General features: G+C 47.0%; 3 protein-coding genes across 5 annotated transcripts in view; all 3 read right to left on the bottom strand.

Annotated features, from left to right (window-relative positions):
• Positions 1-8,681: 8,681 nt before the first annotated feature.
• KRT6A (keratin 6A) lies at positions 8,682-13,755 on the bottom strand. The gene is made up of 9 exons (XM_061122683.1): positions 13,187-13,755; positions 12,045-12,259; positions 11,642-11,702; positions 11,407-11,502; positions 11,115-11,279; positions 10,531-10,656; positions 9,516-9,736; positions 9,264-9,298; positions 8,682-9,152 (listed from the first exon to the last, which is right to left on the bottom strand). The coding sequence occupies exons 1-9, from the start codon at positions 13,724-13,726 to the stop codon at positions 8,896-8,898; spliced, it is 1,716 nt and encodes a 571-aa protein (XP_060978666.1). The 5' UTR covers positions 13,727-13,755; the 3' UTR covers positions 8,682-8,895.
• An 11,297-nt stretch (positions 13,756-25,052) lies between these two features.
• On the bottom strand, positions 25,053-30,961 carry KRT5 (keratin 5). 3 transcript variants are annotated; one of them, XM_061122670.1, is made up of 10 exons: positions 30,625-30,961; positions 30,404-30,585; positions 29,620-29,834; positions 28,799-28,859; positions 28,593-28,688; positions 27,827-27,991; positions 27,348-27,473; positions 26,898-27,118; positions 26,091-26,125; positions 25,053-25,617 (listed from the first exon to the last, which is right to left on the bottom strand). In XM_061122670.1, the coding sequence occupies exons 1-10, from the start codon at positions 30,959-30,961 to the stop codon at positions 25,322-25,324; spliced, it is 1,734 nt and encodes a 577-aa protein (XP_060978653.1). In that variant the 3' UTR covers positions 25,053-25,321. The 3 variants fall into 3 exon arrangements, with proteins under 3 accessions (XP_060978653.1, XP_060978644.1, XP_060978635.1); XM_061122661.1 differs by having other exon boundaries at positions 27,348-27,467; positions 27,821-27,991; positions 30,404-30,961; XM_061122652.1 differs by having other exon boundaries at positions 30,404-30,961.
• A 27,265-nt stretch (positions 30,962-58,226) lies between these two features.
• The window catches only part of LOC133041680 (keratin, type II cytoskeletal 71), a 7,693-nt gene continuing 5,677 nt past the window's right edge, over positions 58,227-60,242 (bottom strand). The window contains exons 7-9 of the mRNA XM_061122642.1: positions 59,964-60,184; positions 59,282-59,316; positions 58,227-58,438 (exon numbers count right to left, since the gene is read on the bottom strand). Of these exons, the coding sequence (XP_060978625.1) occupies positions 58,227-58,438; positions 59,282-59,316; positions 59,964-60,184 (468 nt within the window). The remainder of the gene's footprint in view (positions 58,439-59,281; positions 59,317-59,963; positions 60,185-60,242) is intronic.

Here is a 60,242-nt window from a genome sequence, read left to right as displayed (position 1 = left end):
AATTACGTGCTGAAGGCCATTGCCCAGTCCTGTTTAGGAAGACCATGAAGTGTTGGCTACTTCCCTGTGCATCCTTGTAGTGACCTCATTGAATGTTTCTGTGCTTCTCCTGGGGCATGTGTGTTGCATATGGCTTCCCAGTGGCTCAGGGGTAAAGAATCTGCTTACAATGCAGGAGCTGCAGGAGATGCTAGTACGAACTCTGGGTCTGGAAGATTCCCTGGAGAAGGGCTTGGCAACCCACTCCAGTATTCTTGCCTGGAGAGCTCCATGGACAGAGGAGCCTGGAGGGCTACAGTCACTGGGGTCGCAAACTGTTGGACACGACTGAAGAGACTTAGCATAGAATGTGTGATGCATGTGAGAATATATTTTGAATATATCTGGACACATATACGTATATATGAAACATATATATATTCTCTTTTGCAATTATGCTTATAGTGTATGTACTTTTTCTCCCATATCTCTGTTTTTTCTCAATTTTCATGTAGCAGTCTCAAGTGCTATTTCCTACGGGTTGTTTTCTTCACCTTAAACCTGTGGTCCATTGTTGTGCATCAGCAAGGTTTTATGTTTTTAGTTTGGCCTTCATTTCTCTTCTGACTTTATCTTTTTTCCTCTGCTGCTTATCTGAGTTCTACCTGCTAATATTTAATCATTTATTTCTCACTCTATTGCCCCTTGGCTTTCTTATTTCATCATGGTGTTCATTTTACTGCCTTTTAGGAAATACTTTATTCTGACTTTTTTCTGTTGAATGCTTTCTAAGTGCCTCTTGCTTTTCCTTTTCCTTGTGTTTTTTGTTTGCTTGTTTATCTGTTTGCTTTATGTAAAGTGTCCTTCGTGGGACTTGGAATGGTTCCTTCCTAACAAGGGCTCATCTCTGAATGATTTGAGATCCTTTTGGACCTGCCTTTACAGACAGTCTTCTGGGAGGAGAGGCCACAACCAGAATAACTGGAATTCTCAGTAGGACACAGGTTGTGTAAATAGTTCTTTTAATTTTAATTCATCCAAGCCAAGGAAGATGTCTGCAGAGTGGCTCACAGTTCAGTCTCGGTTTTCTTTGCTTCTCCAACAACAAGCTGCCAATAGGCATTGCCTCTGATTCCTTACTCAACCCTGCCTTCCCTGTGTCTTGAAACTTCAGGGCAAATAGGCCCTGCCTATAGCCCACACACGCACTTCTGACTGTTGCAAAGATCGATTCTTTGATTCTTAGATATGCACCTGAGGATGTGTTCTTCACATTCACACAGCAGGAGTTGAATGAGTCAGAGGTGCCTGGCAACAGGAAGACCTCAGGGTTAGCTTTGTGTGCTCTTCTTCTGCGTTTCCCACGTTGTTTAATTTTGATCCGTCTGTTTTTGAGAGTGTTCTTCACTGGGTTTTCTAAGATGTACATTGAGGGCATCTTCTGAGTTTTCCCAACATGTGTGATTTATTTCTCCCTTTTGGTGGGAAGAGTTTTCTGTTCTTTCTTTCTTTCTTTTTTTTTAATTGAAGGAATTTAAGATGTTTTCCTTGTGGTGGTTGAGGGTGGAGATTACTTTTATGGTTCTTGTTCCCCCTGTTTGGTTTAAGGCAATTTCTAAGAAGGAGATATTCTTGTTTCCTCCATTTGGTTATGTTAAGAAGTCTTTCATTCTTATATTTATATTTAAAACACATAGCATTTAAAACATTAAGTAATAATTGATGCTAGAAATATTGCTTTTCCTTTCTTGCACTACATGGAAACTATTGGGTTCAATGAAGACATCATTGCTCAGGGCCCCCCTCCTGAACCTGATGGGGTCACCTGAAAGTGGTCTACAATACATCAGATTTACCATCATCAGAAATTTCATTCCCAAATATATTAGTGCTCTTCTCAGTGGAACAACCTCCTTTACTACTTAATCAAAGTTTGTATCGTTGGAAGTCCAGTGGATACAATGAGAGAGAATAGTATGTAAACAGCCATGCACCAATCTCCCAGATTAAATACTGATCCATATTTCTCAGTATTGTCTCATCTAATTCCCCTACTTCTATTGAAATCTTCTACATTTTTGTTGATGTATCTTCAAGAAAATTAAGACATTAAGTCACTTCACTTAATATCTGCATACATATCTAAGAAAGGATGACTTTTTAATCTCACTGTATAACTGTTTTATATCAATAGCAGCAGTTGCTGCATAATGAAGCTGAATGTCCATTTATGTTCACACTTTTCTGATTGTTTCAAAGATGTCTTTTTATGCTGGTTTACTTGAAGCAACATCCTAACTAGCTTCTTGGGTCTCTTAAGATTCTTTCATACTGTAATAGATCCCTTTTGAATGCCATTCATCTGTGGACAAATTGTTTTTCTTCTCTAGTATATCTACACTCTGGATTTGGTTCATTGTTTCCTTTTGGTGTCACATAACTTCTAAGCCCAGTTTTTCCTGTGTACTAGTTCTATGGGCAAATCAGATTTATTCCACTGTTTCAGGAAAAATTATGTCCCAGCTGGTCCTGTGTGCCTTATATTGCATGAAATTGTGAGGCATATAATACTAGCTGTCCAGTTTAGTGATGTTAAGACTGATCTGTAGTTTAGCTGTAGTTCCATCTTGTCCCTCCGTTAAAAAGTGCCGAGTAAATCTGTCATCTAATATTTTAACACTCATTGGTCAATTCCCACATTGACTATTTCTTTAGACATTGCACATTCGGAATTTCGAATTTAACATCCCTCCTCTGCATTTATCAACTGGGAGTCATCTATAAAGATGGAATCTTTACTGTTTACTTTTTAGATAACCTAGTATGTATATTATTCATACAGGAGAGGCAGAATAAGTGCTTCTTTCTTGTACTTTTGAAATCTTTATAATACTGATTTGGGACCACAGTAATTTCCAAACACAATCAAGGAAGTTTTGCTTGTTATTTTGGTTTTATATAATTATAAACTCACAGTTGAAAAAACATATTTGATATGTTTCAGTCCATTGCAGGCATTAATCCTTTTGGTGCATTAACCATCCCATTTTAGGCCACTTGGGTTCCTCAGATTGGCTCCTGTGTCTATTTGACAGGGCCCCATTGGACTCTGAAAGCTTCTTTGTTGACAGGAACAATTGTCTCAAGGTTATCTCACAACAGACATGGAATTAGCCATTTCTGTGAGTAGTTCTGATGTCTTACTAGAAAGTGATATTTATAAGCTAGAATTTTCATGCTATGCATGCTTTTCATTACTGGGTTCTTCTAGATTTGAAGTCTTTTTCAAAAGACAGAGGTTGAAATATGTAAAAACTTATTAGAAAATACTTAAATCAGAAGTTTGTAGCTATATTTCAAGTTTTAATAGAAGAAAACAGGATGATTTTATAACTGTATTTATTTTACTAGCTTTGAAAAGTTTAGCTCTGAATGACATATTACTTATTTGCTCTATCCTACAATAAACCTATGATAGTAGCAAAATAACAGTACTAATATTAAGACAAAAGAAAGGTCTACTAAATGCAATTTCTAATTTCTTTGTTACACTCTCCATATGCTATGAATAAAATCAGACTAGGCAAGAGGAATGGAGAGACAGAAAATGGGGATGAAGGGAAACTTTCATGAGAGTCCAGATAAACTCTAGCCTTGCAGTTGCAAACAGAAGCAGAAAAGAAAGGTCTTCCTTTACTCAATTTGATGGAGAGGAGTTTCTTAAGTGAGAGAGTACAGATACAGATGGCAGTGGGGCTCAAGAAGAGCTCTATCGTTACATGTGGAGTCTGGGGACAGTAAGAGTGTTGGGAAATACATTTGAGTGGACCAGCCTCCAAGACCTAAAGAGGATGATTTTCCTCCCCTACTTACTTTCTAGTGCTAAAGGAATACCCTTGGAGTCCAGTAGGTGACAGCCTTGAAGAGATAGGATGGCCCAGAGAAAGTCATGGTCCAAGGGATCCAGCTGCTGTCAGAGATGGACTCCTTAACCCCTTTTTCCTCTCATCCTGAGGTCTACTATTAGCTTCTCTCAAGGCCAAGTATAATGAAGAGTTAGCTATCATGGGAGTCTGTAGGCATGCCTCCTGGTGCATGCAGGAGGCAGAGCAATCAGTTCTGAACTGTTCAGTTCAGTCGCTCAGTCGTGTCCAACTCTTTGCGACCCCATGAATTGCAGCACACCAGGCCTACCTGTCCATCACCAACTCCCAGAGTTGACTCAAACTCATGTCCATCAAGTCAGTGATGCCATCCAGTCATCTCATCCTCTGTCGGCCCCTTCTCCTCCTGCCCCCAATCCCTCCCAGCATCAGGGTCTTTTCCAATGAGTCAACTCTTCAGATGAGGTGGCCAAAGTATTGGAGTTTCAGCTTCAGCATCAGTCCTTCCAATGAACACCCAGGACTGATCTCCTTTAGGATGGACTGGTTGGATCTCCTTGCAGTCCAAGGGTTTCTCAAGAGTCTTCTCCAACACCATAGTTCAAAAGCATCAATTTTTCGGTGCTCAGCTTTCTTCACAGTCCAACTCTCAAATCCATACATGACCACTGGAAAAACCATAGCCTTGACCAAACGGACCTTTGTTGGCAAAGCAATGTCTTGTCTCTGCTTTTTATTTTATTTTTTTCTTCATTTATTTTTATTAGTTGGAGGCTAATTACTTTACAAAACCAGATCTGAAAGAGACACGTGCACCCCAATGTTCATCGCAGCACTGTTTATAATAGCCAGGACATGGAAGCAACCTAGATGCTCATCAGCAGACGAATTGATAAGGAAGCTGTGGTACATAAACACCATGGAATATTACTCAGCCATTAAAAAGAATTCATTTGAATCAGTTCTAATGAGATGGATGAAACTGGAGCCCATTATACAGAGTGAAGTAAGCCAGAAAGATAAAGACCGATATAGTATACTAATGCATATATATGGAATTTAGAAAGATGGTAACTATGACCCTCTATGCAAAACAGAAAAAGAGACACAGGTGTACAGAACAGAATTTTGTCTCTGTTTTTTAATATGCTATCTAGGTTGGTCATAACTTTCCTTCCAAGGAGTAAGCGTCTTTTAATTTCATGACTGCAGTCACCATCTGCAGTAATTTTGGAGCCCCCAAAAATAAAGTCTGACACTGTTTCCACTGTCTCCCCATCTATTCCCCATGGGGTGATGGGACCAGATGCCATGATCTTAGTTTTCTGAATGTTAAGCTTTAAGCCAACTTTTTCACTCTCCTCTTTCACTTTCATCAAGAGGCTTCTTAATTCCTCTTCACTTTCTGCCATAAGGGTGGTGTCATCTGCATATCTGAGGTTATTTATATTTCTCCCGGCAATCTTGATTCCAGCTTGTGCTTCCTCCAGCCCAGCGTTTCTCATGATGTACTTTGCATATAAGTTAAATAAGCAGGGTGACAATATACAGCCTTGACGCACTCCTTTTCCTATTTGGAACCAGTCTATTGTTCCATGTCCAGTTCTAACTGTTGCTTCCTGACTTGCATACACGTTTCTCAAGAGGCAGGTCAGGTGGTCTGGTATTCCCATCTCTTTCAGAATTTTCCAGTTTATTGTAATCCACACAGTCAAAGGCTTTGGCGTAGTCAATAAAGCAAAAATAGATGTTTTTCTGGAACTCTCTTGCCTTTTCAATGATCCAGCAGATATTGGCAATCTGATCTCTGGTTCCTCTGCCTTTTCTAAAACCAGTTTGAACATCTGGAAGTTCTCGGTTCACGTATTGCTGAAGTCTGGCTTGGAGAATTTTGAGCATTACTTTACTAGTGTGTGAGATGAGTGCAATTGTGTGGTAGTTTGAGCATTCTTTGGGATTGCCTTTCTTAGGGATTGGAATGAAAACTGACCTTTTCCAGTCCTGTGGCCACTGCTGAGTTTTCCAAATTTGCTGGCATATTGAGTGCAGCACTTTCACAGCATCATCTTTCAGGATTTGAAATAGCTCAACTGGAATTCCATCACATCCACTAGGCAGAGCAATCAGGACCTGTAGAAATGTTCCCTCCTCTTGCTGTGCTGAACCCTCTGCTGCAACCATGAGCTGTGATGTCATTTATTAATCTGTGCTGGGGATTCTAACCAACATAGCTAGAATCTACCTTGTATGGCTTGCAAGTGATCATCCTGGATCACAGAGGATTCAGATAAGGTGAATTTTGGATATGGCTTCTAACTGGAAAAAATTCTTCTATTTCAGGTTATTATTTAAAAGATGTATTTTCTGTATTTTCCAGGTGTACAGACCCGATATTGAAGGAGGCAATTAGCTAGCCTCCTTAGGAGTCAAATCCAGTATCTCACCACCTTTGGTACTACTGATTCTTTCCTTGCTTCAAAAACAAGTCTTTGCTGTTTCAAAAGAAATATGTTTCTTCTTATTTAGTCCTCAGTGGGCAAAGAAATCAGTCTGAAAATTTTAATTTCATGCACCTTAATCAAGAGATTGAATCTTTTCTTCCTTAATACCAGAAAGTGTAACCACATTTAATCTCAGATGTCATAGGATGAGGACATCATGGGGAATACACTTTCTCTTTTGAAATAACAAGGTTTGACATCAGAAAATTTAGAAAGTACACAACTTTAAAAAATGCAGTAATGGAGTTAAAATCAACACAATATTATCAATATTATTTTTACATAAGTCATTCAATAATTTCTCTGTATCTTTGTCTCTCCAACTGTCTTTCTGTTTCTTTGTGACTCTCTACCTTTCTTGCTTTATGACTTTGTGTGAAAATTAGTTTAGTAAAAAATACAGATGATACCTTTAGCCCCATAGCTTAAGTATTTTTCATAATAGCTACTTTTCATTTAGTCGTGTGTCTCCTTAGACCCTCTTTGGGTAACACACTTTGTTAGATTTTTCTTGTCTTCATGACCTAGAAAGCTTTGAGGAACTCTGCCCAGGTGTTTTGTAGATGTTCAAAATTAGGCTTTTTCTGATGTTGTCTCATGAATAGACTGGAGTTATGGTGTTTGGGAGGAAGACCACAGAGATGTCCTGCACTTCTCATCACATCATATCAAGATACATGCTATGAAAAAAACTTACTACTGTTGGTATTAGCCTTGATCACCTGGCCGAGGAAGTGTTTGATTGATTTCTCTGCAGTAAAGTCACTCTTTCCCCCCATTTTTAGACTGTACTCTTTGGAAGGAGTTCACCATGCCCAGCCCACACAGCAGGGAGTATTTATTCACTCCTTCTTTGAATGGGAATCACATATGTAACTAAAGAAAATTCTTTTGCCTGAGACTTGACAATCATCCCTTATTAATTAATTTAGTCAACCACATTCACATCAGTAGTTTCCATGAATAATTATTTCACAATTTGTGTTTTATTCCAATACATCATGTTCTATTTATTTATGGCTCAAGTTGTTCTGCTTTGGCTACTAAGAGTTCTTACAGTGTCTTTTTTGACTATTTCTTCCCTTTTTGGCACTAAAAGATGATCCAAGATCATCTTTGTATATATTTCACCGCATTCCTAGAATCTCCTTGATTTCTAAAATCTCCTGTATCTCCTTGATTCCTCAGAAGGGAACTTTAATTCCTTAAGGTATTAAGTGGAATGCTCCAGAGGTATAAACCTGGAATTCGGGACATGGACAAAACAGTGACTGGCTCTCAGGAGGAAGATGACTGATCTACTTTGCACTGTATCCTGACATTTCCTTTCCCATTCATAGAAGTCAAAGGAAGCCAAGACACAGCTGAGAGAGGTTTTAAGACTGTGTCTTTGGAGCAGCAAAGACTCAACTTCTTTGAGTCTCTGTGAGAGGCTTTTGGGGTGAGGAAGAAGGCTTTCCCTTTCCTCTTTTGTCTCCACACTTCAAAAAGTTAGCACTTAGCACCTGCATTTTGTTTCTGAGTCTGTGGATCCTGAAATTGACCAGTGTTTCCAATATTTCCTGGTAGAAAGTTTATTGGGATTCATATCCAGGAAGTACAAGTCCTTGTATTTGTACTGTTTCCTCGGGATACATTGCTAGAAGCATACTTTCAATTCAGGAATGTGGGCATTTGAGTTACTCCTGATACATGCTGTCAGGCACAGTTTCTTGGTCATGAGGCATTTTAGAATATATCAAACATCTTGCCCTCTAGTCAATGTTCTTCTGATCTAATTAGACTGTAATATGATTCTCTGAGGATGATGAATGACAACAGGTGCAGAAGGAGGTAAAATCATAAAGACAAGTCAGAGAAACTAAACTGCTGAGACCTGATCCAAGCAGTAAAACCAGACTTTACTATGATGATGGAACCAGATCCTTCCCACTCCACATGCCAAAGTGTTATGGGAGGACTGCTGAGCATCAGGATGCTAAACTGCTCTTTCTTGAATTTATCTAAATAAGGACAGTGAAGCACATGGGGACTGGGCATATGTTTCATTCCCAAGAAGGCATTTATCAGTTGAAAACCTCAAGAACCACTGGTGACAAAGAAAGGCTATATGAAACCACACATTATATTATAAATCTGCTTTATTTAGCAATACAAGAGAGAAACGAGCAGAGGAAGCACCACAGGGATACAAACCCTGTACATCAAAGAACCAGTCATTTGTACTTTAATGATCACTGGAAGGGAGGAACACAACACCTCTGAGATGGGACCTCCTGGGTCAGTGAAAAGCAAGTGGGATTGCCCTGTTATGGAGTAGGACCCAAGCGGTGACCTTCCAGTGCTGAACAATGGAACTTCATGAGTCACAGGTTTTGGGAGAGAGAAGATGAGGGTACTCAGTAATTTCAGTTCTAATTCAAGGAGTAAGAGAAGAAGGGAGCAGAAGAGAGGAAATAATTAGAGGAGACGGTGGTGAAGCTGGAGAGGGAGCCTGAGACATTGTGGGAGCTTGAGCCCATGACAGGACTTCAGTGCTTGTAGCTCTTCCTGCTGGAGGAGGAGGAGGTGGTGGTGTATTTGATGGTGGAACTGCTGCCCCCACAGGAGCTGAAGCCACCCCCGATGGCTCTGCCACTGCCAGCGCTGAAGCCACCTCCAAGGCTGTGGCCGCTGCTGTAGGAGTAGCCGCTTCCTCCGCCCACGCCTAAGCCACCGCCGAGACCGCCGGCACCGCCATAGCCGCCGGCACCGCCATAGCCACCAGAGACGGTGGACTGCACCACGGCTGTGGAGGCAAGGGGGCAAGGTCAGGACAAGATGGTGAGCTCACTCTGCCACACAGAGTCCAGTCAGGGGGACGCAAGGGCAAGGGCCAGGGACAGGTGAAGGTACTTACAGATGTTGACTTGTCCAACGCCTTCCCCACTCAGCCTAGGAGAGAGAAGACACAGCCATGATGAGGCCCAGAGCCACAGCTGGGCCCGCAGGGGAAACCTCCGTGTGAGGAGACTCCCCAGGAGCCTGCCTTCACAGGGCTCTTCTGGGAGTAGCACTATGCCCAGCACTAGAGTGCCTTCCACGTGGGCTCATTGGCAGGACTTCTTGGAGATGGAGCCAGATGATTGAGGAGGTTGTGTGAGTTACTCACCTGCACTCCTCGCCCTCCAGCAGCTTCCTGTAGGTGGCAATCTCCACGTCCAGGGCCAGCTTGACATTCATGAGCTCCTGGTACTCCTTCAGCAGCCGTGCCATGTCCTGCTTGGCCTTCTGCAGGGCGTCCTCCAGGCCAGTCAGCTTGCTCCTGGCGTCCTTGAGGGCCAGCTCCCCACGCTGCTCAGCGTCGGCGATGGCGGATTGCAGGCTGGTGCACTAGAGGGGAGGAGGGGCAGATGAACCTGAGTCTGGGCTCCAGGGGAGAGGAAGCATACTTCTACTTTCCCAGTGAGGAAGAGCTCTAGAGCCCAGATCTCATGGAAATGGAGGTTTGATTCTCATTTGTCCAATCTTTCTCCAAACTACAAACCTTAACTAGTCTCAGTGTCCCTAATGAAAACCTATTCCCCTCTGTGTTAACCACACAAGTGAGGATGGGGTTGGGAGATGCCACAGCAGAATAAAGCCAGGGGATGTGGAAAGAAATGGAACTGCTGCCTTGTTTTGAATGTTGACAGTTTGGGGAAGTTTGTGTGGATATATAATAACTTATACAAAACCACAAACATTCTCACTGAAAGACGATTTCATCTCGAACTCTTGAGACCTTGCCTTCCTTCTACTTTACAGTCTTGGCTAACCCTCATTTGTCCTGTGCCTTTTCTCAGCTTCTTTTTCGTATTGAATCTGAGCATATTTGCAGTAGTCTTCCTCACACTTTCTGACCTGAAATTTTCTTTGCCCACATGTGTCTTGTATTCCCAAATCAACCATTCCTCTGATAGAATCTCATTTTAATGCCTCTAGACTGTGTCTTTGTCCCACTGACCAGAGGGAATTGGTCTGTCTTGAGTCTGTTTCCTGCTTGTAAGTTGGGCTCCCGCTCTCTAACCTGAGGGAGCTCTTCTTGCTTTTCCCTCAGTGCCCAGAAATTTCCCACATGATGGTTGATGATACCTGATGGTCTAGGAAGGAAACAATGCTTTTCTGCTCTATGGACCCCTCCATACCTGCTTCTTGACGTGGTCAATCTCAGATCTCAGCCTCTGGATCACGCGGTTGATCTCAGAGATCTCCTGCTTGGTGTTGCGCAGATCATCCCCGTGTCTGCCCGCTGTCACCTGCAGCTCCTCGTACTATAAACCAGAGGGAGACAAAGTGGTGTCCATGGGCTTCACAGGACACTAATCAAGGTTTTCTCAAATCAAAACTAATGGTTTCTCCACAGGACATTATATGAAAATTGGTGTTACTAGGTCATTGACACTGTGTACCCATCACATACCATCCTTGGTAGGACCACTGACTGGTTCTCTTCAGGACAAGCAATGTTGCTGAGAACCAGCATCAGGGTAAATCTAAAGCAAAGATCACTCTGCCTTTATCTACAGTAGTTTTTGTCCTACATTTGGGTCTTTGACCTACTATACTTGGATATAATTACCCAAAAGATCTACCCTGTTAGTTCAGGGTACATGCCTTTTGAGAGGTCCCCCACTTCTTAGTTGTAGTTTCCCCACTGAAGTCTATAGCTACATTGATGTTCTCAGAGGAGGCACAGGGATTCTTCATCAGCTGCCACATCACCACTCACCTTGGACTGGTACCAAGACTCAGCCTCAGCCCGGCTCCTCTGAGCGATCTCTTCATACTGGGCTTTGACTTCAGCGATGATGCTGTCCAGGTCCAGGTTGCGGTTGTTGTCCATGGAGAGGACCACAGAAGTGTCTGAGATGTGGGTTTGCATCTGAGCCAGTTCCTACAGAACAAGAGATCATCTGGTCATCTTTGGTCATGCCATTTAGAGAGGTGTACCCAGCCAGAGATTTTCCACCCTTTGCAAATCTCAGTATAATCAATAAAGCAGAATGTGAAAAGATGCTTACTGCCTCATAGAAGGTTCTTAGGAAGTTGATCTCATCTGTGAGAGCGTCTACCTTGGCCTGTAGTTCAACCTTGTTCATGTAAGCAGCATCCACATCCTGGGGAAGAAGCCAACAGACTGGGATCAGAGAAGCCCTCTTGCCCAGTCTGCTCCTCTTTTAGTCTCCCTGATCACACTTTTCTCAGAGTCCTCCCCTTCATCAAAGAAACCTAAACCCCTGATCTGACTCATCTCACCTTCTTCAGATTCACAAACTCATTCTCTGCTGCCGTGCGCTTGTTGATTTCATCTTCATATCTGGAATTAGAAAGGATAAAATCTAACTGAGTCAGGGGTGAAGATGATACAGAAAAGGCAGCTTGGAATTTCAACTTCCCAGAATGGATGTGTGCAAATGGGACTTTCCTGCCAGTAAGCTTCAAAGGTGAATTTTGTGGTCACTATATGATTTACTCCATTACTCTCCCCATCTACCTGCATGGCCCTTATGTTTTCCAGAGTTTGTGTTTAGGTAAGAATTGTGGTCTCATTTTCATGGACATGTTTTACTGAGATCATGCCCTCATTTGAACCTGATCATATAATTAGCTTGAAATGTGGGCTTCAGGAAACTGAGCCTCTTTGTCTCCTGTAACTCACTTGTTCTTGAAGTCCTCCACGGTGTCCTGCATCCCCCTGAGCTCCGAGTCCAGGCGGCCTCTCTCCCCAAGGATACTATCCAGCTGTCTCCTGAGGTTGTTGATGTACTGCTCAAACAAAGGCTCCAGGTTCTGCCTCACGGTCTTGGTGCCCTGTTCCTGCAGCAGGGTCCACTTGGTGTCCAGGACCTTGTTCTGCTGCTCCAGGAATCGGACCTGCAGGAAGACAAGATGGTTATCTGTGAGTTGACAAGTCCCCAGGCCAGTCTGGTGGTCCGGTGGTGCTGGGATGCTCCAGAGCCTGTACAGAGGCTCCAGCTGACAGTTCTGGTCCCCTGACTTTTTAGCTTCACACCACACAGGTCTCATGGCCGAGTTTCCCCAGTGAGCTGTCAGATGTTCCCTCCCTTTCAATTCTGGAGACATCTGTCAGTGACTTTTCACCTTTCTGTTTTTCTTTTTGATAAGCACAAGCACAGATGTAATTTAAAAATCATATTTCTCTCATATATTGCACAGAGGTTTTTAAAGAGCATATCTCAGTTAAAGGGATGTTTAAATGTCCATAATCTAACGATTAAATTCAATCCTATTAATAATTGGAGTTAATTCTGTTTCCTGTTTAGAGTATGAGTCCCTCTAAAACAAATCTCTCAGTGGTTATGATCTGGTTCTACAGGTTGAGTATTTCTATGGGTATTCACATATTTTTGAGTCTTTTTTCCCCTGGAATTTCCTTTTTTTTTTTTTTCATATTTTCTTTCCTTCTGCCCCTACACCCACCAGCTCAACTAAGGCTGAAGTATATTTTCCACTGTAATTCCCTTTTTAATTTCTTACACTGCTCAACAGATCAAGATAACTCTTTCCATTCTTTCATTTCATTTCTTTGCTTCAGGGTTATCAAGAATTGTGAATGCTTCCCTCACGATTATGGAAGACATTTAAGGGGTCAGTAGTTATAAACAGTTACCATCACCTTCAGCCTGTGGTCCACACGAAGCCTGCCCTGCATCCCAGTGGAGAACTAGCCTGAGTCCCCTCTCTCTTGAATATCCCAAGGCTCCCTCTGGTAGGACGCTGGTTGGGTCTCTCTTGGACACTCTGCAATCCCCGTGGGAGGGGCAGGTGCTCCCGGCTCACCTTGTCGATGAAGGAGGCAAACTTGTTGTTGAGGGTCTTGATCTGTTCCCGCTCCTCAGTCCTCACCCGCTGGATGGTGGGGTCGATTTGCAGGTTGAGGGGAGTCAGGAGACTCTGGTTGACGGTCACCTCTTGGATGCCTCCAGGGGGACACACAGGAAAGCCAGCACCACCGAAGCCACCTCCAAAGCCAGCTCCACCACCAAGCCCAAAGCCGCTACCAGCCCCAGCACCAAAACCAAATCCACTCCCGGCTCCACCTCCGAAGCCATAGCCAGCTCCAATTCTGCCGCCATATCCACCACCAATGGCACAGCTGCCCCCTGCGATGGAGATCCTCTTGGAGCCGCCTAGGCCATAGAGGCTGCGGCTGCCAAAGCCAGCTCCTCCACACACTCCAGCGAGGCCGCCACTGCCCCTGGAGCGGGACAGGGACACGCTGCTGAAGCCAGAGCGGCAGACCCCAGGGACTCTGGCTGAGCCGGCACTGAAGCCCCTGCGGCTGCTGCTTTGGGTCTTCACGGTGGATTTGTAAGACATGGTTCCTGAAGAATAGGTTGAGAAGGGTATGAGAGGTGGAGGGCAGAGCTGAGAGGAGCAGATCTATGAGAGAAGCTTCCCAGCAGCAGCTTATATATGGAAAAAATGGGCCGGGCTTAGTCCTAGAAGGTGAGCCTGCAGATTGGGAAGGGCTGGGCTTTACAAATAGTGAGATCACCCCCTGCCTCTAGAAAGGTATGAAGTATGAATATTGCTTCTTTGGCTTCCTTTAGTCATGGAGAAATTCTTCTGGCTTCTAGCCTTGACTTGATCCCAACACAATACCACTGAATGTAAATTCACTGAAGTCATGGGTTAGTCATATTCTTAAACAAAGGAGACAAGGAGCTGATCTGTGATAATTGTCCCCTCCTTCTGCTTACTCAGACACTCTTCTCTGTGCCCCCTTCCCACACAGGTTTTCTCCTCCACTCACACCACCCTTCCCATCAGGTTGAACTATCTCTGAGGGCTAATAGGCATTTGCCCCGTGGTCTGAGCAAGAAGTGGCTTGCGGTAGTTTTTGGCCATGTTTGAACATGTCCTTCTGGTTCTCCTGGTTGCCTTCCTGGTGGCCTGGCCTGGGAATTGGGGGCTACTTTGGGGATATGACCCTCCTTTGAAAGGCAAGAGGGACAAAGGAGATGAGTTTTTACAGCATAAGAACAACCTTGTCTTGTGTGGAATCGGCAGTTTCATGATATAGGATAAGAGATCACCCAAGCCCACCCTGCCCAAAGAGCTGACTTATGGTTTCTACCCATGCCTGCACCTTCCTCCCCAGTGTTTGCTTTCCCATTGAGCTGGTGACTGTGTACATTTTTTTCCCTACCAAATGGAATTCACAGACACCCTTTTTTCCAGTTTTTTTGGAATGTTCACTTAGAGCTTAATTTTAAGAATCTAAAATCAGTAGGACAAAAATCATTAAGGGAATTCACTGAATTTATATTCTCAGATTCTGATATTTCTTAGGAGTCAAGATCAGACACCTTAATGGGGTGTGTACAGAAAGTTGAGGGGCATATGGAAACAGTGAATCATAAAAATGTGTCTTTACAGGTGTGATGATGTCACAAGTAACTTCCAAGTTTATATTCCTAATTTCAGTGCTTGAAATCTCAAATCTCCAGACACATTCTTAGAGGGAGGGAAGGCTGTCAAGTGATCATGGTGTTTGATTTAAGGGGGAAGGAGATTCATTGTTTTAGTCCATAAATTAAGTACCATGAGGAGTACTGAAAGCAATTGTAGACAGGGTGTTTTATAAGACTATCTGGTTAAATGGACAGCCAGGGGAGGAAAGACAGACTCTCACACTGAGATGAGCCTGTGAAAAGCTCTTGTGACTATTTTATAAGCAATTCAATCTCTCCAGTGTTATGGAGGCAGTTTCCAGGGGAGCAGGGCATTCCCTACCCAAAGAAGTGCTTATTCAGCGTCTGGCAGGAAAGAGATACCTTCTCAAGGCCATGGAAGCAGCTCCCCTTCCTCCACCCTGGTTGCACAATGCCTTACCGAGAAGTATTCTTCCACCCAATTCTAAGAAAGAAGCTTTCCTTCCCATGGCATAGTGTTCTGAGTTACTTTCTTGGGATAGAGTCTTTAGACTTGGCATGGATGAGGCCGGGACGGGTAGGAAGGGCTAGCAAGTCAAGTTGGAGCAACATCCTGTTTTTCTAATGCCCTGTTCTCTATGTCAATGTCCCATGTCTGTTTCTGCTTTCACATTGTAATAGGAGAGTTGAGTAGTGGTTGCAACAAAATGGTATATGACCAGCAAAGCTTAAAAGATTTATTAGATGACCCTTTAAAGAAAAATTTGCCAACCCCTGGCTAAGAGCAAGAGCTCTTGAGACAAGCAAGGTACTTTAGCTCACAGGCTCCTGTGCATCTTTATGCAAATTACTCATTTTTAGAGATGTAAACTGGGGATGAAAATAGTACCTATCTCACAGTGCTGTGAGGATTATGTGAAATAATTCATGTAAAGGTCTTTGCATTCTATATGCACATAAGTTCTCAATGAAGATGAGCTAATATCATCATTATAATGGAAGTATGAAGAAGCTTGGTGTGTTCAGGGATCCACAAAAGCTTTAAGAACTGAACACAGAAGCAGCCTGTAAGTGTCTAGGAAGGGGAAGAAAATGCAACCAGCATTGCCGGTTTGTACCATATTAGTAAGGACGAAAAAGCCACAGATAAAAGTTTGCTGAGTGTTGCCAGAGGCTGTGTAGAGGCATGAGATCAGAAGTATGACTTGCAAGCTTGCTGGCACTCACTGCCGCAGTCAGAGCAAAGTTCTACTCCAGAGCGGATGAGGCCCCCTGCCCAAGGGGCTGGAAGAAAACCGGTGGTCAGAGGGAAGGAGAATCCGAATCCTTGGAAGAAGCCTGGCAGGCTGCCCTGTCCTTCCTGTGGAGTCAGGTTCCCCTGCGCCACCCTCTGCTGGGTCCTTGTCTGGGCTGTGCACACCGGAACAGGCTTCTATTAACCAGCATAGGTGATCAGATCTGTTCCTCTTTCAGGACTACATGTGTGTCTTTTCCAGGGTGGGAGCATACTCACCCTCAAATGAAGTATATAATTCAATTGCAGAAGGAACCTCACATTCACTTCAAGAACTGAATACAGGAGCAGCCTGTACTTGTCTATGAAGGGGGAGAAAATGCAACCAGCATTGCCGGTTTGTGCCACGTTAGTAAGGGGCCTATCAGAGGATGATTTAACTTCAACATATTATCCAATGCGAAGTTTGGCCTGTGTGCTAGATAGCACCAGCAATGTAAAGCGTAGTGTTTCTTTCATTTTCTGACACAAGTATATCTCCTACCGGTAGATGTATAAGTCATTTATATATATAGATGTTCTAATTTGATGCATATATATATCAAATTAGAACATATATATCTAATATGCTATATATCAGAGAAGGAAATGGCACCCCACTCAAGTACTCTTGCCTGGAAAATCCCACGGATGGAGGAGCCTGGTGGGCTACAGTCCATGGGGTTGGGAAGAGTCAGACACGACTGAGCGACTTTACTTTCACTTTTCACTTTCATGCATTGGAGAAGGAAATGGCAACCCACTCCAGTGTTCTTGCCTGGAGAATCCCAGGGACGGGGGAGCCTGGTGGGCTGCTATCTATGGGATCGCACAGAGTCGGACACGACTGAAGCGACTTAGCGGCAGCAGCAGCAGCATGCAATATATACACATATATATATATTCTAGTATATTATATTAGACTACTATATTATGTCCTAGGAACCAATTTCAGAGACCCTGACCCTGAGTGAGGTCCACTGACAGGGCTCATGAGAGATGATGAGGGCTCCTAAGACAGCAGAGGGGGCCTTCCTAATCAGTAGAAATTGATCAGAGGCCAGACAAGACATTCAGTGGAGGGGGGCAGTCAGAGAGGAGAGACCCTGTGACAGATCCATTCCTATCCCTCTTTTCCCAGTCCCACTACCCTTATAAGGTCAAGTTTGAGCCTGGTTCATTTGCCCCTGATTTTCTCTGTCTTTGTCTGGGTGCGGGAGGTGGCCTGTGTCCCCTAACCATTTTCAGACTGCGTCCTGGACTAAACTGTACCTCTTTCCTCCTCCCAAGTCTGGTCCTCTGCGCTCTGCCCCTGCTTTAGTACCCTGGAGAGGGTTGCATTCATAGCCATTGGGGACCCACTGGATGGTTAGAGAATTGACTTCCCAGACGAAATCTCCTCGGTGATCCCGAATCGTGTCCCATAATGGAGCCTAGGGGAGTTGTATTTTCCCAGAGGAGCAGGGTGGGGAAGCCAGACCATAATAAGATTAAAACAAAGAGTGATCGTTCAGGCAACTATGTGAGAGAAACTAAAGCAAAGCAGCATGAGTAACTCCAACAACAGCCAGCCTCCTCCCTAGCAGGCTGCCAAGTCCAGACTCTACTCTGTGCCCAGGGAGCCTCCATCCAGGCTGGTGCTGTCTTTGATGGCCATGGAATGAGGAAGGCTTTTGTTCTAGGGCCCAGGGATTAACCTGTGTGTACTCTTTGCATTTTTTTCCCAGCATGGAGAAAGGCAAGAGGATCCCCTGAAGCCTGAGCCCATGGCAAGTCTTCATCAAGAGGATTTGCTTTGTCTTTCTGCCTCCCTGGGTGGAGCTGACAGATGAGAAGAAGGAACAGGCCATTGTCACATTCCACTGAAAGCTCAAGACTAAGTGCCTAATCCTGCAAACTCCAGAGTAGGATTCCTAATCCTAATCCTACCAACCCCAATGCTGGATGATGTCCTTCCAAGGGAATCCCAGACATAATTCTGTCCCTGAGGAAGCACCCATCGAAAGAGAAACATGCAGTCACATGTGTGAAGGATGGGGACAGGAGCTGTGTTGCTGATCAGGGTTCTTGGCCTCCTTAACCAGGAGAAACTGATCAGAGGTCAGACAAGAAATTTAGGCAAAGCTTTCCTGGGGCTCCTACTACAGCAGGGGAGAGTGAAAGCAAGTAATAGGTTTCCTTGTTAGCCCAGGGGCCAGCTGGGTCCTTAAATGGGGTGAGGGGTCTGGCTGGAGGGGTGGCTTGGGTGGTTTGCCTCCCCCGCCTCTGGTGATGTTGTGTGCAGAGAGCACGGCACTCTGCTTTTGCTCTAGGTTTTCAGAAGTGGCAGCTGGGGTGTGTTTTTGGTCTTTTTGTATCTAGTTGTTCATAATTTGCCTCAACTGCCCTTGTGCACAGTTATTTTTAATCTCTTTTAGTTTCTTTGTGTTTTGTTGCCATGGAAGCTGTTTGTCCAGGTGCAAACAAAGGGTCCCAGGTCCCAGCCTGTCTCAGCACCAAAGTTGGAGTGGAAAGTGCAGCCTTCTATGATACACAGAGTGATTCAGAAAATACTGAAACTTTCAAAATTACATTACTTAGTAACCAGGCTGTTTATGAACATGTATGGTAGAACGTCCCCCTTCTCAATTTTCACACCCACAGACCACCCATATTTGGCAGGGAACACAGTGAAAAGGTCACATATCTGGATATGATATCTGCGTGGCTTTATCCACGGCTGCAGATCATTTCTGTCAACTCCTTCTTCCAGCAGGATGGGGCTCAACCATAGGCTGATCCCAGGGTCCAGAGATGATGGAAAAACACCTCCACCATGCTCAGTGGGATGCTCAGTTCAAAGTATTGACTTCTGGAACTGAGGTCCCAAATCCCGCGATGTCACTTCACGTGCCTTCTAGTGGGATAAGTCAAGAACCTTGTATTTTTCCGATCTCTTCCTCATAGCCTGGGGGAGATGAAAGGAAGCATTGTGGCTGCCATTTCAACAACCAAAAGTAATATGCAGCAAAGGGTCTGGAATGAATTGGGATGCAATATTAGCTTATAGAATTGGGGCATGTCATGTGCCCTGAGGGACACAAATTGAGTGTTTTTACAGTTATAGAAAAAAAAAAAACAAAACTGATTATTCCCTTCAACTGATTTTAGTACATGTTCTTATAAAACCTAGTTACTGAGTTATACATTTTTGAAAGTGTCCATTTCTTTTCAACTCACCTTATACAATACCCTATACTGGTATTGGGCAGGTATTTGCACTTGCAGTGTAAGTCAGGGATAAGTACATCATTGGGCTGGGACTGAAGGGCATATTTGGATGAAGAGACAACCCCTGGCTTTCCTAATCAATGTGGGGAAACTAGTTGGAGGAGGAGCAATGGATATATTGTGAGTGAGGCATTTTGATGCTCTGAGGCAATAGTGATGCTAGAGGTGAGAAGTGTTTTCGAGAAGCTGTAAGGATGGGGAGAGAACAGGCTGAACTCCAGAGCTAGTGTGGAGCATGGGTAGGATAAGCAGCAAAAAAGAGCATGGAGAGAGGACAAGGAGCCAGATGCTCCTTCATCATGTGTCTTCAGGTCTCAGTAAGAACAGGGGTTAAAGGCAGTCAAGCCAGGGCTCCAAGGGGGACCAAGAAAGTGTCCAAGAACTCACCAGTGGACTTGTTTCTTTCTCTCGCCCCTGCCTCCCTTGCATCCCTGTCTCCCTTCTTATTTCTGCCTCCTCTTTGAGCTTCTGGTTTTCACCTCCTCACTTCTGCAGCAGCCACCTCACTACACTGTGTTATTAAAAGAAAAGTATAGTTGGGTGAAAATACTCCAACATTTTAATAATTCACACCAAGTATCTGACTCAAATAATATGATCTGATGACATGCTGCCTTATGCCTGATGCCTTATGCCTTATGCCTATGCCTATGTCTTCTGATTAAACTCCCTTTATTTTAGTAAAGGGAAAATATTGATTAATTATGAATGTACTGGATAATTCCTCCTACCAATTCAGGATGATCTGGAGTAATTCTTCACCCCCCTCCAAAAGAAATTCATCTCAAAATCATCTGAATGTCCTAGAAAGCAAACATGCCTCCATCTCTTCTGAGATTTCTTGGCATTCAGTGGCTACTTCCATTTGTTAATCCTTTATAATCTCATTTTAAGCCTGGGGTTGGAATTAGTGACAGATCATTGATACACAAGTCTGCCAATTAACATTTCACAGGAGGCCTCAGGGGGATCTGATATATTTAACTTCCTTCCGTTTTTCCTCTGATCTTCCCTCAGCCACTCCCAGAAAATACCTTGGATTTTCCTGATAGGCCCAGAAGAGCGCTTAAGATGGCTAGAAAAGTTTGGACTCTGTAGCAGAAACTGTTGTTTTGGCTAATCTAGATTCCATTTCCAATTTACATTTTTCTTTCCCATTTCCCCTTTAGAAACTTGAAACATGAAATATTATTTGTCTTAAATTGTTTTTGTTTCTTGAGGTATAATTTATATACAGTGAAAAGCACAGAACTCAAGTGTAGCATTCAATCAATTTTGACAAATTTGCACAGTTCAGTATCCACACAATATCAAGATATTGATATCTTGATCAACATCTCCATTTCTCCAGAAAATTCTTTTGTGCCCTTTCTCTTTAAGCCCACTGCCCCTAAACAATCACTGTAGTGATGTTTACACCTTGAATTAATTTGTTTGTTTTAGAAGTTTATATAAATGGAATCATGCAGCCTATACTTACATATTTATAAATATATATGTATATATTTGTGTGTCTAGATTTTTCAGTTGGCAAAATGTTTTTGAGATTCATCCAGATGACTGTGAATATTGGTAGTTCATCCTTTTTTATTACTGAGTAAAGTACCATTGTATGAACAAACCAGTTTCTTTACCCATTTTGACTGATGGCTTCCTAAAATATTTCCAGTTTGAAGTTACCTTCCATAAAACAGTTGTAAGTATACTCGTGAGTCTTTGTTTTGACATACATTTTCATTTTGCTTAAATAAATGCCTAGGAATATAGTTGCATCAACAAGTAAATGTACAACCAGTCCAGCCAGGCACATGGTATGTGTACATAAGCAGAACCATAGTAAATTCCATTTTTCTCTCTCTCTCTCTCTCACACACACACACATACACACAAGTAAATGTCTATGTTTTCTAAAATGATTGAATCATTTTTAAAATACACTTCAGTTTTTAGAGCTGTTTTAAGTTCACAGCAAAATTGAGCTTAAAGTACAGAGTTCCCATATAGTCCCTGTCCCTTCACATGCATAGCCATCCCCACTATCAACATCCCACATCAGATTGGTACATTTTTTACAGTCGATGAATCTATACTGCTATAAACATCACATACTGGTTTTCGTGTGAACAAAATTTCAGTACTTGGATAAGTACTAATTTGTGCAATTGCTGGGGTGCACGGTAAGACTATGTTTTTTAAGAAATGCCCAAATTGACTCCAATGTGGCTGTGTCATTTTGCATTCTGGCCAACAGTGAGTGAGAGCTCTCATTCTACATTCTGGACAGCATTTGGTATTCTCAGGGTTTTGGATTTTTACTATTCTAGTGGTGTGAAGTAGTGTCTCATTACTTTAACTTGAATTTCCCTAATGAAATAGGATGTGAGCATTTTTTTCATATGCTTATTTGCCATCTGTTTTTTTCTTTGGTGAAGTATCTGCTAAGATCTTTAGCCTATTTTCTAATTGGGTTATTAGTTTTCTTATTGCTGAGTTTGAAGAGCTCTTTATATTTCAGATAACAGTCTTTTTAAAGGATATGTATTTTGCAGATATTTTCTCCTAGTTTGTGGCTTGAATTCTCATTCTCTTGACAATATCTTTTGCAGAACAGAAGATTTTAATTTTTTTTCACCCTTTAAATTTTTTATTTTGTATTGAGGGTATAGCCAGTTATCTGCTATTCATTTCTGATTTATTTATATTTTTGATATAAACAAGAATTGTACAATTTAATTCTTTCTACTCTGATGAATGTTGACAGCTTCTAAGCCCCACCCATCTCCCTTCCCCTTCTGCCTACACCTGAGAAAACTGGTAAGAAAGCCCCGGTGATCCCTCCTTTATAACTAGTGGAAATTTTGAAGTATGTGCAGGGTTCCTTGGCCTGGCCCCATCCCTAATCACTGTAAAAAACCCACTCTGGTCCCTTTTAAACAATAGTGAACCCGCTTGGGAGGCCTGCCCTGCTCTTTCCAGAAAGCCCTGTTACGTGAGTAATGTCATTTTCATACCATCTGTGTGTGTGTGTGTGTGTGTGTGTGTGTGTGTGTGTGTGTGTGTGTGTGTGAAGTCATCAGTCTCAACAGTGGAACTACATTTTGAGTGAGGGTGTTCACAATAATTGGTGTTGTGAGCAAGATGTCTAGATGATGACTGCTATCAGTGGGATCTTTCTTGTTTTGGCTTGCAGCATGCCAATATGCACTTTGAGCTGCAGCATTCTGGCTAGTGGGCTCTTTGAGCTGTGTTGCCACCTTCTGTCAAGCTTGCACTTGAGATGTACTGCTTTGTGCTACATTTACTGAACTCTATCACGGCCTCTGTTATAGACTTAGCTGACTTATATCAGAAGCTTCAGTCACTGTCATTTGGAGATGATTATGCGACTTGGAGCCCTCCTTAAAGTGTCATGTGTCTAAGCCCAGACCTATCTGTATGTCTCATATTGAATTGTGTTTCTTGATTCCTTTATAAACAATGACTGACGCCAAGCTCAAGGGAATGACTCTTGTCCTATGAAGACTTTTGAGTGTCTTAAGCAGGCGTTGGCCCGCATTCTATGAAGCACTCAGGAGAAAGACTACGCAATATATGATCCTATCAGGTGATCACTCATTGGGTGGAAGAGCAATTACACTGTAGCATACTGAGACCACACTCTTAAAGGTAAATACGAGAACCCTACAAAATGCTTTGCTGCTGCTGCTGCTGCCTATGCCTCCGTTACCAAGAAAATCCTCTTCTTGCATTTGTATTTCCCCACATACAAAATTGTATTTTCCCAAGGAAAATACATTGGGCACCCGGGTGGCACAAGTAAGGGGTTAAACCAACTGTGGGGAAAGTCTCAAACCCTGATGATACTGATTTGAGGCCTTATACATTTATAGATATGAGCAGGGTAGCAAGAATTCCTCTCATAAGTAAATCTAGTAACCCTAGAAAAGAGAGGGGGCATGGCAAGGGAGGGAAGAAGGAAGTGGGAGGACAGGGAAGGAGAGAGGGAGGAAGGAAAGAAGGAAGGAAGAGAATCAGAGTGAGGAAGCAAGGAAAGAAATAAACCTGAAAACAGGGGGAGGAAACAAACAAAAATACACACACACACACACACACACACACACAATTTGATTCAATTGGAAATCAAAATTTACAAAAAGAGTTTATACATCAAAAAGATCAAAAGGGATGTGTACTGGCTCTGCACCACTACCACATAGGTTCTAAATTGACTTTAATGTCTGCAGAAATACAACAGTTGGCCAATATTCATGGCCTTAATACATACTGGAACTCAAATTATACTGAATCTCACTAAATTTAAACAAAGTTCCCCGGTAATCTTGAAGAAGTCATTGAACACCAAAGAGAGAGCAAACAAGTACACCTCACCTTAATTATCAGAACTACTGACTTGCCTCAATTTCACATGATCTTACCCACTCATTGCTCCCCGCCCCCAATATATCTCACAGTAGTCATGGACACTCTGATCCAATGAGCAACACACTAAAATTAAATTAAGTCCTCACACGTAAAAACTGGCTTGTCACAATAGCACTCCATGGACTTTGGGTATAGTTAATATGCTCCAGTGTAAATGAAAACAGGGCCTTCAAAAAGTGAAACCCATTATAGGGAATATATTTAGAGAAGGGGTGATAATGCCCACTGTTCCTCCATTCAACAACTCAGTTTGGCCTATTTTTAAACTTGGAAAGAATAAAGATGTCTCACAGTGCGTTACCAAAATCCTAATGCCATTGTCATACACGTTAAGGTCGCTACCCAATATTTCTGAAATTGTTGGCTCTGTTCAATCAGCAAGTGGTAAATATTTCACTCTTGCGTATTTGGCTGATAAATGTTCTGTTCAGTGTCCATTGCAACAGCCTCTTTGTCACAGTGCTTTCATCTCTGAAGGGGCACAATCCATCTCCCCCCACATACTGGTGGGGTACCTCAGCAACCCTGCCATCACACACAGTCTTTGCAGGCAAGATCTTAAATGCCTACCAGAAGCACAGGCATGACATTGCACTGATGAATTCCTGTTCAAAGAGATTCATTAAACACCCTCACTTAGGATCAGCAAAGACAAGCTCATGAAAAGAGGATGGGCCATGATCCTGCACATAGTGCAAATTCTTCCCACCTCCATTAAATTCCTGAAATTATTTGCTAATCTGAGGGCCCCTGCATCCCTGACACTATTAAGGAACTATAAGCTACTGACCCTGTAAGCACCCACATTATTAGAACAGGACCAACATCTATAAAAGGTATCTATATACCTTTTGCAAGCTTCAAGGCAACAAATTCCTTATTTACAAATTTGACTTAAGCCAATTTGCAAAATCAGCCCACCTTGAATGGGACTCCCTCCAATAAACAGCTCTACAATCTATACAAGCTACAAGTCAAGGAAGCTTCCTCTTCATGCCCTCCAGAGAGTCCTTCATCCTAGAGGCTTTAGCATCCCCTTCTTGTGCCTCCTGGAGTCTCTGGACCACCCACAATAGTTACTTTCCTTTCAAGGCCATTCTGTCCCCCTGTGAATCAAAGGAACCGATCACATCTGGATGGACCCTCAGTGAATCTCTAGGTTGGGTGTGGATCTTGAAAAAACAGTTCTTCCCAACAGCTTATATTATGAAAGCATTTTATTGAACACATTCTGGAGATAGTCAGACCAGATGGGATTAGGATGAGGACACCGTTTTGATGGTTTAGATACTGGAAAACATTGGATTCTTCTGTCACCGAGGACCAGGCTATAGAGACTCAAAGGCTGTTTGGGAGCAGAGCATAGAATCGGGACACAGCAGGCTAGAGACTGGGGGTTGGGCCTTCCAGGAACCAAAGAATGTGGGTCTGCGATAGGCTTCGTTGACTAGACTCCAGAAAAGGAGAAAACTTGGCTTGAGACACCACCTAGAAGAGATGGATGCCACGGCCGGCTGCTGGGCTTGGGAGGCAGTGACTTGCTGCAGGCTCTTAGCTCTTGAAGCTCTTCCGAGAAGAGGAGGTGGTGGAGACAAATTTGACGCTGGAGCTGCTGCCCCCACCACTGCCAAAGCCCAAGCTCCGGCCACTGCTTGCACTGAAGCCAGAGCCCCCGACACTGAGGCCACCGCCTAGGCCAACACCCCCGCTGCTGCTGGAGTAGAAGCTGCCACTGCTGCCGCCTCCGCCAAGACCACCGCCCAGGCCTCCGCCGAGGCCACCGCCCAGGCCGCCGCCAAAGCCACTGCCACCACCGTAGCCTGAGGAAACGGTGTTTGTGACGACAGCTGCAGAGAAAGGAGGGAAAAACTTGGTGAGGCCAGTCTGGCAGATTGGTAATATACATCTAATTTCTTTGATCCTGCTGCTGTGAGCAATGTACATGGCCCCTTTTAGACAGCTGCAGATGAAGCCCAGAAGAACTAAGTCATTTAGTGACGCTCCCTAATAGAAAGCTGGTGAACACCGTAGGCAAGGGACGGCGCTAAGTCGCCCAAGGGAATGGGGATCAGGGCAAGGCTGGGGGACAGAGTCCAAGATGGGTAAGATACAGGGCCCACCCTTTAGGAGATAAGACATGAGCCCTGTCGCTTCCTGTCTCAACCTGTGTTTTTGCCCCTGCACCACCTGCTTCTCACCAAGTATATTAAACAACCATTTGGGAGATGGGTGTGTCTGGTAGCTAGAAACAGCGGGACTCTGAGTCGCACCAAATACCCTGTATTGTCATCATTGTTAATGTCTGTTCAAAGTTACTTACAGATGTTGACTGGTCCAACTCCTTCTCCACTCAGTCTGAAAGGGAAAAATTGAAATAACAGTTAAAATCCCCCCAAAAGACAGCAGTAGTCTATGTGGATAACTCCCGTAGTCATGTTTAGAGCTTGTTCTCTGAGCTAGGAGACTGCATGCCTGAAAAACTGCTTAAATTAGAGAAAGAGATAGCTCTCTGGAGAGACTTCCCAAAGGAATAGGTCTCAACCTAGGAACAGGTTATCAAAGGAAGATTATAATTCACACTCTCCTCTACCCATTACATGGAAAATGTGAGGAAGAGACTGTGTGAACTGTGGATATGTATGAAGCAGTTGTTGCCTTATAGGAGCTACATCCTGTGAGAAGACTTGGCTTGGGCAGAGATACGTCAAGGAGGAAGTAGGCAATGGGCAGTATCAGAAGACTGAAGAAAATGCAGTTTGAGAATCCAAAGGCAGATGAGTTTAACTCAACTGGAGTAATCATGAAAGGCTTCCTGAAGGAAGAAGCACTTGAAGAATGAGAAAGACATGTGTGGGGTTGCTTAGTTGTTTGAAGGAGAGGCAGCATCGAAGAATACTGGTGGTTGGTCAGAAAAGTGAGGTGAGGTCACATTGTGTAGGTCAGCTGTATGTCCACATGTCAGATTGGGCTGGTTTCGATCATTGAATTCATGATGGATAATCATCAGGTACAAGGTAGTGGCCACCTGTGTGTGTGTTTTGACACCCAATAGTGGAGTAGAAGCTCTACTTTATCAAACAAAACAGTGAGGCCACTCTGGATTCGCGATGTCAGCCATGTCACCCACCTGCACTCCTCGCCCTCCAGCAGCTTCCTGTAGGTGGCGATCTCCACGTCCAGGGCCAGCTTGGTGTTCATCAGCTCCTGGTACTCCCTCAACAGACGTGCCATGTCCTGCTTGGCCTTCTGTAGGGCATCCTCGAGCTCTGCCAGCTTGCTCCTGGCATCCTTGAGGGCCAGCTCCCCACGCTGCTCAGCGTCAGCGATGGCGTTCTGCAGGTTGGCACACTAGAGGGGAAGGAAGGAAGGGTGGGGACACTGCAGAGGCTCACCTGGGCCTAAGGTGTCTCTTTCTGAGATTGCAGCGAGAAGCCCGCACATTTGCCCTGGTCATTGTGGATGGTGGAACACTGAAGTGCTGGTACCTCCTCCAGCTCTGTGTGTGTATGTTTAGAAAGCAAAACAAAGTCGGTTCCCCTTTAAGAACTCAAGCTCCTTCCCTGTCTTCTTTCCCTACCTGTTTCTTAACGTTGTCGATCTCGGATCTCAGCCTCTGGATCATCCTGTTCATCTCAGAGATCTCATGCTTGGTGTTACGGAGATCATCGCCATGGCGACCTGCAGTCTGCTGCAGCTCCTCATACTGATGACAATGGAAAAGAAGAAAGAGTCCATTACATGAAGATGGAAACACTTCCCCAAATTCACCGGTAGGAGCTACCACAAGATGGTAAGTGGCATAGTTTTTGGGAGCCTGGAGCTGGTCTTAGATAGTTTCCTCTTTAGCCCCTTTGCTTTTCTGTAGACACTGGTGTGAAAGTCAGTGAGAGTCTCTTTAAGGCAGCAGAATTTATGTGGCAGATGTATGCATGTCTCATAACTCCTCCCAATAGGCCTCAGCAGGTCTCAGGAGCCCCATCCTTAGCCTTTGGTCAAGGCCTGAAATCCTCGACATGTGTCCTTCCCTCATTCAGGACACTTGGCCACAGCACCCACCTTGGTCTGGTACCAGGACTCAGCTTCTGTGCGGCTGCGGTTGGCAATGTCCTCGTACTGGGCCTTGACCTCAGCAATGATGCTGTCCAAGTCCAGGCTGCGGTTGTTGTCCATGGACAGGACCACAGATGTGTCTGAGACATGTGTCTGCATCTGGGACAGCTCCTGCAGGGAGATTTGAAGTCAATCATGTGAGTCCATTTTATTTAACATCATTCCATTCAAATCTTCTATTCATTGTCCTATGTCAACTTGAGAAAAAAAATAATAACCTCCTACCTATTAATGAAAAACTCAGGTCAGTTAATAAATAATTTAAATCACTACTAAATCTACATTTTAAATTTAATAACTCTGAACATCAAGAAACCTCTACCATGTAACCTCTCAGACTTGACTCTTGGGTCAAAACTGATCTGAAAAGAACCTGATGGTGTGGTTTGCCATGCTGGGAGTTAGCAAAGACAGGATGGTATTCCAGAAAGGGGAGATGGCCAGGAAAAGTATACCTGGGCTTCTAATAACTCACTCTAAATCTCACTCTGCAGACTGATTATTGTAGAGGTCTTTTGCTTTAAATTTGACTTAAAGAGAGAGAATTAGCTTTATTAAGTAATAAAGTGTGAATAGTACTGAAAGAGTAGAAAAAACAAATATGTGCCCATGCCATAGGAACCACTGAAAGTCACTTAATCCTAGAGACCCTAATCCCTGGTGATGTCCCAGTGACCATCTCTCTGGCTCCTGAATGGGGGACATTTCTTACCGCGTCAAAGAACATCTTCATGAAGTTGATCTCGTCCATCAGTGCATCGACCTTGGCCTCTAGTTCCACTTTGTTCATGTAGGCAGCGTCCACATCCTAGACAAACATGGATGGTTGCCACCGCACCCCATTTCCACCCTGACTTAAATGAACAACACCTTAAATGAGCATAACCACAGGCGACAGTTTCTCTGCTACCCACATACCTTCTTCAGCATCACAAACTCATTCTCGGCAGTGGTACGCTTGTTGATTTCATCTTCATACCTGGTGGTTAAAAGGAATGGGAAGTGCTTATCAGAGGATGAGGCCTAGGGCCTATACTGCACATGGTCAACTGTGAGCCTACTTTCCCACTGGAAGAGGCCTCTCACATCATATGGACAGAGAGGGAGGGACACCGGGAACAAGAATATTTGGGCAAGCTCCCTACCCATTAGGACGCTGCTTTCTCTGTAATTGCCTAGCAGATATCTATTCTATTAATGCTGTGATTCAGTCACTTTAGGAACATTCCTGTAGAAAAACTATACGGCTTCATTCAAATTCCACATCTAGTCCATATCTCTAGTGCTTTGTTTTTCAGCTTTCACGGCCTTTGAAAAACAAAAAACTAGCAGCCCAGCTGCTGGTTCATAAGGACTAAAGAAATTGTTTAGTCCTTAGACCAATCTAGGTTATATCATTAGTTCCTGCTTTGAGGGGAATCCATCAAAAAGTCCATGTTGTGTACTTTGAGTGTATTGGGGAGGAAGGTCCCCCAAAGCAAGGATTACATGACTGCTTTTTTCACCAGGTCATGCCAAGGGCCCTGAGCTTGTTACTCTGGCTGGAGGCTAAGTATCTTGCAGAGGGACTGAGCTTGCAGCTAGAACTTTCTAAACATGGACCTGATTTTTTTCCCAGCACTTTAGATGTCCATGAAGTGTATCTGCTTTCAGTCCTTGGGAAAGGCATAAGCAGTGGTCTGGTTATAAAGTATATCTGGTGCAAAGACTCGCCCTGTCTCCATTCTACCCCAGCTCACTTGTTCTTGAAGTCCTCCACCAAGTCCTGCATGTTCCTGAGCTCCGAGTCCAGGCGGCCTCTCTCCCCAAGGATACTATCCAGCTGCCTCCTGAGGTTGTTGATGTACTGCTCAAACAAAGGCTCCAGGTTCTGCCTCACGGTCTTGGTGCCCTGTTCCTGCAGCAGGGTCCACTTGGTGTCCAGGACCTTGTTCTGCTGCTCCAGGAACCGCACCTGGAGGGGGCAGAGTTTGAAGATGGAGACATCTGAATTTCATGTTTCAATGATCAACTTTCCAGTTTTCCTCCCTTCTCATGCTGTCCCCCTAAATCTTCGTATGGCAGTACTTGGACCTGGGCTGAAGAGGACAGATCCAGAGTGAAGCATCTAAACTCACTCTTCTAGGACAGACAGGACACTTATTCAGGGCACAAATTCAGGGCTGTGGCTGGGCAAAGAGTGGCCCAGGGCAGGGGGAGCTGTAAAGACACTCAGGCTACTGTCCAGTGAACTCATCCACCTTTTTATGCAATCAGCCCCGTTACATGGAGCACAGAATGCATCTCTCTTCCCAACAGCCAGCAAAGAGCCTTCAGGGAGTCAGCTCTGAAGGGGATGAATTAAGACCCTCTCTTCCAAGTTGCCAGTCTAATTAAGAAACTGGGCCACAAATCCAGGACACAGAAACAAAGAGAAAAACATGGGAAGATATTGGTACAAGGTAGGGAAATCTCCCCTCTTCCCACTTCCTTTAGCACATATCCCATACTCATGGTGGTTTTCCACCAAGAATCAGTTCTCACCTTGTCGATGAAGGAGGCAAACTTGTTGTTGAGGGTCTTGATCTGCTCCCGCTCCTCAGTCCTCACCCGCTGGATAGTGGGATCGATTTGCAGGTTGAGGGGAGTCAGGAGACTCTGGTTGACGGTCACCTCTTGGATGCCTCCAGGGGGACACACAGGGAAGCCAGGACCACCGAAGCCACCTCCAAAGCCAGCTCCACCACCGAGCCCAAAGCCACCACCGCCAGCTCCACCGCCAAAACCAAATCCGCTCCCGGCTCCACCTCCAAAGCCATAGCCGCCTCCAGCACCAGCACCAAATCGGTTCCTGAAGCCACCTCCGCTGGCACTGATGGAAATCCTCTTGGAGCCCCCCAGGTTGTAGAGGCTCCGGCTGCCAAAGCCACCGGCACCGTAAGCACCCCCGAGGCTGACCCTGCCAAAGCCGCCACCGCCGCCACCCCCAGACCGGGACACGGAGGTGAAACTGGTGCGGGAGACAGACGGGGTGATGGCAGAGGCAGTGCTGAAGCTGCGGCTGCCCCCGCTCCGGAAGGACACGGTTGACTGGCGAGACATGATGGCTGGTTCCTAGTGGAGTTAAGAGTAGCGGGAACTAGCGGTCAGGAGGTGCTGGAGAGAAGGAGCAGAGCGGGACAGGACGCAGAAGGCGGCTCTGTTACCTGGGAGCCGCAAGCCCTGCTTTTATCCTCTAGACCTGGGTTGGGCGGGAGAGCTGTGAATGATTAAGTGGGCTGGGCATGCCTGGGGGGCAGCTGTGAGCTCACCGGCACACCTGCGGAGCTGTGTGGGGTGCAAACGCTGTCTTCCTGGCAGGCTCTGCTCAGCTAGGGATAAACTTGCCTCGGAGCCCTGATGTCTTGGCAGCAAATAGGCCATGCTGCCAGCTAATCTTTCTTTACGGCCGGGGCCTAGGGCTGTGAGTAGCCCAAAGAAGGGTGCTGGGAAGCAAGGGGGCATGTGGCCAAGGTCCTGAAGGAGACTTCCAGGACCAGGGATGTCATCAAACATCACAGCACATTGCATACTGTCCACGAACGGGATGCAGAGCAAGTCCCCCACTGGCAGTGGTCTGCTCTGCTTACTCCTCTAGGGAGAGCTTGCTTCAGGGACTTCAGCTCTTGGAAAGCCAGCTGTGGCCTGAACTCGGTGCCAGAGGGGAAAATAGACTTCCATCATTTCCTGCAAAACTCCATTTCTTAGAGGAGGCACAGTCACACCAGAGTCCGCTGGGCAGATTCTCCTGCAAGGTTTGGGCCAGAAAGTCTCCCTAAGAACCAAGTTCCAGAAACAGAGACTGTGGGACACACTCAGCCCCCGGTCTATCCCACTTTGCTCTCTGCAGGGACAGACCCATCTCACCACAACGCCTGCTAATTCAGCCTTTTCTGCAGCATTGAACTTTTTCCTTGCCCTTTGGCCCAGGCAGGCCCCAGAGGGGGCTTAGCAAACCCAGGACCCCTGCCATCAATCCCTCCCCCAGAATCCTGTGACTCCTCCTGGCAGTCACGTCTCTCTTCAGGGGGAGCTGCTCTGCCCGCTCCCTGGCCCCCCAGGTGTGTTCCAGCAAGCCCTTGGTGATTCCACTAGGGAAGAAATGAGTCATCGTATCTGTTGATACAGGCTGAAAGCTGCCACAAACACATACCTGCAGAAGTTCCTAATCTCGTCAGGAACATGTCGAGAGTCGGCCAGCCTGTTATAACGGCGAACCACCCCGTTCCAAGCAGCGGGAATTGCTGGGCTTTCTCTCAGCTCCAGCCTGAACCCTCCTTCAGGGCCAGGGAGATGGAAAAGGAGTTCTAAATCGATGGATCATCCTGCCAGAGAGACTAGAAGGGACAGGTTTGGGTAACCAGGCAGCTGGCCTGACTATCTGCCAGTTGTTTTGGGGAGCACCCTCAGCCCAGCTCCCAGTTAGTCCTCTCTGCAAAGCTTGTCCAGGTGGGCTATGGTATTAGATGGAGGAAAAGGTTGGGTTTTTACAAATTTCTGTCTTAAATTACACCCACTCTTTTTGGCTGCAGATCTGAGTGGGGCCTTGTATCTGCCTTGTCAGAACAGAAATAGGAATCTCAGGCAATGCTTGGGTCATTAAGAGTTGTTGGGGTAGGGGTGATCCCTAGGCTAAGGCTGGAGGCAGGGGTAGGGTAGGGATGGGTTTGAAGCCGCGGGACTGAGCGGCTCTGTTCTCATGAGTAAAGGAATAAGGACCCTGTCATGGCTTAGGAACCTCTAGTCAGGGCCTGCAGGCAGCCACAAGGCAGCCACGGCTGTGAGAAAATGACTCGGAGCCACTGGGGATCAGCCAAGAGGCGATTGTTCACCTGAGGCTGTGATGAGAAAACAGCAGTGGCCAGGTATATCCAGACGACAGACAGACAGATCAATGGCCAGAGTTGGCCTTATAAGTCTTGGGCAATGAATGAGGTTTTGTTGCCTCCCTCCTTAGAGAATTCCTTAGGCACTCAAAGGTGACTTTTACAGAGCTTGCCAATTTCTCACTTGCCTCTCACGGAACAAACATGAGTATCTTGGGGTCCCTGAGACATAGGGGTAGACCCTCATTCCCCGACAGAACAGCAGCGGCTATCTGGGAACTCCTAGCATGAGTCCTCTCTCTCCCCTGGAAGTCACCACCAGGGCATGGTCCCTCCTACTCCCTGCCCCCCACCCCCCACCCACATGACTTGAGTCTAGTCTCCGCTGCCCTTGAGGAAGCCCCACCCTCCTAAGACACTGGGACATTCTTTTCTCTCCATTCCTCCTCGTCCAGGAAGGAGAAGAACTTGGGGGAACAGGAATGCATTCTGGCCAGTCTGAGAAGGGCTGGAGTGTGCCAAGTTCAGATTCAGATGCCAGGGACCAAAGGGGTGTGGGTGGCAAATCAATGTGGTCGGGCGTGTTTGGGTGCCTCGCTGGGGAAAAAGCACCTCTCTCTGTGGGAATTCTCCCCCGAGCAGACAAGGCCGCCCCCGCACCACCCCTTCCCCTCCGCCCCCACAATGCCAGAGTGGAGATGCTCCCCTGGGGAACCAGGGACCAGCATCACTGCAGTGCAGGAGAGTCCCACCCCAGGCTGGAATTTCAGCCTGGCAGGAAGAGGGAGATTACACAGAGCTCCCTGAGCCTCTCTGCAGGCACCTACAGAGAGAGTTAGCAAGGCTTGGCAGGACATGGTAATTAGCTTCTCCAGGCATCATTTGCCAGCAAGAGACGAGTGCAAGACTGAGGGAACTGCAGTGGCTGGCCCTGCTGGTCTCCATGTCAGAGGGGGACGGGGGTGACTGCCCTGTCCATCCTCACGAGGTCTGAGAACAGAGAATATGTGCAGCATTTCATCCACAGGGACACATCTCACACACCAGGCAGGGAGTAGGACTGGTCCAGGTGACAATGGAACAAGGACTAGGCAAATCCCATGATCCCAGCCCAGGGCTACCTCCATGGGGCCCCCACCACTCTTTGGGTGCCTTTCATAGAAGACCATGCGATGGATGAATTTAATGGGAAATGGTTTTGCATATGGCCTGCAGGTCTCCCCAGACAATAGACTCCCCCAGTTTAAGGAGCATGTCTGGCTCGCCTTGGCATCGCCACACACTCAGCCCAACTGGGTACACCAGTACTGCCCAGCAAACAGTTCTGAATTGAATTGACAGATGTAAGGTCATCTCCCTTCCCTAGGTCATTGTGGAAGGCCCTCCCTAGCCCCATCCTGAGTCTCAGGGTCCTGTCCACACACTTCTGTCCCTGGTTTCCTGTCCAGAGAGTAGATCTCTTATCTCCTTTAGCCTGGGCATCCTCTGAGGACAGAGTTCATGATTCTTCATTCCTTGGACTTCCCTTCATCCCCTGCCTCCCGCCCTCAGCCCCAGCCCCCACGTCCCCCTCCAGGAGAGAAAGAAAGAGGCAGTGTCCCCATTTTTGAGAACCTTCTATCCCATGCATATTCAGCACAAAGAGTAGGGAACAATGGTTGAGGCATGAGTCATCTATTCATTGGATGACAGTTGGCAGCCTCATCCGAGAGTGCTCGGAGCCAGATCCAGCAAGATGGGGAAGGGCGGATGGAGCCCAGAGCCAGCCTTCGCAACTCCCTACAAAGCCCTAGCCTCAGGGAGGAACTGAGGGAAGAATTCTCCTGCCTCCACCCAAAGTCGGTGGGAACTCTGGGTCCCAGCTTTGATCTCAGATTCAGGATTTTCAGAACTGCAGGGGCAGAGAGGAGGTGCCCCTCTGTGGACAGTGGGATGAGGAGGATCCTCCATCCCTCCCCACGTGACCACCGCTGGTGGCGGCTGCCTTGTGATGCTTCAAGTGCCACCCTGCCTCTCTAGGACTCTCCAGAGCCCACATCTGAGAAGAGGCCCAGGTAGAAATGCAAAAATCTACTAGAAAAGGAACCAGTCTCTCTTGGCTTTGAAGCAGCTGTAGAGGGGTACCCTGTTGCCATTATTTGGATCATGGTGACAAGGGGGCCTTTGGGCGTGAACACAAATTGTGGGTCCCAGCCTGGGTGCAAAAGCCCACGGCCCCACCCTGTGCTGGGCCTTGGCCTTAATCCAGCCTTTGAATTGCTGGAACCCGGGACAGGAAGCCCAACCTCTCACCTCGGCTTCACTCACTGCTGCTGGGAGAAGCAGCAGAAAAAGGGTCTTCTCTCACTGGAGGAAGAATTGTAATTTGAAACTGGCTGGGATTGGCAGGAAGGGTGGGGCCCGCATGCAGGGGGTTGTGGGGAGCAGCCTCAGCCCCCACCTTTCAGACTGAGTGAGAGATTGGCTCTTGTGGGGTGAGAGCCACACAACAGAGCTCTCAGCCTCCCTCCGACAGGTCCCTGCAGGTCTGTGGAATGTTCTTCCTTCATTGGAAGGGTGTTTTGCCAATGGCATACCAAAGCCTTTGAAAATCCCCCTTGGTTGATTGAAACTATGGGCTGGAAATCAACAAATACTTTAATTAGTCAGAGGGACTAAAAAAGGGATAAGCAGGAAAAACCTCTGGATTTTGCTTTCTCATGGAGGGAGGTTTTATTTTTCTTTTAATAAACAGTCATAAAAATTACTGTACATCAGACACTGTCCTTCAAACTCTGCATCAGTGAATCTAAAATTGCAAAGAAGGGCTTTTACCATTTTTTTGGCCTTTGCTTTGTTCCTTATACGTGGGTGTGGGTGTACCCGATCCTCTGGGAGTCTGCAGACTTTCTCTACAATGGAGAGACGGGGACATGATTCATTCACACCAGGCTTCTATCCTTATGGGGTCAGAGGCATGCTGGGAAATTTTTTCACACCCTTAACCTCCCCATGGCTTTTTCCCCCTGCTTCTTTCTACCCCCAGCATACTAGCAGCTTGTCACCCAGGGATGGAAAGATGGAGGTGGCGATGAGAGTTGCTTGGTGGATGGCTTCCTCATCCTAAGGACAGAGGCCCAGGTGCAGGGACCGAGTCTTTGTTTCCATCTCCAAGGTGTTGAGCTCCCATCACTGGGGCATGAGTACAGATGGTGATGATATGACTTGGGGGAAGAAAAAGAGACAACAGTGCAGAGGATGGAGATGTCATTCCTCCCAGGGCTGGTTTCAGAAACACACCTGGAGATTGGACAGTCCCGGGGGCAAATGGACGCCTTCCCAGCCCAGTTGCACCCTCTGCACGCATCCTCAGCTCCTTCACATCCCCTATGCACACAAATTGCTGGCCTTGCTCACTGTCCACGGACCAACAGGCACTGTCCAGGGCTTGTGAAAACGGGTTAGTTTTGCCAAGAAAGACACCGTGTCAAGATACTTGAGAAAAGAACGCAGGAACACGTGCACCAGTCATTTGATCGTTTCTTCATCCAGCACATGTGTTTAGAGCAGTCATGGGGATGCCGTGTGCTAGCCTACAGAAGGGTGTACAGCCATGAACACTACAGGCCCATGAAGGACACACAGGCTCTAAGGACAAGCCTGAGTCCTTCCAGGCCCAGGATGGTTAACCCATACCACTTGCCTGGTGACAGGAGTGTCCATGCCAAGGCAGGGTTAGGGAATCCTGCCTGACTTGGCTTCAGGAAAACTCAATTCCCACAAGCCATCACAGGAAAGCCTTGGCCAGACTTGCCTGTGGGCGTCTTCTGTCTCTGATTCCTACCCCAATCCCCCCTGCCCAGCTTTCTACCAGTGATCCATTCCTAGACAAGAAAGCTGAGTGCAGAGCAGGGAGATCCTAATCTAGAACCCATCATCCTACTACGGTCAGAACCAGGGCCAAGCCAGGATGTGCTCAAGCCAGCACAGCCTCACCAGCACCCCAGAAAGAGCCCACGCACAGCGCACTCAAAGCTGCATGTCTTGACCCCCTTCAGAGGCACTTTCCCTGGCCCGTGTGGAAGGAGGTGTGTGTGTATCAGGGGGTGCCGACCAATGACTGCTTATGGGTGATGCAGTTTTACTGCTTTCCACCTCAGTCTCATCCAGAGCCCTGACAGCTTCTGACATTGACCCGCCTTTCCAGGGCGAGACCAGCCTCAGCCGAAGTCAGCACAGGAGCCCTTCCCCAGGACCCTTGCCTGTGCCAGGCTGCCAGGTCCCACAGGCTGTGGTTCTGACCACAGATGAGAAGAGGAGGAATGGTTGATGGGACGCCCTTTCTCTCCTGTCCCTCTCCCCACCCCCTCCTTCTGCTGAGTGAGAATTCACACGTCACTCCTGTGTGCCAGTGTTCAGAGCCCCACCGTGCTCTCCGCTGGCTCTAGAAAAATTGTATCCTCTGAAACATATTCAAGGGCTCCCCACTCCATTCACCCACCCCTAGTTACCCATGGCTGTTCGTTCTCAACTCTGTTCCCCACCCAGGGGCATCCATCCATACCCTCACTTCTGAGCTACCCACTCCCCTTCTTTCATGCTAAGAGGGGTAGCTATGATGAGTGCTGGATCTGTCTCTCTCTCTATGTCCTGACTTCCCACAAAACATGAGGCAAAGACCCAGATGCTTTCTCAGACAGTCTCTTCCAAATGGGAGAGACATATCTGATGATTGCTGGAGGGGGTGTCTCTCTGAAACTCCATGATCCTAAAGCAGCTCAATATATAGGTTGGATCAGTGCCCAGGATGTACTCTGTGGCATGATAAAAGACAGTAACAACAGCCACACTTACAGAGCACTGACAGTGTGCCTAGCATGGTTCTGGAGATATCAATTTACATAATCCTCATTCACCCCAGGAGATGGGATTATTATTCATTATCCCTATTTTTCAGATAAGGAAACTGAGGCTCACAGGAGTTAAGTCAATGGTAAGTGACAGAGCCTAGATAGGAACCTAAACAAGTGTGTGTCCTCACCACTGTGGATACTCAGGTTGTTGGCCCATGACCCTGACTTGACCCTGAAGAGGAGGCCTTTAGCTGAGACTCTGGTCCCCAGCCAGCCTGTGAGGACAGCAAACACAGAGGGCCTTAGAAGGTTGCTAGATGACTTGGCAGTCAGTTTTCTCAGCATCTTCCAGCAACCCCAAGGGAGAAGCTCTAGCCTTGAGTGGTGATAGGGATGATAGGGGAGTGAATCCTTAGGGAGACCCTTCCCCTCTCTGGGCTGTCAGAACCTGGGGTAAAGCAGCTGGGACCCTGGGACAAGGTTCCAGTGAGTTGGGATCACGCTATACAATGGTCCTAGGCATGAAGCTTGGCCTACTGCCACACTTCTCGCCTACTGCTGCTCCTCTGCCTACTTCCCTAGCACCAGACACTAGACAAAGGCTCACAGGCCTCTAGTGGAGTCTCTTCCAGAGGGCCCAGACATGTCTGACAACCTCATGTGTGTACTGGTGTCTTGATTCAACCTTCATCTTTTCCTTTCCTTTCTCATCTTTCTCATCTCTCCCAGCCCTGAAGCTCCATAGCCAAGACTCCCAGACAGGGCTCCCCAGAAAAAACCATACCACCTAAATAAAAAACCATGTGCTCCCAGGCAAACCAGCTCTGAGACAGGTCTGCCATACCATTGCCTCTCTCTAACTAGATCATAGTTTCTAAACTTCAAGCCCTACCCATGAGAAAATTCTGGAGGAACCATTAGAGCCATCAACACCACTATGCCCCAACAAGATGGAACTTCTCAACTGTCTGGACCTATAGGCCTCCGTGTTCTCCACTGATCCATCACCTCCCCAGGCATGGTATGTGCCAAGGAATGAACAAAAGCTTCTTTCACGATGACCCTATCCCTGCCTCCACTATGCTCTGCTTCCCTCCTCAGCAGCCCAAGAGTCCCAGCCAGTTCCTGAGACTGCCCTAAAGACTTGTCCTACCTGTTGGCCCCCTCACCTTTCAGCCCTGCCCAGAAGGAGCAACCTCACCATTCAGAGCAGAGGAGACACTCAGCAGCTCTCCATGCCTCACAGCCGGAATGTCATGACCTATCCAGCCTCTTGGGAAGCCTCCAGCCGCCAGCTGACCTGGGCATCCCCGAGGGCTGGGCCCCCTCACTCTGGCGCCAGCCATAGCCTCCTTCAGGTTGGCATACTGCCATCAGCAGAGAACAATAACACATTATGGTCTGCAAGCCATCAGCCAGAACGTGACTCCATTGTTCTAAGTCTGGAAAATGATCTCAGGATAACCCTTTGAACAGAGGTTAGCCCCAGTCCCTCACTGAAGCATGGCCTTCTTTTGCTTAAGAATATAAAGTAGCTTCTTGGCCTTAAACTCACCTCCACTTTCCTCTGGGTCCCCTTTCTTCATCATCCCTCCTACCATCTACAGTGGGCAGAACAAAGGTGCCCAAAGCTGTCCATGCCCTAATCCCCAGAACCTGTGAATATGGTGATCTACATGGAAAAGGTAAATTAAGGTGCAGAAGGAATTAAGGTTGTTGATCAGCTGACCTTAAAATTGGTGCCAAAGAATAGATGCTTTCGAGCTGTGGTGCCAGAGAAGACTCTTGAGAGTCCCTTGGAGAGCAAGAAGATCCAACCAGTCAATCCTAAAGGAAATCAACCCTGAATATTCACTGGGAGGACTGATGGTGAAGCTGCAGCTCCAATATTTGGCCACTTGATGTGAAGAGCTGACTCATTGGAAAAGACTTTATGCTGGAAAAATTGAGGGCAGGAGGAGAAGGGGGTGACGGAGGATGAGATGGTTGGATGGCATCACTGACTCAATGGACATGAGTTTGAGCAAACTGCAGAAGACAAAGAAGGACAGGGAAACCTGGCATTCTGGATTTCATGGGGTGACAAAGAGTCGTACACAATTTAGCAATTAAACAATGACAACAACTATCCTAAGTTATCTAGGTTGGTCCAATGTAATCCCAAAGGCCCTTAAATGTGGAGGAAGGAGGCAGGAGAGGGAAGAGGTCAGAGTGATGTCAAGCGAGAACTTGACTACTGTTGCCAACTCTGAAGAAGGGAGTGGGGGCCATGAGCCAAGGACTATGGCTGCCTTTGCGAAAAAGAAACAGAGTCTCTTCTCAAACCTCCAGGAGACAGGCAGCTCTGCCAATATCCTGATTTTAGCCCAAGATAGACAGGTCATAGTGGAGAGTTCTGACAAAACGTGGTCCACTGGAGAGGGGAATGGCAAACCGCTTCAGCATTCTTGCTTTGAGAACCTCATGAACAGTATGAAAAAGCAAAAAGATATGACACTGAAAGATGAACTCCCCAGGTCAGTAGGGGCCCAATATGCTACTGGAGAAGAGTGGAGAATAGCTCTAGGAGGAATGAAGAGGCTGAGCCAAAGCAAAAACAACTCCCAGTTGTGGATGTGTCTGGTGGTGAAAGTAAAGTCTGATGCTATAAAAACAATATTGTGTAGGAACCTAGAATGTTAGGTCCATGAATCAAGGTAAATTGGAGGTGGTCAAACAGGAGATGGCAAGAGTGAACACTGACATTTTAGGAATCAGTGAACTAAAATGAACTGGAATGGGTGAATTTAACTCAGATTTTGGCCTAGTAATACTCATTTCAGACCCTGATCTCTAGAACCATGAAATAAAAAATCTGTGGTTTTGGCGATTTGTTACAGTTGCAACAGGAAACAGATATTCCATTGCTATCCAAATTCTGTTTTGACCAAGGGAATCTACCCCATATCCTCCACATCCAGGTTCAGTTCAGTTCAGTTCAGTCACTCAGTCATGTCCAACTCTTTGCGACCCCATGATTCGCAGCACGCCAGGCCTACCTGTCCATCACCAACTCCTGGAGCTTACTCAAACTTATGTCCATCGAGTCGGTGATGCCATCCAGCCATCTCATCCTCCGTCATCCCCTTCTCCTCCTGCCCCCAATCCCTCCCAGCTTCAGGGTCTTTTCCAATGAGTCAACTCTTCACATGAGGTGGCCAAAGTACTGGAGTTTCAGCTTTAGCATCAGTCCTTCCAATGAACACCCAGGACTGATCTCCTTTAGGATGGACTGGTTGGATCTCCTTGCAGTCCAAGGGACTCTCAAGAGTCTTCTCCAACACCACAGTTCAAAAGCATCAATTCTTCGGCTACCCTCCCACAACTTTAAGACATCTTCCCTGCCTCCTCCACCCAGCCCTGCCTGCCCCTTCCTCTTCCTGAATTCTGCTCCTCACAGCTCCCCTCCAAAATCTGCCCACTGCCCAGGCTCACTGGTCACCTCATTTACTTATCCATCCCATTAGTTGTGTTAATACCACCCGGCATTGGACTAGGCTACTTTCCCCACCTGTAGACAGTCCTCTGCGGATGCCTGTTTTTCTGCCCCAGGGTCTGTACACCTTTCATCCACTGCTCTCAGCTTGGAGTTTAGTAGGGATTAGGTCCCTAAGTCCACCCTCCTCCAGACTGATCTTCCCCCAACCTCTTCTCCTCCCATTGCCCAGGGCTCAGCAGGGACCATGCCTGGTGCGGACTGACTGGGGCAGAAGTTCGCCCACTGGCTGAGGGCAGAGAAAACCAGGGCTGGAACAGGCCCAGTCTTGGCTTCCTATTTGATGAGAGCGAGCCATCAAGCCATGCCTGCTCCACCCTGGGGCCTGGCCTCTCAGGGTGGGCACAGCCTGCTTGGTGAAGATCACCCCTTCTTGCCAGGCTGTCTTCCTGTCATTTTGAGAGGATTGGTTCCTCAGCAGCTCTGTTAACTTGGCCCATTGTTCCCTTTGTCCACTTTGGGATCTCCCTATATCACCTGCCAGCTCCAGGTCTTCACGCTGGTGAGGTCAAGAAAGGCAAGATGATGGTTCTTAGGGAAGAGGCTCTGACAGCTGGTAAGAAATGTGTCTTCCCTAGTAGATGAGCTTGATCACTGCCTCCCTGAGGATGCTGACCTGGTGGACAGATGCTGACATTTCCCAGGGCTCAGCAGTTTGAGAAGGAGGCAGTCACCAGCTCCTTGAGTCTCATCCTTTCCCCGGACAGTCCCCAGAGGGCTTTCCTCAAATAGCATGGGCTCTTTCCATCTGCCCAAAGCCCCGTAGCCATCCTGGTTGGCGAGAACAGAGAGCACCTTCGTGTTAGAATTGGGACAGAGGTCTAGTCCTGGAGGAGAACCTGGGCATGATCAATAGGTCTATCTCATAATGACCTCAGCTGGGAGTGCAAGCTAACATAGCTCTGGGCTGCTCTGGAATCATGCCCTCCCCTTGACCTGCACCCTGGTGAGTTTTCCCATGGCCTGTGTCCTGGGCCACGGTTTCTCTGTGGATGGGGGCAGCCCTGAGGGCAGTGGACAGGAGAGTAGGTGTTGTCTTGGGTTTGCTCCCTGAAAAAGCCGACACAGTATGCATATCCTAACTCCCATACATCGGGTTCATGGTACCATTGGGCCCCACCTGATGAGTCAGCTAGGCAGGCACCTCCAAAGGCCTCCAGCACCATCAATTACTTGCCTCACTCTGATATCCAATTCCAGCAGGGCCTCGGGCTGGCAGCAGGTTGGCCACGTGCTTCAAGTTGACACACTCAGATCCAGGCTGCGGTTGTTTTCCATGAACAGGAATCCTGATGAGTCTGATGCAAGATCTGCATCCAAAAATCTCCTGAGGGCTTGGGAGGGGGATTTGGGGGAAAATGAATACCGGTACATGCATGGCTGAGTCCCCTTGCTATTCACCTGAAACTGCCCCAGTGTGGTTAACCAGCTATACTCCAATACAAAATTAAAAGCTTTGTTTTTTTTTAAATCTCCTGAGGGCTGAGGCAGAGAGCATCTTCTATCAGGTTGCAGAGTTTCTATCTCCCTGTTCTCCTTCATCTACTCCCAGCCACCAGAATTCGCCTTAAATCGGCCTGCCAAGCATCTCTCCTTGGGCACCGGGAAAGGATGGCCAAGGAGCCACCCTGCCCACCAGGTCTTCAGCCTGCTTCTGAGAACCTTGGTGATCTTCCACCTCCCTTGCTGGAGAGTCGTCTTGAACTTGCTGGGAGGGACCAGAGAGGGCACCCTTCCCCAGCCCCACTGGAGGTCAGGGAGGGCAATGTCCTCTCCTCAGACCCACCAGCCTATTTCTGACAGGTCTCACTAGAAGAGAGTTCTTCCTCACTGTGAGCTGAAATCAGTCTCCCTCCAACATCCTGTTCTGCTCTATGGAGCTACACTGAAGAAGATCAATTCTTCTCTCCCTTTGGCGAAATATTTTTATATTGGAGGTCATTTCTCAGTCACCCTTTCTGTGACTCAGAGGACACCAACTCGCAGGAAGTGCGAGTTACCTCCCAAGCTATCTGCACTGCGGCAGCCTGTGCAAGACTGCACTTCTCACTGCCTCAGGAGCTGGCCTCGGCGCCTTTGGCCAGGCCAGCCCTGGGCTGAGACTTCTGGCCTTTCTGCCTGTGCCTCTTTGCTCCTCTCTAATAAAGGAAATGGTAACCCACTCCAGTATTCTTGCCTGGGAAATTCCATGGACAGAGGAGTCTGGTGAGCCACAGTTCATGGGGTCACACACAACTGAGTGCCTGAGGACAGTATGGATACAATTTCTTAAGAATTTCTTAAGCTATAGTCATTTAAGTGCCACCCTCAGGATTTTGCCCATGTTTCCAAACTGCTTGTACTGTTATATTCTTTAATATTTTTTTAAATTAGCTTGCTTAATGTATTTATATTATAAGGCAACTTTGTTGACTAATGAGTGACACCTTTTTAAATACACATTAAAACAGGGAGGGGGGATCGGGATGGGGAATACATGTAAATCCATGGCTGATTCATGTCAATGTATGACAAAAACCACTACAATATTGTAAAGTAATTAGCCTCCAACTAATAAAAATAAATGGGGAAAAAAAAAAAAAACAGCACCAGAACCACAAAAGGGCCTGAAATGACTCTGTGTGCCAGCAGGGCTAGCTGCCAGCCCTCTCTGCTTTGGAACAGGAAGAGACCCCCGCCCCCTGTTTCCTGGCTCCCTGTATCCATTCTTCAGCCATATAGCCAGGCCTTGCTCTCTACTCTTGAGGCCCAACTCTCACCAGATGAGGAGCTCCCTGGGGAGCAGTTAGGAGAGACAGGGCCAGAGCCATAACCGGGTTGCTTTACCTTCTCGGAACATCCAGCTGTGAACATGGGCCAACAGGTACATCTGACCCAGAGTCAATGAGGTAGAGAGTCCATCTGTAATTACACCACTGAGTGTCTGAAAACCACAAATGAGCACTTAGAAAGCCAAATTACAGTCCTTAGAGGGTGAGTGTAGCAAGTGGCAGCTTCTGACCAGGCAGTCAAAACAACGGGCTGTGGGCAGTTCAGCCCAGGTGTTTTTCAGAGAAGATGGAGGTAGCTGAGGCTCCAAAGCCCATCCCCACCTGAGACAGATAGCACCTATCTAGAGATTCTGAGAAGCACTCTGCCTGGCCTTGGAAGAAATTCCTAAAAAGCTACTCATCTCAAGGCATCTGCCACCTCCCCAGGGCACCAGGCTCACAACCATGACCACGCTGGCCAGCCCTCAGGGCGGCCCTGATCACATGGGCATTACGAGCCTTGCCTGGCCTTGACTGTGTCTGGCGGCCCTGCCCAGTCCACAGGGCTGGCTGCCACCTCACCTTTTGCCCTCCCCGCCCCGGATCATTGGTCCCATATGGGGTCCCCCACTGCTCTGAAATGCCTCTCCAGTGCCACGGTCTCAGGCCTGGCTCCTGAAGACAGACCCAGGCCCTGCAGCAGACACAAGATGGGGACAGTGAATTTCCTGTCCCCACGCGAGCACTCTGTACCTCATCAGGTACGAGAGTGTGGGGGTTGCTTCCGGCTGGTGACCAAAAGCCATCTCTCCAGCCCTATGTTTCTTTATTTATGTACAATGGGGGTGATAATGGTGCTGCTTTGAGGACGGAATAAGGAAATGTCCTTAGAAGAACCTAGCCCATCGTCTGGCACACAAGAAGCCCTCAATAGACTATAGCTCTTATTGTTGCATGCTATGTGCTACGTAGCCTCAGTCATATCCAACTCTTTGCAACCCTATGGACCGTAGCCCCCCAGGCTCCTCTGTCCATGGGATTCTCCAGGCAAGAATACTGGAGTGGGTTGCCACCTCCTCCTCCAGGAGCTCTTATCATTATTCCTACCTTCAATATTCCTACCTCAATATTCCCCATCTCCTTGATGGGCTCAGCATCACCCCCTGTTCTGCTCCCGGCCTTCGACATCCAGAGCTTGGCCCAGGTGTCTAGTTCTGCTCCAGTTGGTGTCACAAATGTGAGTCCTATGTCCAGCACCTTACACTTGGACACGAAGGGCTCCTCCTCTGGACCTCACTTTAGTGGGCCCTGCTCTGGCCCCTTCCAGCCACTCTCTCCCCACAGAGCAAGGAGTCTGCAAGCCCACAGGGACAAGTTCATCTGAAGTCACACTCCCCTTCTAGATCAGCTTAAGTAACCAAGACCTGGGAATTCCCTGCCCCGTAACCCCAGCCTATGTGGGCCTCCTCCCAGCACCATCCTCAGAGCATGGACTGCCTTGCTGGTGGGCACTTCTCCAGGTTGCTTGCAGCTCCAACTGGAGCTTGGGAGTGTAGGCTGGGATTTACATGGGGTCCTTGCAGTGAGGACAGAGCCAAGGGTAGGAAGGGAAAGGGGTGGACTACAGACAGGAGCTGGAGTGCTGTCTGCAGCCTCATTCTGACCTGGGACTCTGAGGAGTCCAAGAATACTCCATCTGAGCCTGGCCTGCCAGTTGTTGCAGACCAAAGCCTGGATATCTTTGCAGGAGCAAAGTGATCTCTGCCAGCTCCTAGATTACCAGCCTGGAGACATTTTGGAAACCTAGTCTTTGGCTCAGTGACTGGTGCTACCTGGGTGCCTGGGGAGGCTGCCTGGAGCTCTCAAGAAATCACCAGATGGTGGAACTTGTTAACTGTGTTTGGCTTGATCCTTCAGGGTCTCTGGGCTATCGGTTAAGATACGAAGGGAAGTTTCTGGGATCTCCCTACTGTGACAGTAGATACAAAACTGACATGTCCAAATACCTGGGCCCTCTCTCAGAGCCTAATGCAAGCTAGTAATTCTGTCAGGTGTTTTCACTGTTTTTTCATAGACATTTTACAGTACTCTCTTCATTTCCCATGCCTTACTGAGGATGCCTTTTTGAAGAGTCCTGAACCCAAGCATCTTTGTACAGAGAGAAAGATTTTAGGTTTGTTTTCATCAATGATTATCCTACATGCAAGCATCTGGAAATAAGTAACTAAGTGGGATAATTATACAAATAGGTGAGTATGGACATGAATGCATTAATCACATATATCCTTATCTATATCCTTTCACATGGATCTGATTTTCCCATCTGCTAGCTGTGTGACCTTAGGCAAGTTATTTACCCACTCTAAGCCTTAAGTTCCTCATCCAGTAGCTCTCTGGGTAAACCCTAAGAACCCTTCCACCCCTTAACACCCTGGTACTTACCCTCTTTGGCCTTCCTTCCTCATTCTGCCATCACACCAGGGCACTTGCCTCCTTCCAAAGTGTTCCTCCTGTTCCTGCCACTCTACTTTTGCCTTCACTGTTCCTGATACCTAGGATTTCCTTACCCCACATCTCTATGCAATGAGAAAGGCATTTTTCAAGGTAACACAAATGCCACTTCATCCAGGGAGCCACCACTCCCACTCATCATGCAAGAAGACTCATTCTGGAAGCTGGAAGGGAACTGTTCACTCAGTCCAACCCTCTGATTTAACAGACAAGGCCAATGAGGGCAAAATGAGGCAGCGATCTGGAGAAAGAGGCAATTTCCTTGTAACTCTCCACCTCTGGAGTCCACAACCCTTGAGCCACCATTATAGCTTGACTTGTTATTGTTTCTGTAGGTCTCTGTGTGTCCCTTAGATCACAAGAATTCTGGGGGCCAAAGTCATATTGTGTTCATTCTATTCCTCACCACCATTCCCACCCTGCACCAGCTATCTGTATATGTGAATAGCATTAGCTCACATGAATAGAGAGATTGACAAGTCCCAAGATCTGCAATTGCCAAGTTGGAGATTGAGGAGAGCCAGTGGTATAGTTCCGGTCTCTGTTTGAAGGTCTAAGATCTAGGAAAACTCATGGAGTAAATCCCAGTCCTAGAAAGATCAATGTCCCAGCTCATATAATCAAGTTTTTTTCTTACTCAGCATTTTTCTTCTATTTGGGTCTTCTGCTGATTGGATGAGGCCCACCCACATTGGGAAGAACATCTGCTTTACTTAGCCTACCAAAGATTCAAAGGTAAATCTCATCTATAAACGCCCTCACAACAAGCCAGGAATAATGTTTCGCCAAATGTCTGGGCACTTTGTGACCCAGTCAAGGTGATTCATAAAAATAACCAATAAATGTCTGTTTTGTTTAACAAAGAAAAATCTCATTTTGATCCCTGCTAAAAACTCATATGTCCCATTTGAAAGCTCCTTTTGTGCTGATTGGACTTCCCTGGTGGCTCAGAGGGTAAAGCTTCCACCTACAATGTGGGAGACCCAGGTTCAATCCCTGGGTCAGGAAGATTTCCTGGAGAAGGAAATGGCAACCTACTCCAGTACTCTTGCTTGAAAAATCCCATGGATGGAGGAGCCTGGTACACTACAGTCCATGGGGTTGCAGAGTCGGACATGATGGAATGACTTCACATTCTTTCATTCTGATCTCTGACTAGTGTTATGCTGGACCAAGTTCTGCTGGCTTATAACAGCCAATTTAAATTTTCAAGAGCTTCATGAGTTGGTTTCAAACACAGCAGTAATTCAAATTAAATTACATATACTTACAATTAAATAAATCAAATCAAAAGCAAAAGTAAAAAATGCTTAAAACTTATAACTTCCTAACTATTTTACTACTGTCTAAGCTTTTGAGGTTATTTACATCTATGGAATTTGTAGAGTGGAAATACTGGGTTGGTCAAAATTTTTGTTCTAATTTTTTCATAAAATGGCTCTAGTAACACTTAGTTGTCCTCAACTTCATTCAAAATAATTTTGTTTGATTGTGACACCTGTCATATCAGTGTGCATTTATTTATTTTTGTTGTTGTTGTTGTTTTAAAATTACCTTATTTTATTTTATTTTCATTTATTTTTATTAGTTGGAGGCTAATTACTTTACAATATTGTAGTGGTTTTTGCCATACATTGACATGAATCAGCCATGGATTTACATGTGTTCCCCATCCCCTCCCACCTCCCTCCCCATCCCATCAGTGTGCATTTAAAAGGATTATCAAACTTAGTGAAGTTTTTTTGTGTAGCCATTTTAATTTTGAAGATGGAAGACAAAAACAACATTTTTGGTGTATTATGCCTTATTATTTCAAGAAAGGTAAAAATGTAACTGAAACACACACAAAAAAACACATTTGTACAGTGTATGAAGAAGATGCTGTGACTGATTGGGCATTTCAAAAGTATTTTGGGAAGTTTCATGCTGGAGATTTCTCACAGGATGATGTTCCACTGTTGAGTAGACCAGTTGAAGTTGATAGCAATCAAATCAAGACATTAACTGAGAATAATCAATGTTATACCACTTGGGAGATAGCTGATATACTCAAAATATCCAAATCAAGTGTTGAAAATCATTTGCACCAGCTAATGTTAATCTCTTTGATGTTTGGGTTCCACATACATAAGGTAAAAAAAAAAAACCAAAAAACTTCTTGACCATATTTCTGCATGCAGTTATCTATTGAACCACCACCAACCACACCAACGGCCAGTCTTCATCCAAAGGAGGTGATGCTGTGTATACGGTGGGGTTGGAAGGGAATCCTCTATTACAAGCTCCTTCCAGAAAACCAAATGATTAATTCCAACAAGTACTGTTCCCAATTAGACCACCTGAAGGCAGCACTCTACAAAAAACGTCCAGAATTAGTCAACAGAAAATGCATTATCTTCCATCAGGATAATGCAAGATCGTATGTTTCTTTGATGACCAGACATAAACTGTTGCAGGTTGGCTGGGAAGTTCTGATTCATTCACTGTATTCACCAGATATTGCACCTTCAGATTTTCGTTTATTTTTGTCTTTACAAAATTCTCTTAATGTAAAAAAATTTTAATTCCTTGGAAGAGTGTATAAGGCACAGAACCATTCTTCACTCAAAAAGATAAAAAGTTTTGGGAAAATGGAATTATGAAGTTGACTGGAAAATGGTAGAAGGTATTGGAACAAAATGATGAATACGTTGTTCAATAAAGTTCTTGGTGAATATGAAAGATGTGTCCTTTATTTTTACTTAAAAACCAAAGGAATTTTTTGGCCAATCCTATACTGTACAATGATGAGCTGTTGCACATTTCTGCAGCTCTGAGATCAGTGACATCATGTTGGCCGCTCGAAACCACCACTGTGGGAGGATTCACACCAAAGGAATCATCAAACACTGCAAATCAGAGCTTAGTTTACTGTTTTTCATTTTTTATTTTTTGTATTTTAAGTTGAAATATATGTGACATATAACATTATATTTGTTTTAGGTGTACAAAAAATGATTATATATCTATATATACACACTACCTATATGTGTGCATATATGCTCATACCTATATGTATCAATTCATGTGTGTACAAAATTGATTGTTTTGTTAATTGTCTAGAACTATACTGTCTACCACAGTTGCCTCTAGCCCCATGTGACTACTGAGCACTTGAAATGTGGGTGGTTCAAATTTCAAAATGTTGTATATGTAAAATACACACTGGATTTTGAAGACTTAGTATGAAAAAAGAATATCAAATATATCACTAATCATTCTTATATTGGTTACATGTAGAAATAATAATATTTTGCATATATCAGGTTAAGTAAATACTTTATTAGAGAGGATTTTAGCTATTTTTCTAGTGTGGTTACCAGAAAGTTTTACATGATGTATCTGGCTTGCATTGCACTTCTGTTGGATGGCTCTGGTTTAGGTTTAATGAAGTGATGGTAAAAATATTATGCAGATTAAACTTAAAAGTGTGTCATGTTCATAACCATTACATTATGGGCAGCAAAAAAAAAAAAGAAAAACAACTACCAAATAATCTTCCAGGATTCAAAAACTTTTACCTGATTCAGCCATTCACATCACTGGGTAGCAAGGAAAGCTCTAAAACCATGTTCATTGTTCCACTTTAATCTTAATCATTAGCATGAAAATACGAACCAAGTAATGTTCCTGTCGGAGCTGTATTTGTTGGGAAGTTGTGGTTAACAGGCTGGCAGTTAGGCAAGAGCTTAGGCAAAATCAACTGAAAGTATTTCATGAGATTCAGGAGGTTTTATAGTTTATAATTAAGACTATTGAATATTTTATTATTAGTTATAAATTGCATGTTATACACCTCATTTTTGTTGTTCAGTTGCTAAGTAGTGTCCACTTTTTTGTGATCCCCTAAACTGTAGCCTGTCAGTCTCCTCTGCCCATAAGATTTTCCAGGCAAGGATGCTGGAGTGGGTTGCCGTATCCTTCTCCAAGGGATCTTCCTGACCCACAGACCAGCATCTTCTGCCTTGGCAGGCAGATTCTTTACCACTGAGCCACCCAGGAAGCCCCATTACACACTTTATGTATCACTAAAGCATAAAATTATATATGTACATGTATGTGTTATACATATGTACATATATGCATTTGTGTGTATATATTCGTGTGTGTATTTACATATACACACTTTTTTTTGAAGAGCTGATTAAGCTTTAACCAGCACACCACTGTCTCTGACCCTCCGGCACCCAGATCCTGCCCTTTGTCCCTCCCTATCCTTCACTTTCCAAATCTGCAGACTTCAGCAGTGTGACTGGTGGACCCTTCCCTTCCCATCTCCAAACCCTCCTTCCTCTCCCCCACCACGCTTTGTCCCACTTAGGATGTCTTTTTTCAGCCTATTCTCCTCTTACCCATCCTGGCTCATATCCCAGTTTCCAGACACTGGCCCTGAATAGTCAATCACGGTGTAATGGAGTTTCCATTCCCAGGCTTGGTTCTTAGCCCAAGCCCTGCCTGCCTGCTCTTGCCCTGAGACACTCGCCACTGGAAATCAGCTTTGGCAGTAACTTCTGGCACACCTGGTCCTCCAGGATGAAAGGTGGCCATTCCCAATCCAGTCAAAGACAGGTCTTCAGTGAGGCAGAGAGATGGGCTGAGCTTCAGCAAGGGGCGTGGTGCAGGGGAGTAGCCTTCAGAGTTCTGTGGGCACAACTCTGGGGGTGTCTTTTTCCCACCATCATCAAAAACAGCAAGTTCACCTGGAGACAGTTCTGTCCTGATCACTGCACAGGGAGACATGGACCTCCCAGGCTCTGCCCACTGGGACCCTGGAGAAGATACCTCCAGCACTAAGACTACTAATAAATAACCAGGAGGCCCTGGGGAAAATGTAGAATCCTGTTTCAAGTAAACCACAAACTTAGCAACATCTACATGTTAGGAGAAAGGCAGAGTTTTAGGAGGAAACTCCAGGGGTTTCATTCAGGAAAAAGTTCAGGGGCAAAAACTCCATTCTGTGGGGTGAGACTGAGAAGGAAGCCATGGGCTCTGCAGACCTGGATTAGTTCCCTGGAGGAGGCAGTTTCAGAAACAGACTCAAATATATCAGTCTGGCATGTGCATGGCCAAATTGCTTCAGTTGTGTCTGATTCTTCCAGACCCTATGGACTGTAGCCCACCAGGCTCCTCTGTCAGTGGGATTCTCTAGGCAAGCATACTGTGGGTTACCATGCCCTCCTCCAGGGGATCTTCCTGACCCAGGGATCAAACCCACATCTCTTATGTCTCCTGCATTGGCAAGCGAGTTCTTTACCACTAGCGTCACACCAGTCTGGGAGAAACGCCAAAGAAAGGACTCGCTGCTGGGAAATCAAATTAGGATCGGGGTCCCAGTGAACCTCTAAAAGTTATCGGTGGTTTCCTAGCTATCATTGTTCCTAATAATAGTAATAATAACAATAATAGCTGACACTTATTATGGGCCTGGCATTTTTATGTCTCAGCCACTACAATAACAGGAGGTGGTTATTATTATTTCCACTTTTACAGAAGAGGAAGCAGGCATAGGGGACAAGGTTCTTGGTGTGGGTGCAGCCCTGCAGGGTGGACCAGCAGCCCACTCCTCCCTTCCCGCCTCGCTACATTCCTTCTGCAGGATCATCATTGTCATCACTCCTTTCATCGGGCAGCTCATGATCTTTTTCTACAGACTTCCCCTTTATTGTTCCTTTTGATGATTTTCTCAATGTTGTGTCATTGACAGAGTGCTTTTACTCTCATTGTTTGAATGAGGGGCTGAGCTAGGAAGAGGTTGTACAATAAATGCTGAAGCAGTTTTCACTGGTCTGGAGCTAAGGGAGAAAGGTAAGTATGGTGCAGTAAGTCTCTTGTGTGGCTGACTTTGTTTAAATTCAAGGACTGATCTTGTTCTGAGAGCGTGTCCCTCCTACTGTTAAATGGTCCTTTTCTTTTTTGAAACAATAAAGGCAGTCGATGGTCATTGATCCCATTTTGGCCCAATTAGAAGCTGGCAGACTTAGCATCTTATTTGAAATCCTGTTGGATGATGGACTCTGGACCGTTCACACTCTCACCACTTACCTCTTTCAAGCAGGGGGCAATTAATCAAGTGCTCTTAGGACCTCTGAGAAACTGCAAAGGATCCTCAAAGGGTGGTACCCAACCCCCAGCACCTCTGACTGTAGAGGAAGGGGTGTCAGAGGGAATGCTGGGCCTGGGCTGACCTGCCAGCTGAGGACGTGCAGAGAGAACACCCCAATCTTTCTGGCTCCAGAGGGTGCGGTGTCCCCACCAACCCTCCTTTGCAAACCTGCCTCAGCCTGCATGGGGCCCCTTGCCCTGGTGCTCTATTCACTGACTTGAAATGTGGGGATTGGGGGTGGGGGGGTGGGTGGGGAGTCAAACAGGAATCTTCCCACCATCTACCCTGTCCCATCCATCCTTTGGGCAGTCAAAGCCATGATTCATCCACCTCTTATTTGCTTCGAGGATTTTCTATGACAACTTGGAGGCCCCTCTTTCCTGATTTGGCTGGATTCCAAGGCTATCTATGAGCTATTCAAACAAACAAAAGAGTCAGGACGAAGTGAGAGGAGCTAGTTCCTAGAGCATAAATTTATTTTCTATTTCTCCTGATGGTAATAATCCTTGGATCCTCTGTGCCCTCAGTTATCTGCTCTGTGGCCTATTCATCATTTTTGGATGGCTTTTCTCCCTCTTCCACCAGCACTGGCAGTGCACAGTGATTGCATTCAGTCTAGAACGGTGGGACAGAAATAGCTAAGACAGAGAGGCTCTCAGACTTGAAAATGTCCCTTCTCCTCAAGTGGTGTTGATAAGCCCTCAGTTGATGAGATTTGGGCCAGTGGGGTTAGGCTACAGGACCCAAGGATCTCCAGCCCCTAGAGGCAGCAGGTGAGTAAGCCAGAGGAGAAACAGTCTTCACTGCTGGGCAAGATAACACACGCATGATAGGGAGACGGGGTCCTGAATGGCGGGAGGGGCGGTGGTCAGAGAAGTAGCAGAACTTTTCCAGGGTCAAGTGGTGAGACATGAGGTCTCCCGAGTCTTCTCAGAAGACGCTCAGGAAAACTAGAGATACCTCTGTCATGGTAGTGGCAGAGGTGGCAGCCACCTTCAGCTGGCTGGACTGGCCACCATACTGATGTCTAGGCAAACGACAGTGACCAGAAGCACCAATTTGCATGGCCGGGCCATCTCCTTCTTATATCTCCAGATTCTTCTTGCTGATCTAGGATTTCATTTTGATGCTTCTGCTCCCAGAGCCCAGCCAGCTTCTCAAGATAAACTGCCCACTCCAGTCTGCTTCAGCTCATTCCCTCCAAAACCTCTCCACCCCCATCCACTTAGCCCAGCTCCACCACCTCTTCAGGGCTTCCCTGGTGGCTCAGATGGTAATTGAGAATTGGCTCAGATGGTAATCCAACTGCAATGCAGGGGACCCAGATTCGATCCCCGGGTCAGAAAGATCCCCTGGAGAAGGAAATGGCTACCCATTTCAGTACTCCTGCCTGGAGAATTCCATGGACAGAGGAGTCTGTCGGGCTATAATCCACGGGGTTACACAGAGTCGGACAGGACTGAGTGACTAAACACTCACCACCTCTTTATCACCCCCACCTGCTCCTGATCCAGGGCCACCACCACCCCTGGCTGCCTCTAGCATGGGATACCGGGATCAAGAGGAGCTTGATCAAGGTACTGCCTTAAAGACCCCCACCATTAAGGGGATGGGCTACTGTGACTGACCAGTGACTGTGGAGCCACAGCCTCTGCAAGAAGCCAGCAGTATGTAAAAGTGAGATGGCTTAATGGTAGTCAGGAGGTGAAAAGGGAACCCAGCCCAGTGCCAAGGACTCAGAGACATCAGGCTTCAGATGACAGAATACGATGAAAGTTCCAACAGAGAATGGGCAGGGAGCCCATGGGATGTCAGGGGAAGGGTGGGAACAAACGCACGGCAGCTGGGTGGGCAGAGGCAGGCCGTTCCCACACCGGGAGGCAGGGTGGCGATGTGGAAAGAGTGTGGGCTCTGGGAGACAGAGCTCATGGAATCCTGGCTCCAGGTACTGTTCAGTGGCCTTGGATTTAGCATGTCTGTCTTAGCAACAACACCACCTGCCTCAGAGAGGTGCCCAGCCCAGGGCTAGGGCTCCATAAACATGAGTTTCCAAATCCTGTCCTAGGACCCCTACCTGGTACTCTGGGCCTGAAGTATAGGAAAGGGGCTAAGGGCTGAGGCTCCACAGATGAAGAAAAGGAGCAGGGCATAGGTCAGTGTCAGGAGGCTTCAGCCCCTTGGCAGGACCCCTGGGTGCCATGTGGAACACCCTTTGCTCTCCTTGCCCTCCAGAGATGTCCCAAGGGTGACAATGTCCACATCTACAGCCAGCCTGACTCACATAGCCCCCGATAGTCCCCCAGCTGGGCCACTGATATGTCTGGCCTTCCTGCTGCAGGGGCCTTCAGTGGATTATACCAAGGACCAGCTCCTGTCAGGACCCACCATGCAGCCTGGCATCAGAGTGTACTTGGGGTTGGGGGGCTCTTAGTTCACCCACTTGTGCTGAGTACAAATGGTGTGCCAGGCACAGGAGTACACAGGTGAAGGTGATTCAGTCCCTGTCATTGGTATGGGGGGAGGTGATGAGTCAGGTGGGTAGGGGAGCAGAAACAAGGTCTCAGAGAGCAAGAGGCACTTGCCAAGTATCAAAGGGCTTCACTATCTGCATCTGAGGAAAGGAATACTTGATGACTCCTCTCCTCTTCTCCCGGAGATACGGCCAACCATAGCCTCTGTACCCTCAGGATCCACCCAAGCCCTGCCCTTGCCCCTCAACTCCACTCCAGGCTCCCTCTGACACAAGCCATCCTGTGCAGTGGAGCTGTCCAGTAGCTTCCAGGCTGTCTCTAAACCAGTCTCCAGCCTAAGAGCTGCCCCAACATCTCCATCACCCCCACCCCCCGACCCCCTACCTGGTGATTAATCTGGTATCAGTCCAGTTCCTGCCTGCAGCCCCAGACACTGGCTGAGAGGTGTTAGGTGGGCCCCTTAGTCATCCCCTTCCCACTCTGGGAGCCCATTTCAAGTGTCCTTTGCCCTGGACCTGGCCCTTTAGTCAGGGAACCCAGCTAGAGAGCATTACAGGGCTCCTGGTCTTCCAGGACTTGGACCGCCCTCCCCAGGGCCATCATGTTCTTCTACTGGGATGATGCAGCCAGGCCCAGGACCTGCTGATTGCCCATGGACAGAAACATGGATGTGTTTGAGGACCAGGCCTGCTGGTTCCCTCCTGGAAGGCACCCTATGCCTTGACTCCCTCCACCTGCCGCCACAGCAGGCATTACTAATCGATCTTGGCATTCTTCCTTTCTGGATCCCTAAGACCACATCTTAGACCAGGGGTTCTCAGCTCGAGCCACTCCCTAGAATTCCTTCACTAACTTCAAAAGATACTGGTGAAAGTTGGACCCCACCCCAGTAGCCTGACTTAATTGATTTGTAATAGAGGCTCAGGCAACAGTATTTGTTTTGAAATTCCCAAGTTATTTTTCAGCCAATGTCAAGAACCATTGCTCTTAGTAACCACAATCCAATGACCTTGTAGACTCACATAACATAGTGGCCACCCTAATTGCTAGTCATTGTCATTAGTCCTTCCCCAGAGCCCCCTCACGCTCCCCAAACCAAGTCTGCAGTGAGCATTCAGCCCAGCCATCCCACTCTCAGACCTGCCAAGCTGATAACTTAAGCCCTGACCAGGGGCCTCAGGGTGAGGCTCTCGACTGCCTCATGCAAGAAGTTTCTCTCACTCTCCAGCACCTTGATCTGCTGTTCTAGAAAATGGACCCAGAACCCAGAATCACCCACCTGGAAGACCCCCATGAGCCCTGGGGCAGAAAGAGACGAGGGAGTGGTCTTCAGTCCCTCCCCTCAACCTGGGTGATAAAATAGCAGCATATAGAGAGGCAGTCTCCATCTCCACATTTAATAATCTAACATTTCTTCTAAACCTCTCACCTGGAAAGTTCTTTCTACTGTCTCACCTCAGTCCTCACTGCTGCAAAGGGAGCAGAGTGACAGAGACAGCAGGTGTGTGTGACCCCTTTGCTGAGGAAATGGCAATGTCTCTACCCAGTTCTGGAAGCACACATACACACCAGCCTCACCTTGGCAACCAGGGAAGCAAAACTTGCTTCTGAGTCTTGATCTGCTTGCCCCTCCTCCACCCACACCTGCTGAAAGGTGGCGTTGACTTCCTGGTTGAAGGCAACTTGGAAGTCCTGGCCGATGGTCACTTCCTGGGTGGTGGGGGCATTCAAGCCTGGCCTTGTGGCCTTGCTCTAAGCCCTAACCACTACTCTCAAGTTCTATCTGCCTACCTAGCCCATCCATTCTATTATCTAATCCCTCCTCCTCCCTCTTTGGAAGCCCTTGTGAACTCCAGGGACTTCCTGGCTGAGGTTTGCCAGCTCTCTATGGTCACTGTGGAATCCATCCATCTGCCTCCTTACAGCCCTTCCCTCCACAGGGCAGGAATGGCCTCCACCACAGTGGGAGCAGGACAGACAGGTGTCTGGGGAAGTGCCAACTGCACAGTCACTAAACTTCACAGTCTGCCCAATGCCCAACTCACTCCACCCCAGTCTGGGCTCAGGCTCTGAAAACTTGTTCCCTATATTAGATTTTCTAACAGAGGGGCCAGGGAGCTGGGTCCCCACCAGCTCCACCCTTCTTGGGAGATCCCCCACCCTGCCCAGTGGCCAGGACTGTGACAATGAGGCACAGGTTGAACAAATGCAGATAACTGCCTGCCAAGCTCCCACCGTCCGTCTAGGAAACAAGCAGTTCTCAGAAAGACACCAGAGTCTCTGTCAAGAGCAGGACCATTTCTGCCAGTGGACACAGGCAACACTTGTGTTGAAAGCCGCAAACCAGGCCACACACACACCCTGTCTATGTTTCCCTTTCTTTCCCCCACGCCCTCTCCCTCCCTCTTCCCAGCTCTGCTCCACACTTCATGAGCCTGCAGCCCAACAGGTGCTCCCGGCCCCTCTGCCACGTGGACTCAGAGAACATCTTCTCTTTCTGCTCTACAGACAAGATTAACCTGGAAATGCGGGCTGCCCAGGTGATATGTCGTGGTGTAATGTGTGTGTCCATGTGCCTGTGTGGCGTCTGCTCACAGAAGCATCTGAACTGAGGTCTGTGCACGCACCTTGACCACTCAGAGACCAAGCCATCAGATCGTGCTGTTTATTGAGGATGCAGTGGGAAGGTCTTTAAGGAGAAAGGAGAAATGAAGGGGCCTCCTCTTCCCTGCTTGTGGGTGCAGGATAGAATGAAGAAAGAGTCCCTGTGTTGTACTCGGTCCACTCAGAATGAGCCGTGAGCCAGCCAGGGTGGGGTGGGGATGGTCTCGCTTGGTCGTCTGTCCTTCAGCCCTGCTTTTCCCGAACACAGAGCCAGCTCCCACCACAAGCAGGAGCTGGGACCAAGGCCCCAGTGTGAGAAGAGGGCCTCGGTCTGAGACCCACGGAGCCAGACAGAGTAATCAGCAACTGAGTCAGAGGCTGTGCAGAGGCCGAAAGGCTGGGAGCCCATGGCATGGTTCAGGGACCACAGCCAAGGAGGCAAACCCCAGCATGTGCAAGGAGGAATTTCACCAAGCTTAGTTGTCCACACCTGTCCAGGTTCAGGAAGACACAGTCTGGGAGAAGTGAGTGGCCAAGGCCAGCACCGAGGTACAAGAGCAGGTTGGGCGGGGTGGGGGTGGGGCTGACAGTGGGCTGGAGGAGCGCATGTGCGCAAGCCAGAGCTGGGACGCAGGGATGGCGGGAGGGCAGCCGTCTCTACCGACTGGCTTTCTTGGAGGGGGCACTCAGGCTGGAGCCCTTCCCCAGGGCATCCTTGTAGTCGGTGGTGCTGCTCCGGCTCCGGCTCTCCCCGCCGCGGACACTGCACACTCCAGAGATGCAGCTGCCGCTGTTGGCCACGTAGCCTCCGCTGACCGAGCTGGGCCGGAAGCCATAGCCGCCGCTGCCGCTGGTGCTGCTGATGATGGCTGCGGGGCGGGGAGAGCAGAGGGGAGAGCCGGGTCAGCACCCCGCAGGCACAGCTAGGGCCTGGGCCAGAGGAGGCTGCCTTTCCTCAGGACAGGTGTGGCTCTTCTTGGAACAACGGTTTGGCTGGGGGACCCAGTCACAGTCAACTCCCTCCCCACTGGGGACAATATCGCAGAGGCAGCTCCCCCAACTCCCTATCCTTGGTTTGCCCGGTTTAGACTCAATCCAGCTGATTCTCAACTCTCAGAGGTCCACCTCTTTGGTCCCTGTGTCATTCTGGACACCTCCTGCCTCTTCTGTTAGCCTTTTCTCTAAACTTCTCAGCCTCCAGCCTCTTCCTCCTACCTCCTGCCAGCTGTCCTCCAGGGGCATCTTTGGGAAGCTACGATTTAACTCTTAGCCCTGGTGAGAAATCTAGACATCTAACAACTGTCAACTTGACTTCCGAGGTCCACCATTCCCCAGTCCCCCAGCCCCGAGGTCCACCATTCACCAGTCGCCCAGCCTGTGTGTGATCATAACCTCGCAACCTGGCTCTCCGGGCCTGTCACCCATACTCATTTTCTTGTACCACGTCCTTTGTTTCCCCATTCCCTTGATGAGAGCCTTCCTAGCTTCCGTCCCCTGGGAACAGGGAGACCGTGATAAGTGGGAAGGAGCCCTGGGCTGGGAGACAGGAGGCCTGATTGCTTGGCAATACTCTGCTATCTGGCTGTGTGATCTCAGCCAAAGGTTTTCCTTCTCTGGTCCTTAGATTGCTCATCTCCACATGTGTGGTATAACTAAGGCCCTTTCAAGTCCACAGAGTGTGCAGTTTTAGGTCCAAGCATACAGGTACTTACAGATGCTGACAGGGGAGGGAAATTCTCCTGACATCCTGTTAACAAGGGGAGAAATAAGAGCAAGCAGTCATTCAACCTGTAATCTATTAACCTCAAAGCTAGGGCCCCCACCAGACTAATGTGGGTTTCTGAATTCAATAGGCACCTATGGAAATTCCAGGGCTCCTCTGGCACACACAGAGCCTGAGAAGCTATGGAGGACACCCTTGAATCTTTGGGGGTAACCAGGCAGCCATCCAAGTTAAACCTAATGAGGTTTAACATCTGAGAGACACGAAGACACCTCCCAAAGGTCAGACCCAGGCTTTAATCCTTTCCTTCTCCCAAGAGCACTGGGGATGCTGGAATGGCCACCCATCTCTCACAAGCTCATCTTGGACCTGGGCAGTTAAGGAAGATGGACCAAGTTATGGGTTTTTCTTTTTCTTTTTGGTGGGAATGGGAGTGTGTCCAGGTACATACAGGGAAGTTGTGAGGATTGAATGAGCCAATACACGTAGCACAGTGCCTGGTATGAAGTAAACACTCACGTCTGGGTAGGTATTATCAATTCTGTTATTTTCCCTAGCATCGCCACCTCTTCACTCCCCAAGAACTCATCTTTTCTGGATTAGGATGTGTTGGGCTTTCTCCTTGGGTCCTTCCCCAACCCCTGCCTTCCTGCCAGAGCAGCCCCTGTTACCTGCACTCCTCACTCTCCAGCAGCTTGCGGTAGGTGGCGATCTCCATGTCCAGGGCCAGCTTCAGGCTCATGAGTTCCTGGTACTCGCGCATCATCCTGGCCAGCTCCTCCTTGGACTGGTGCAGGGCAGCCTCCAGCTCATCCAGCTTGGCCCTGGCATCCTTCAGAGCATTGTCACCCCTCTGTTCGGCGTCGGCGATGGCAGTCTCCAAGTTGGAAGCCTAAATGGGGAATTGGAGAGTTGGAAACCAGAAGGGCTCCCTGGAATCATCCAAATCC

Source organism: Dama dama, chromosome 3 (assembly GCF_033118175.1).
Source record: "Dama dama isolate Ldn47 chromosome 3, ASM3311817v1, whole genome shotgun sequence".
NCBI lineage: Eukaryota > Metazoa > Chordata > Mammalia > Artiodactyla > Cervidae > Dama > Dama dama.
The sequence above is the reverse complement of the archived record's forward strand: the minus strand, read 5'-3'. Positions and strand labels throughout refer to the sequence as shown.

Bases quoted from the DNA above. Each gene is read 5' to 3' on its own strand.
- KRT5 (XM_061122661.1), bottom strand. From the start codon at position 30,961: ATGTCTCGCCAGTCAACCGTGTCCTTCCGGAGCGGGGGCAGCCGCAGC. The intron at 27,119-27,347 runs GTAGGGAAAGAA...CTTCCCCTCTAG, and splicing joins TCGACAACGTTAAGAAACAG to TGTGCCAACCTGCAGAACGC. The intron at 26,126-26,897 runs GTGGGTGACATG...TTTCCCTTTCAG, and splicing joins CTGGAGGGCGAGGAGTGCAG to ACTGAGTGGAGAAGGAGTTG.
- KRT6A (XM_061122683.1), bottom strand. From the start codon at position 13,726: ATGTCTTACAAATCCACCGTGAAGACCCAAAGCAGCAGCCGCAGGGGC. The intron at 9,299-9,515 runs GTGAGTAACTCA...TCTCTCTCCTAG, and splicing joins CTGGAGGGCGAGGAGTGCAG to GCTGAGTGGGGAAGGCGTTG. The intron at 9,153-9,263 runs GTAAGTACCTTC...TTGCCTCCACAG, and splicing joins CGTTGGACAAGTCAACATCT to CCGTGGTGCAGTCCACCGTC.